Genomic DNA, 72,089 nt, shown 5'->3' with positions numbered 1-72,089 from the left:
ACGGTTCTCGGTTTTCCTGTGTTTAACATTTCTACCAATGTGTGTTTAGTGTGGAGAATGATGTTTCCAGTCATCACCACAGGCTCGCTTATTTTTACCACCCAAGCTGCGCAATCTAGCGCGGCTATACATCTGGATAACCCAGTCACCACCGGGCTTTCGGTGGTAGAGTAATAGGCTATAGGTCTCCTTTTATCCCCGTGATCTTGGGTGACCACGGCCATATAGAACCCACCTTCATTGTTACAGTGGATGTGGAAATCCTTACCCATGTCAGGCAGTCCCAATCCAGGTGCGGAGACTAGTTCTGACTTGAGTTTACTATACGCCTGTTCTTGTTCAGGGCCCCACTCTATAAGGTAAGGATTGTGGAGGGGCTGGCCACTATCGGGTGTAATTTGGGGGTGACCTTGTTAAGGGCAGTGTAGTCGATAGTGAGTCTATAACTCCCATCTGGTTTCCCTACCAGCCATGTTGGGGAGTTAGTGGTGCTAACTGTTTCTTTTAAGATACCCTTTTCCACTAGCCCTTTTACTATTTCTACAACCGCTGTTCTAGCTTCAGGTCTTATGAGGTGGTCCAGGGACTTTAATAGGATCCATCTTCGCCTTTCCAGTATTTTGTCTGTGCCCAGACCCCGGGCACAGAGGCACATATGCCTCCATACCCTCCAGTCCCGATAAGCCAGTCAGTTTTTGTGGCTGTAGCTACACCTATACTGTCCACATGGTGAGCTATCTGTCCTAAATCTCCCTTCCTGCCATCCGCCTTTGGCCATGTCAGTTTCCCCTTGCCGCAATCAATCAGGGCCTTAAATTCCCTCATTACATCATTCCCCAATATTGTTCCCTCACGATTCTTGCATACGTAAAATCTCATGGGTATATATAAGTTATCAATTTCCACCAATTGGGTGATGCTCAGGTAGGCCAGTGTGGGCCGTCCATCTATTCCGTTTATCAGAGCCTTCTTGTCGGTGACGGGAAGGGGCATATGGATATTGAGGCTCCCGTGTCCACTAGCATCTCACACTATCGGCCCCCTACTAGTGCAGACATATATATCCTTCCCTCCTTTTTACTTTGTACAGGGGCCGCCGGACATCATAGGGTGGCTTTGTATGCCTGCCACTTCTGGTATTCCTTTTCTGACAGGGTCCTTGCCTTATTAGAATAGCCATTTTTACCATAGCATGTCGCTTCCAGGTGCCCTTTTTTTTTACCACAATACGTACATTGCTTTTCACTGCCTTTCCCTTTGCATTCCCTGGCAAAATGGCTCGGTTTTCAACAATTATGGCAAGTCCCCCTTTTCTGCCCTCCTCCTGTTCCCATGGCAGAGACCTTTTCCTGCTTTATCTTTTTCTTTTCTAAACTGCTAAAGCTTACTGTTTTAGCCTTTTTCAAAAGTCCCTTTTACACCTTCACAGATAGCTCACCACTCGCCCAGGAGTTTGACCTGATCCCTGAAGGTATTTCTAAATTTAAAACTCTTTTTTTTTTACTGAGCTAGAAGCTTTCGTGTCAAGGTTTTACACAAAGGAAAATGGGAGCATTTTAAAAGGCATTCTTTATCTCATTCCTGGACTAAAGTTTTATCTTTTACTCAACAAACCTATCCTTTGTGCATTTCCTAGCTCCATAACTTATCATCCGAATATATCCACACCTTCGTTTCTAACTTAAAATGTAATCCCATAAGGTTCACAGTTTCTTAAACTTCCCACATACAGGACAACACTACGAAGGGTTAAAAAAAAACATTGCACTCTGTTTGGAAAGAGTGGGTGGAGCTAAAACAGGCAGGCAACTCCACACCTTCTTAAAACAGGCTTTCATTCATTCCACAGTCAAAATTACTCGAGTACTCTCTTCATTCAAAATAGACACTCACAAAAGTCTCTCTTCATTCAACAAAGCTTATGTCTGGATCCATATGTCACTTAAGATAGTCACTATCAGCTTTTTTTATGGCATTACGTAATTACGCAAGTTACAATTAATGATAGGAATTAATTAATGACCCAGGCAGCCCGCGTTTTACATTCCCTTCCTTACCTTCCATGTTCGCCAGTCTCGGACATTTCCCTTTGTTTCTGTAATACTCATGGCCACAACTACTCTGTGGAGACCCTTTGTCTTCGCAACAAAGCTAGCGTGTTTCCTTACCACCGGAGTTTTCGGCTTTAGATTGGAGTGATCAGTTCCCTTCCACACCGACCTTATTTACTAAAGGGACAACTCAAACTGGTTAGTCAGCCTCTTCCCGCTATCTGTTTACTCGTATCTTATACACTATCCCGTCATGCCCGTACACCTCTCTTTTCAGTCTCTAACACCAGATTCCAGATACTGTCTTAAGTGATCACGTCTGATCAGACAGTATCCTGTTCCCGTGATGCCATTTTGTTGTGGAAAATATTTCCGAGACTGTATAATATATACAAAGAGAGATTTATTAAATCGGAGACAAAGCTTTGGGAGAAGTGTTAAAGATCCCTGTCTTTGAACCATCTTCTCAAATTGGTATCTGCAGTGAAGTTCTTTTATCTTACAAATTACGTCACTTTACAACACATGCTTTAGCACTACAAAGCTGTTACTATCGAAGGCTAAGCTTTTGATATTTACCATCCTGCATTGTGACAGGGCAGTATAAACAAACATACCCAGCACTTAACTCTCCAGTGTTCATTATCTCACTTTCCTATCTCCATAACTCAAGGCCAGCATACCTTAAAGTCTAACTGTTTTTTTTATATACAGCATAATGCATCAGTATTGTCCCTTACAAAATTCATTAAAGGGGAAAATAAAACAAATGTTTGGTCCCGTATACTAGTCCAGTATATGTCCAAAAATCCGCTCCAACATAGCAAACCCAATTACAGGGGGAAAAAAGTGCATTGCAGTTGCAATCGACATGTGCCACCATGTATGAAGTTCTTAGGCTGGATTTTTGGTTCGTTGCTGCCTCTGTTTTCGCTCTAAAGGGACAGTAATGGCGGCGGAAAGCACTTCCGGGCAGGTGGCCAGCTTCCAATGCCCCGCCGGGACATTCGGTGCCAGGTTTGCAGGGGCGGGGAGCAGTACCGCCCAGGAGAGGCGAGCCTGTGTGCAGCGCCTCTGGTTGCGACACCAGCTTGAAATTTGAAACTCACTCGATCCGTAGCGTGCCCTAGTGGGACCGCCTGTGAAAGCTGGTGGTCTGAGCTGTAGCGGCCGCAGTGAGGGAAGGAATGTCAGCCTGAGGTAAATGTGATTGTTTTTAATTTTTTTAATTTTTGCGATTCATGTGGATGTGGCGTCAGTAAAGTGTTGGGAATGTTTTTGGTGGGGGTTTCATCAGATTTTTTTTTCCACGGAGCCTCTCTTAGGGCACTCCAAGGCTGGTTGCTTACCTCAGGATTTTCATTTGCTCAGCCGGCCGACTCGCTTAGCGCTCCGTTCCACACTCAGGGCCCAGTTGGTGCATTTTACGGCTGGAGACGCAAACCATTTCCCAGCGCAAAATTTACCACTCCGCCCAGGTTAACGTTGCAACAGAGGCATGTCTGAATTTCCACCTCCTGCTGCTTCTGAGGCAAATACCAAAATGTGCTGACTTTTTTTGCAGGGCTTGTGTAGGGCGAAATTACCAGTTATACTTGGTGCATCAAGAAATAAATAGGATCCCTAAAGTCTTTAGGATGCAAACTGTTCTGATTGGCATGGCAGTATACTTTAATTTCTACAAGTTTGTTATTAGGCTGAACATTTTCTCTAGTACACTTAAAACATGCCAGATTCTGTCTCTTTGGGCAGGTTTAGGCTAGTGGAAGTTTTTTCCCCCCTTATCAACAGCTCTGAGGAGATGTGCAACTAAAGCACCTAACGGTGCAACCAGAGATGAATAATCTCATACAGGACCTGGATGAAATAGTTACATTTTCTGCTAAACCAGTCATTTGAACTAATTCATGTGCTGTAGTTCTTGTACAAACTGAAGTATTGTGTTTAATAGCTCTTCCTGTGTTTATTTCATGTGAGAAACTTAATTGTTTCCCCTCTGCATTAACTGGCTCTTCTAGAAAATAATTGCATATATTAATATCTATATTTTACTTGCTTTTTTCAAGTATCTAGCTTATTCTGAAATTTAGATCTGCTAAATATGATTTTTTTTAGTGTAAATAAAATTCTCAATGTAATAAACAAGTCCAGTGAGTCAGTTCCCCACTCTGCAAACACTAGTGCACTGGCATAGCAGAAATCCCAGGGCCATTTTCACAGGGAGTGAAGGATTGGCTCTGATGCATCTTAACACAGTGCATATGTATTTGATACCATCATAAATACATTGGCGGGGTGAAATTCGACATGGGCAGCAGCGCAATACAGGTGGCAACGCATTGGCTGTTATACGCGCTGCCCTATATTCCGTTCTATCGAATTAACATCGAGGACGGGACTTATAAAGGGCGTCAGGTATGATGCCGTCCGCTTTGTGACGCCGCCCGAGTCGAATTTCACGTCCATTATGTTTCAATTAAAATGAATGCATGTTATTAATAAAATGACTGGGAAGTAGTGGGGTTATGTGCAGATACTTTGTGATTGATAGAAGGGCACATATGGGCTCGTGATTTACTTAATTGTCAGAAGACGAATTTCCACATGATCCACTGGTCCCAAATCTGTTGTTTTATTTATAATCACAAGTTGGGTAGCACAGCTCTTTTATTAAAAAAGTAAAATCCACCAAGCATAGTATATTGCTTGTAACATCTTGCATGTGGTATGACGCCCAGGAGAGGCATTTAATTCCGTTGCAGACAGGAACACAATCCTGTAGGATTCAATACTAAAGAGCCGGGTTTTGACAATACAAACAGCAGCAATAATATGGGACGATATTCAGATCCAGACTTAAATATTTAAGTAGAAAAGTGGGAGGAAACACAGAGGAACAATAAAAATTAAAATTAAAATCCTAAAAAACCTTGGAGAGGGGTTTGATTTCCTCTGTGCACTGTGTGTAGTGAATTCATTCATGTATTTATAAAAGCAGTCATTTTCCAAGTTCACATGCACAGCAGGGGAGTCTTGGGCACTCTGAGCCCACTGTGCATATTTTTTAAATGATGCTATGGTCAGAAAATCGCGTGCCTGAATTTGCAATATGCACTCTTGGTGGGTGAAGTACCCCACCAAGAGCATGTATCAGATAATTATTCTTGCCGAGCACATTTATGATTTTACTGCACGTAGTGCACATGGGAAATCTTGTCTGGTGAAACACACAAAAAAAGCAAGAGATGTTAACATAATGGGCTCAAATTTGGCCCATCCCTTTTTTCTGCGCACTCACCAGAGATGAGTCGACTTTGTGGGCTGAAAATGGTGCCTAAGAAAATCTCCCCGACTCTGGCCACTATATTGCCTCTCCCAGGGCTTGGCACGACGTGGCTAGTCGATTGGGGGGGCGGAGCTAGGACCCTGCGCGAAAAACAGTGCCGGCAGCTGTCCGCATGCGCATTAGAGCGTTCGCGCATGCGCAGTAGCTCATGCCGATGATGATGATGATGATGATGATGATGCATGCTGCAGCGTGGGACTTGATGCATCCCGCCCCTATCCCGGGCCGTGTGACCTGCCACACAGGCTGGCCCGCTGCCTTCCCGGGCTAAGGCTACAACAAACAGGTTGGTGCGGGGAGAGTTTTGATCCGGGGGGGGGTGCGGGGGGAGGAGGAGAGTTTTGATCCGGGGGGCGGGGGGAAGAGTTTTGATCCGGGGGGGGAGGGGGAGGAGAGTGTTGATCGGATGGGGGAAGGGAGAGGAGGAGACTTTTTGATCCGGGGGGGGGCGGAGTTTTGATCCGGAGGGGGGTGGAGTTCCCGCGGGGAGTTTTGATCCAGAGTGGGGGGAAGTTTTGATCTCGGGGTGGGGGGGCGCGGAGTGTGATAACTGTGTAGCCAGTAATTTTAATGAGCTTACTCATGACTTTCCTTCACCCTGTTGATGAAAATACTTTCCTACTAAAAACATAAGAATTATGAGCAGGAGGTACTTCTTTTTTTTTGGCTATTTTGAAAAAATTATGTAAATATGTTTTGTCTCTTTACTTCTTTTATTTTTGTAGTTTAAGCTTCCATGAATGCTTCTGTTGTATAGTAAATTAACTTTGCAAAGTTTGCCATATGATATCCTGTATGGCTGTTTGATCCTATTCACATTCTTTAGTCAAGTCATTAGTACCTACCTGCACTGATTTCTTAACTCGCCGCAAGGGTTTTCTGTGCGGCCACAAGTGGCCACGTACGCTGGCCTAAGTTAGTTTGGAGTAACTATTAGCTGTCCAAAGTGGCCTAAATGGCCAAAACGGGCGTAGGTGGCTGGTAACGCCCCATTTTGAAAAAAACAAAACTAAAGTAAAAAAAATCCTAACTAACTCAGTTACACTGGCGCAAATTAAATGTGCAAAATGGGGATTTTTAAGATACTCCAGAAAAATCAAGTTGCTCCAAAAAAAAATGAACAACTCCTGGGCAATTTTGAGCCTGATAATTGGGGTAAATAGAGATTTTTTTTTAACTAGTCGCAAAGCACGTAGGGCAAATAATTAGGTTTTTCGGGGAGTCATTGCAGAAAAAAGTATTATGATGAGATGGTGGGAGAGATCAGCTACATGAACTTTTACAGGACTTTTCACACTGTCACTGTGAGATCTTTGTAGGGTTCTCTAGGGGCTAGTTATGATGGTGGTGTGGGGGATGGGGGGGGGAGCGGAGGCTGATGCAAGTTTCTGCAGCAAATAGTGGTTAGTAATAAAATGGTCATTAGGAAATTGAAAATAATTGAGGGTTTTTAAAGAAACAGGCGAAAATAGAATGCAGTCAAACAATTTAAGATAAATTGGGGTAGAAATAGGAGCTGTAGTTACAGAAAGTTTGCAAACCTCTTTCACATGGATGCATTATAGGGCCCAAGTTTCGGGCCGCGCCTAAAATGGCGCAGCCCGGACCTGGACGCCCGTTTTTCGCGCACATACGCGTTACAGTGGGTATGCATGTGCAGTAGTTCCAGGCGCCCAAAACTGTGGAAGGGGCCCGAAGCACGCAGCCCCTAGCCCTGGCCGAATGGCCTCACTGGGGCTGCGTGGATAAGGTTCCTCCCACCCGACCCGACCCCCGCTCTACCCCCCCCACCCCTGGCGACTCGACCTCCACCCCCCCGGTGACTCAACCTCTGCTTCCCCCCGCCCCCCCCCTCCCCCACCGGCGATCCGACCTCCGCGCCCCCCCCCCCGACCCGACCTCCGCGCCCCCCCCGGACCTCCGTGACTCTCTCTCCACCCCCCCCGACCTCCGCGACTCTCCCCCCCGACCTCCGCAACTCTTCCCCCCTAACCCCTCCGCGATAACACCCCCCGGAGCTTCGCAACCCCCCCCAAGACCCGACGCCATCTACCTGTAAATCCAGCCTGAAGTCTTGGGCCCGGCCGTTCAGCCTCCTTCTCTCCCTTCCTTCCTCCCTCCCTCCCTCTCTCCTTCCCTCCCTCCCTCTCTCCTTCCCTCCCTCCTTCCCTCTCTCCTTCCCTCCCTCCCTCTCTCCTTCCCTCCCTCCTTCCCTCTCTCCTTCCCTCCCTCCCTCTCTCCTTCCCTCCCTCTCTCCTTCCCTCCCTCCTTCCCTCTCTCCTTCCCTCCCTCCCTCTCTCCTTCCCTCCCTCCTTCCCTCTCTCCTTCCCTCCCTCCCTCTCTCCTTCCCTCCCTCCCTCCCTCCTCTCTCCTTCCCTCCCTCCTTCCCTCTCTCCTCTCTCCTTCCCTCCCTCCCTCCCTCTCTCCTTCCCTCCCTCCCTCTCTCCTTCCCTCCCTCCCTCCTCTCTCCTTCACTCCCTCCTTCCCTCTCTCCTCTCTCCTTCCCTCCCTCTCTCCCTCCTTCCCTCCCTTCCTCCCTCCCTCCTCTCTCCTTCCCTCCTCTCTCCTTTCCTCCTCTCTCCTTCCCTCCCTCCTCTCTCCTTCCATCCCTTCCTCCCTCCTCTCTCCTTCCCTCCCTCCATCCTCTCTCCCATCTCCCCCTCTCCCCCCTCCCCCCTTCTCCTCCTCCCCTTCTCCTTGCCCCTCCTCTCCTCCTCCCACCCCCCACCCCCTTCTCCCCCTCCCCCACCCACCCCCCTTCTACTCCTCCCCTCGCTGTCAGAAACACAAACACTGACAGACAGAGAATGAGAGACACACACAGAGACAGACAGAGAGATAGAGACACTGACAGAGACACACTGCGGGGGGGGGGGGGGGGGGGCATCCCAGCATACTGTTGGAGGACTCCCGGTAAGTCGAAAATGTTTTATTTATTTACTTTTTAATTTTTTTTCATTTTTTGTTTATTTTTTTTGATTGATTTATTGGTTGATTTATTGATGTATTTATCATTTATTATTGATGATGGCTCTTTATTTGTAAAACTGAAGTGTTTAATGTTTGTAAACTTCCCTTTAAATCCCGCCCCCCCCCATTCCCTACGCCTAATTTGTAACCTACGCCTGATTTTCTAAAGTGTAGACAAGGTTTTTTCGAACGTACAATAATCTTCACTTACTCCATTCTAAGTTAGTTTGGAGTAAGTTTTCACTGCCTAAACTTTGAAAACAGGCGTAAGTGGCCGGACACGCAACCCTTTTGAAAAACAAATACTGTTCCAAAGTGAAACTGTTCTAACTGACTAGAACTGGAGCAAACTAAATGCCGAGAATTCAAATTTCTAAGATACTCCATTCTAAACCAGTTGCTCCAAAAAAACAGGAGCAACTCAGGCCGAAACTTGGCCCCATAGAACTGTAAGATAACCAATGTGACTTTTTTTTAAAAAAGAGGCAGAAGCACGATATCCTGCATTAATTATATATTTAACATCTATAGTGAAATATATTAAAAGGAACCAATTGAAGGGCATCCTGCAACAAAAACGGCAATAAATCCAAACCGTTTGCTTTGAAAGGTAATTATACTAAACAAACTTAATGGCATTTTTTGAAGATGTAGCAAAGGTGCTGAGTATTACACAGCTTCACTTTTAGAAAATAGCTACTGCTATGAGGCCTAAAATTTGGGCTTCGATGCGCCCAGGGGTAAAAATCGGTGTTGCATGAGGATTCGTGGTGCAAACTGCGAATTTTCTGCAACTTTTCTCCGAGACCGATACCGCTGCGAGAGAGGCCTCGGGAGGGCGGAAAACAAAAAAAAAATTTGCAAAAAATAAAAAATCACAAAACATTCACAAGACACTTAACTATTGAATCGCTGCAAAATAATTAAAAAATAAAAACTTTAACTTACCTTTTTTGCAGGTCTTCATACCTACCGCTGTTCCAAGGGCTGCAACACAGATTTTTCCCTGGTGGTTTTTTCATCCTAACTTTTGGCGAAAGCGCTACTTCGAGTCTTGCACGCCGGTGGTCCTTTCCCTAGCGGTACTTAAAAACTGCCGGCGCAAGACTTCTCCAAATTTCCCAGTTCACCAGTTTTCGCCAAAAACAGCGAAATATTGCCGAAAAATCGTTAGCATTATAAGTAGTCTGTGCTTGTGGATGTACGAAGTTACATGGGGGGGAAATGTTCCCAGGAGTTAAGTGTTGTTCAGGGATATCGAGACATCCAGCAACTAGGATAACTAATAATAATGAGAACTCTAACTGTATACCTTTGAAAATCTGTAACTATATACATTTGAAAATAACATGATTATGCCATAAGCAGTATAATCATTTTTTTTAAAGTTAAGCAGCAAAAAGATTTGCATGTTTTAGTTGTCCAAATATTGACACGATGGATTACATGTTATAATATATAAGTATATCCAGAGAGTACAAATATAAGGAGGTGATGCTTTATAAAGCGTTGATAAAACCATGGGGCCGATTTTGATCAAGGCTTCCGCCCGCCCAAAATGCCGCCGATGGCCAACGAGTTTCCAGGCGGTACTTTGGGCAGGACATCCATCGCCGAGGTCCCTCGAAGGTCGGTGGGCGGCAAATGAACAATGTACGCCGCCAATCTGGACGGTAGCGGATGGGAGGTCTCATTCTCGGCGGCAGAAGTGCTTGCCGCCCAAATGCCACCGAGGATGGAATCGGGCCCACGGAGGATCAAACAGCTGAAAAAAAAAATCATCATTAAAAAATAAAAAAACTATCGGAAGACCTTCAGGGGACTCCATCCAGGTAAGTTGCGGTGGAAAAAAAATAATGGCGTGGAAATTCCGTCGTCCCGGGCCCGCCCGAAGTTTCTACCCGGGATGGCATCGGAAAAGCTGGAGCTTGACAGATCGTAACCAGATCGGGAGCGAGGATGACAGATCGGGAGCGAGGACATTTGTACGGGAAAGATTGGGCTATTTACCCATATCTTGCCCAGCAAATGTCCTCAAAAATCTTGTGCCTGACAAAGCAGAAGCATAGACTACTTTTACAGGCGCAAGTGTTTTAAAACACACAAAAACAATTGTAAAATAAAATTATAAACACATCATTGATTGTTAAAAACTCTCCCCACTACGGTAAGTTTATTTTCAACCATAATTAAAAAACTTTTTTAAAAATCGGAAAAATATTTTATTTTTATAAGACATAACAACTTTAATTTCAATTAATTTTAAATATGTGTGGTCTGTTTCTTATTTTTTATTGTTTTGTGTGATTGGTTTTGTTCCCATTAGATATGCGTAGATACGCGCGTCTCAGTGCTATTAATGGGAACCTGTGAACTACCTACCTGATTGGCTGAGCAGTCACACATGACTGCATCTTCTGCGTCGGAACCCTCTGGGCGGGAGTATGCTTCGCAACACGGGAGGAGAACGCCGCCCCATCGGAAATCAGGGCGCCTTCTAGACCACCAGGTAAATTCGTTAAAACTCTCCAATGAGGAGGCAATTGCCCGCGGGAAGACCCCCAGAGGAATTTCTGCCCCAATATAAAATGTTCCCTAACCTTTTTTTCAGGATCTTCGTACTTACCGTCGGGGACAGACCAGCCTCCAGCCAGTTCTGGCGCCGATTCCTGCCCGCATCAATATGGGAGCTTGGCCGTCCGCTGACATCAGCCGGCAGTTCCTGACGGCTCGCCCCTCCCGCCCGCTCCAAGCCACCTTGAAAGTGGCACTGGGCGGATCTTCCAGAGGAATGTCGGCGGCAGTGGGCAGTGAGTTGATCAATTTTAGCCCTCGTGTGAAGTATCATGGCTACGTTTAATTATCATATTTTCAAAAAGACATAGGGTTAGAAATTCACCAACTTTGTGCCTGATCTTTCGGCGCTATTTCGCCATTTTTAGCAAAAAACAGTGATCCGTTAGTTTCATCGAAGTCTTGCGCCGGCAGTTTTAAATACCGCTGAAAAGTGGACCACTGGCATGCAAGACTAGAAATACCGCTATCGCCGTAGTTTGGACTTTTGGTGCACTCGTATTCTGGGCAAAAAAAAACACCCAAGAAAAACCTGTGTTGCAACCCAAAGGACAACGCTAGATATGAAAACCTGCAAAAAAGGTAAATTAAAGTTTTTATTTTTTAATTCTTATTCAATGATTCAATAGTTAAGTGTCTTGTGAATGTTTTGTGACTTTAAATTTTTTGTTTTTTGCAGTTTGTTTTTTGTGTTTTCTCCCCTCCCAAGGCCTCTCTCACAGTGGAATAGGCCTCGGATTAAAGTTGGCGAAGACTGTGATTTCTTTTTTTACCGCTGAGAACATTTTCTAACGAAACTTAGGCCTTTAAAAAATGGCGGTGTGATTAGTGGTATTTTTGGCAAAAAATGCCAAAAAAATACCGCTATGACCTAAATAACAAATTTCTGGCCCATAGAGTAATTGTAAAAAGTTCAAAAAGGGCAACAAGTGCAGTCCTGACTTAAATTAATGAGAGCTGATTAGAGCTACATATAATTGAGTCACTGAGTGAAGGTGAAATAGATTTCAAATACCTTTAGTACCCCAGTATTCACTACAAATACTTTAATGAAAAGTTAATTTACAAATGCAAAAAAAAATATTTTATGAAATTTTACTAAACTGGTGTACTTTAAGGGTGTGAGAGTGGATATGTGTGAAGCTGCATGTGTGCACATGTGGAATGTCGATTTACTGAGTAAATTTATGTTCTCATGTTCTGTTATTTCTGTTCGTTCTGGATCACTGTTGGAGACAACTGAACAGGAACTTTGACATAGAGAGGAGCTTTTCATCTCTGTTTATTAGTATTTAAACGTTTTCTGTGTTTGACTGAAATTGCGACCTTGGCTTTCCTGAAGGAGTGTACTTGTGTAAAGATTAGTCATGCTAGATATTTCTGACTACTAGAAATAGTCATCTTTGGATCTAGAACCTTCAAACTAAGAAGTGAGTTTTCTTCAGATTTTGGAAAAAAGGTAGGTAAAATGTTCTCTGACATATGTGGTAAAATCAGATCACTTTAAATACTTTCAGATTTTATCAGGTTGTGTTGTAGTATGACATTTTTGTTTGATAATGCTCTTGCCTTAACAGTCACAGCAAGGAAGTAAAGGCCCTTTGTCCTTAATCTTTTTTGATATCAGACTATCACTAAATAAAAATTAAAATAATGTTGATGAAGATCGTATTATACTTGTATACATTTTAAAATTTCTAACTTTTGATCTTTAATGATTTCAGATATTTGAAAGAGCTTTTCAGGATTTATCTGTCTTGATCCTAAAACGACAATTGTACTTCAGAAAACTAAAATAACATTTAAACCAATAAAAAGCCATGCCTTAACAGCAACAGATGAAAATGTTGAATGTTATTCATTAGAAATAAACTGAATCAATTAGTTTCCTGAACTGCAGGAGATGCCTGAGGAAAGAAGTACTAATTCCCTGAGAAGCACTGGTCAGCTGGACCTCTGAGTCAGAAGTACAGAAACACCCCTCTGTTCCTGTTCAGAAGTACAAAATTTTAATCATGAACAGAGGCTCCAAGCATCTGGTCAGAGCCTGACAATTAAGGCTTTGTTTTGTTGTGGTGGGAGAATGTAGGCAGAACATATGACTATATCATTCTGGCTATTGTAACACTGCCACAGTCAGGACTTGCTCAATGTGTAAGTAAATTGCAAGTAAAAAAAGCATCTTATTCAACCCCAAGCTGAGTTTCTGACCCCAGTCATAAAGGCCGCCTACTTCCATCTCCGTAACATTACCCGCCTCCACCCCTGTCAGCCCATCTGCTGCTGAAACCCACATTCATGCATTTTGTCATCTCCAAAAATGAATTTTTCTAATTCTTTCCTGGCCAGCCTCCACCCTCTGTAACCTTCAGCTCAACCAAAACTCTGCTGCCTGTATCCTTTCCTTAAGTCCCACTCACCCATCACCTCTCTACTCGCTAACCTACTTTGGCTCCCAGTTTTCCAACACCTCAAATTTAAAATGTTCATCCTTGTGCTAAAAATTCCTTCATTGTGAGCCCCTCCCTATCTCTGTAAATTCCTCCAGCCCTACAACACTCACTCCTTCCCGAGCTCCCTATTCTTCTGATGCTGGCCATCCCCCTGCATTCACCCCACCATTGGCAGCTGTGCCTTCAGCCATCTAGGCCCCACACTCTGGAATTATTTCCCTAATCCTCTCGGCCTCTGCACCACCTTCTCTTCCTTTAACCCTCTTTAAAACCCACCCCTTCAACTAAGCGGTCTTCTTAATATCTCTTTCTTTGGCTCGGTGTCCATTCTTTCCGTAAGTGCCTTGCAATGTTTTGTCCACATTAAAGGCACTATATGAATGCAAGATGTTGTTATTATTTGTAGGCTTAAATCTAATGATTAGTAAACATGAAGCTGTATTTTCAAGCCGCATTCAAGGAGGAAGTGAGGTAGGGATCAGTTACATTAGACCCCCTTCCACTTTAGCACACCACAATTTTCCACTGTTATTTCCCTGGATGGCAGAAGTGCTCAGCCATTTTTTGGCAGGCACATTGAAACAAGCTGGTAATGAAGTGGTAATTTCACATTAAGAATTTCCCTGTATCTTTACTTCTTGGAGGAAGAAGAGGAGGAGCTACAAAGTGTGATCGGGCTGGTCAGGCAATATTGGAGGTGCATGGCCCCATCCACCAATATCCCTACCCAACCTGCAACAGTGGCCTAGAAATTCCCTGTTGTAGCTCTGGCCATTAAGGCCAGTTTGGTTGAAAAAATGGCGGCTGCCTCGCTTCCACCTGCTTCCGGTGTGGGTCATGGCGGCCACCATTTTAGTGAGGGCCATAGCGCTGCCATTGCCAGTGCTGGCCTTTCAAATTTAAATGAGCAGATCATGACGTCAATCTGCATGCAACGCCTGTTATTTTCGACATTCTCGTACACCATAATGCCCTATCCTAAATACGCACAGAAAAACATTCATGAAATAGCCCTGCAGAGACACTGTCAGCACTTGTTAAAGAGACACACACATCTTTCATCTTTTGGTCTGGGTTTTTTATATTTTATTGAAATAGTGGCTTGTTGCAATACATTAAAAAATATGTTAAAGTGTGCAGGGATTGCTGCTGGAGGCTAGCAAGGCTTTGGAATATAAAGGAAGGCCTCTGAGAAGATAGAAAATGTTGGAAATACTAAGCAGGACAGGCAGCATCTGTGGAGAGAGAAGCAGAGTTAATGTTTCAGGTCAAGATGCTGCCTGCATTGAGCAGTGTATGAGGCTAGTGGTGCAGTTGTAAGGAGACGGGTTTTGAAGATGCATTCACTGGCCTTAACCACTGGTCTGAGGTCATGAAACTTCTTTGGGCACTGGAGCCAGGTCCAGGGGCAACACTGCTGGCAGTGATGACCTTGGTGAACTGGTCCAATGTTCCCTGTAATTTTTTTGGGTGTGTGGCCCTTTTAGAGGGCTGCGCATCCTATTCAACTTAATGTACATGCACGGTTTTTGCCATTGGAACGTGGTTTTTGCCATTGGAACGCCATGGAGCTGGCTTCGCGAGACCTGCAAATCGCTGCACGGCTGCATGACTGCACAGCTAAACGGGAACATTGATCTGGTCTAACATCCTTCTTTCTGGAGGGCCTCCTGGCCCCTGTGGGAAGAGGACATCACTTCCAGTGTTGAACCCCTGCACAAAGCTGGAGTGCTGCGTGCAAAACCCTATGTTCCCTTTCCCTGATTTGTTGAGCCATTTGTGTTAGTGCTGAAGCATTTTTACCACTTTTTTAACGTCCAGAAGGCAGTTTAGCTTTAAGAGCTGAAGACTGCCATTTCGGAATTATTTTTAATGTTTATTTTTTTTTCAGAAGGTAGTTGAGCTCTAAGGGCTGAAGACTGCCTATATTTAATGATTTTTTTAAATTCTAGAAGGCAGTTCCCTTTAAGGGCTTGAGACTGTTTTCTAAAATGACAGGCTAGCTTTAAGAAAACGCTGCCTCGCTCCAGGGACGCTACATTGGGCCTCATGCTGAGTGCACCACTTGAAACAGCACGTTGCACAGTAAGTTCTGTGTCCAATCATTTAAATCAGTAACCAAGATAACAGTGCTGCCTGCGCTACTTTTACTGGTGCGAGTTGATCTTGCCCCGCGGTAGCGCCACCCGCTTTCCTCTGTTATCGGATTCCTAGGCCAGTGCATGTAGAGTGGAGGCTTCATTTTATAATGGAAGCTGATGCAGTTATGCCAGGTGCTGCAATCAGACCAGCAGTCCACCTCGATGATATGCAGTGCTCTGTCAATCGTTGTTAACTGCTGAGCCACTGGGGCCTTCCAGGCCGTCACTGGACACATCTGCAACATAAGCCAAACAGCTGTGCATCAAGCAATCATGGATGTGGTGGTCTCTAGAGCTAGCAATTTCATCAGTTTTCCTATGGATAATCAGTGTCATGTAACTGAGCACTGTAAGTTTACTGAGTGGCTGGACTTCGCAGGGTCGAAAGAGCCACAGATGGGACAGATGTGGCCATGTGTGCTCCCTTCATCAATGACCAGACGTCAACAGGGAAAGAACACCACTCTCTCAATATACGGCTTGTTTGCAACCAGCCGTGTACCATCATACACGAGAAAACGTCACAGTGCCAGCACTCTTTAATCCAAAAGGCAAGTCTCTGGGTGGTACCTTATATGTGAAGGCTGCCCTCTACAACCTTGGCTGATAACACCTGTGGGCTTTCCCAGAGCCCGAGATGAGCAGCACCAGAACGAGGTCCATTCTTCCACCAGAATCATCACTGAACACACCATAAACGTTGAAGCTGCACTTCAGGTGGCTGGATTGATCTGGGGATGTCTTGCAGTGTGGTCTGTTGAGGATCTCAAGGATTGAGGTGGTCTGCTGCATGCTTGCCATTCAGAGGTTTCCTCGCGGAGGCATGTGGAATGAAGCTACCACCAAGAGCAAGTGCAGCACCAAGAGGACAGCAGCCTGAAGAAGAAATGGAGGATAAACCCCGATGGCTGCAGGAGACATTACTACCAAACAGCAGACCTTCTCTTGACCACTACATCATGGCATGAACAATTCTGTCCATATCACTCCTTCCCATCGGAACTTGTTTAAGTAGATTTGTCGACATTTAGTAATAATTGGGGATTCGAGAGTCGGGGGACAAACAGGCAGTTCTGCTCCCGTCGACTTGAGACTCGTATGGTGTGTTGTCTCCCTGGTGCCATGGTAAAGGATATCAGGGAGAGGTTATAGAACATTCTGCGGGGGGAAGGGGAAGAGCTAGAAGTCGTGCTCTATGTCAGAACCAACGACATACAGAGGAAGAGGGTTGAGATCCTGCAGTCAGAGTTTAAGACAGTAGGGAGGAAGTTAAAAAGCCGGACCTCAAAGGTCGTAATCTCTGGATGACTCCCAGTGCCACATGCGAGTGAGAGTAGAAATAGGAAGATATGGCAGGTTAATGCATAGCTAGAGACATGGGGGGAGAAATTGGGTTGCGTCCCGTTTGAGGTGTTAACTTTTGAAATTTTAGTGCCGGGCGCTAATGATTCTGAACTTCCACTAAATTGGATGTTCACGCCCCAGGAAGGAAGTGGAGCACTAAATCAAGCACTAATGACCTCAGTCGGGTGCTAAAGATGAAATGTTGGAATCAATTATTAAAGACGTAATAGCAGCGCATTTGGAAAGCAGTGACAGGATCGGTCCAAGTCAGCATGGATTTATGAAAGGGAAATCATGCTTGACAAATCTTCTAGAATTTTTTGAGGATGTGACTAGTAGAGTGGACAAGGGAGAACCAGTGGATGAGGTGTATTTGAACTTTCAAAAGGCTTTTGACAAGATCCCACACAAGTGATTGGTGTGCAAAATTAAAGCACATGGTATTGGGGGTAATGTATTGACGTGGATAGAGAACTGGTTGGCAGACAGGAAGCAGAGAGTAGGGATAAACAGGTTCTTTTCAGAATGGCAGGCAGTGATTAGTGGGGTATCGCAGGGCTCAGTGCTGGGACCCCAGCTATTTACAATATACATCAATGATTTAGATGAAGGAATTGAGTGTAATATCTCCATATTTGCAGATGACACTAAGCTGGGTGGCGGTGTGAGCTGTGAGGAGGATGCGAAGAGGCTGCAGGGTGACTTGGGCAGGTTAGATGAGTGGCCAAACGCATGGCAGATGCAGTATAATGTGGATAAATGTGAGGTTATCCACTTTGGTGGCAAAAACAGGAAGGCAGAATATTATCTGAATGGCGGCAGATTAGGAAAAGGGGAGGTGCAACGAGACTTGGGTGTCATGGTACATCAGTCATTGAAAGTAGGCATGCAGGTACAGCAGGCGGTGAATAAGGCAAATGGTATGTTGGCCTTCATAGCTGGGGGAATTGAGTATAAGAACATAAGAACATAAGAATTAGGAACAGGAGTAGGCCATCTAGCCCCTCGAGCCTACTCCGCCATTCAACAAGATCATGGCTGATCTGGCCGTGGACTCAGCTCCACTTACCCGCCCGCTCCCCATAACCCTTAATTCCCTTATTGGTTAAAAATCTATCTATCTGTGACTTGAATACATTCAATGAGCTAGCCTCAACTGCTTCCTTGGGCAGAGAATTCCACAGATTCACAACCCTCTGGGAGAAGAAATTCCTTCTCAACTCGGTTTTAAATTGGCTCCCCCGTATTTTGAGGCTGTGCCCCCTAGTTCTAGTCTCCCCTACCAGTGGAAACAACCTCTCTGCCTCTATCTTGTCTATCCCTTTCATTATTTTAAATGTTTCTATAAGATCACCCCTCATTCTTCTGAACTCCAACGAGTAAAGACCCAGTCTACTCAATCTATCATCATAAGGTAACCCCCTCATCTCTGGAATCAGCCCAGTGAACCGTCTCTGTACCCGCTCCAAAGCCAATATATCCTTCCTTAAGTAAGGTGACCAAAACTGCACGCAGTACTCCAATACCCTATACAATTGCAGCAGGACCTCCCTGCTTTTGTACTCCATCCCTCTCGCAATGAAGGCCAACATTCCATTCGCCTTCCTGATTACCTGTTGCACCTGCAAACTAACGTTTTGGGATTCATGCACAAGGAGGCGACCGGGGAGATGCCCCTCTCTTGGTGCAGGGCAGTCATCGTCCTGCTGCCTAAGAAGGGCGATCTCCTCCTCCTTAAGAACTGGCGCCCGGTCTCCCTCCTCAGCACGGACTACAAAATCTTCGCCAGGGCGATGTCTGCTCGCCTTGGTGCCGTGCTGGACCACATGATCCACCCCGACCAGTCCTACACGGTCCCGGGCCGGACAATCCACGACAACATCCATCTGGTCCGGGACCTCATCCATCATTCCCAGGAGGCTGGTCTGTCGGTCGCCTTCTTATCTCTCGACCAAGAGAAGGCGTTCGACAGGGTGGATCACGACTATCTGCTCGGAACTCTGCGCGCTTTCGGGTTCGGGATGCATTTCGTCGCCCGGATCCGACTTTTGTACGCCGCCGCGGAGTGTCTGATTAAGGTTAACGGGTCCTTGACGGCGCCCCTTCGCTTTAGGAGAGGGGTGCGCCAGGGATGCCCCATGTCCGGCCAGTTATATGCCATCTGCGTGGAGCCTTTCCTGCGCCTCTTGCGGACGAGGTTGACGGGACTGGCTCTGCAAGGGCCGGGCGTGGAGGTCGTCCTCTCGGCTTACGCCGATGACGTACTCCTCGCGGTAGAGGATCCCGCTGACCTGCGGAGGATGCGTGAGTGCCAAGAGATTTACTCGGCCGCATCCTCCGCCAGAATCAACTGGGAGAAATGTTCCGGACTCCTGGTGGGTCAGTGGCGGGTGGACTCCCTGCCGGAGGAGCTCAGGCCTTTTGCCTGGAGCACGACCCATCTTCTCTATCTGGGAGTCTACCTTAGCCCCGACGAGGGAGCCTGGCCGGCGAACTGGCAGGAGCTGGAGGCCAAGGTCGCCGCTCGCCTAGGGCGCTGGACAGGACTGCTCCGAGTGCTGTCCTACAGGGGTCGAGCGCTAGTCATAAACCAGCTGGTGGCCGCAATGTTGTGGTACCGGCTGGTCACTTTGACCCCTCCCCCTGCGTTTGTCGCCAAGATACAGAAGAAGCTGGTGGACTTCTTCTGGAACAACAGGAAGCACTGGGTCTCTGCCGCGGTCTTGAGTCTCCCGCTTGAGGAGGGCGGTCAGTCGTTGGTGTGCGTCAGCGCCCAGCTCGCGACTTTCCATCTTCAGACCCTGCAGAGATACCTTTACGTCGAGCCCCCTCCTAGGTGGTGCGCTCTGGCGACGTATTTCTTCCGCCAGCAGCGCGACCTCAACTACGACACGCAGCTCCTGTTTGTGAACTTGGGGGGTGTCAGGACCACCCTCCGGGAGCTGCCTGTCTTTTGCAGGGACCTCATCAGGGTCTGGAACAAAGTCTCCACCAAGCGCAGCTCTCCGCGGGCTGGAGTGGCGGCTGTCCTGCAGGAGCCGCTGCTCGGGAATCCGTACCTCCATGGCCGAGGTTTTATGTGGCGGTCGGAAGAGAGGGCTGTGGCTGGTGAGGTGACCAGGGTCAGGGACCTGCTCGATGGCGGAGGAGCGGGCTGGATGGCGCCAGGCACGCTGGCACGGCGCCTAAATTCAGCCGACGTCCACCACGCGGCCAAAGCCATCGAGTCGCTAAAAACAGCTTTGGGCCCTGACTCTGTTAGGTGCATCGAGGAGGCTCAAGCACGTGGGGAGATCCCGTCCGAACTGACCCCCGTCCGGACGGAATTCCTCATTGGCGCCAAATCCCGGAACCTCCCTCGGGGGCCGGCGCCTCACAACTTGAGCCGCCTCGGGGAAATCCCCTCCGTGCCTTTCAGTTCCGCGCGGAGGGGTTTCCTGTACGGGCTGCTCCTGCACACTCTCAACTTTGCCATCCTCGCCGGCCGTCCGGACACGCCATGGCGTACCATCTTGCCGTCCGGAGGAGGCGGGGGTCCCCGATGGAGGGCACTCTATGCAGGGGTCCTCCCACTATTCATCGGGGACTTGGCCTGGAGGGTGGTGCATGGAGCAGTGCCGTGCAACAAATTTTTAAGCCTGTTCACGAACTCCCAGGCCGCTTGCAATTTCTGCGGTCTGGAGGAGTCCGTGTTCCATATTTTTATTGAGTGCACGAGGTTGCAGCCCCTGTTCCACTATTTGAAGGGGCTGCTCCTGAAATTCTGGCTGCACTTCAGTCCCACTCTCCTGATCTTTGGGCACCCTGTGCGGAGGGGAGCGGGTAGGTCCGAAGGCCTCCTCGTAGGACTGCTCCTGGGCATGGCCAAGGGTGCCATCAGCCGGTCCAGGCAGCGGGCGGTCGAGGGGGTTGTTCAACCTGACTGCCTGCCTCTCTTCCGCTCTTACATCCGATCCAGGGTGTCCTTGGAGATGGAGCACGCGGTGTCCACCGGTACGCTCGCGGCCTTCCGCGAGAGGTGGGCACCGGAGGGACTAGAGTGCATCATCACGCCCGGCAACCAAATTTTAATTTAATTTTACGTTTTAAAGTTTAATTTGTTTTAATTGCCGGTGCTTTTAGTGTCCCCCTTCCCTTTTATAGGGGGCACTGGGGAAAAATTGTGATTTTAGTGCCCAAAAAAAAAAGAAAAACACAAAAAAAAAAGGAAAAAAAAAAGGGCCTTGTAAATGTCTGGTGTGTCATCCAGGTCGGGTGGCACGGTTTAATGTTTTGTTTTACAGATAAACTCTAAAAGAGTTTCATGCACAAGGACCCCCAGGTCCCTCTGCACCTCAGCATGTTGTAATTTCTCCCCATTCAAATAATATTCCCTTTTACTGTTTTTTTTCCCAAGGTGGATGACCTCACACTTTCCGACATTGTATTCCATCTGCCAAACCTTAGCCCATTCGCTTAACCTATCTAAATCTCTTTGCAGCCTCTCTGTGTCCTCTACACAACCCGCTTTCCCACTAATCTTTGTGTCATCTGCAAATTTTGTTACACTACACTCTGTCCCTTCTTCCAGGTCATCTATGTATATTGTAAACAGTTGTGGTCCCAGCACCGATCCCTGTGGCACACCACTAACCACCGATTTCCAACCCGAAAAGGACCCATTTATCCTGACTCTCTGCTTTCTGTTCGCCAGCCAATTCTCTATCCATGCTAATACATTTCCTCTGACTCCACATACCTTTATCTTCTGCAGTAACCTTTTGTGTGGCACCTCATCGAATGCCTTTTGGAAATCTAAATACACCACATCCATCGGTACACCTCTATCCACCATGCTCGTTATATCCTCAAATAATTCCAGTAAATTAGTTAAACATGATTTCCCCTTCATGAATCCATGCTGCGTCTGCTTGATTGCACTATTCCTATCCAGATGTCCCACTATTTCTTCCTTAATGATAGTTTCAAGCATTTTCCCCACTACAGATGTTAACCTAACCGGCCTATAGTTACCTGCCTTTTGTCTGCCCCCTTTTTTAAACAGAGGCGTTACATTAGCTGCTTTCCAATCCGCTGGTACCTCCCCAGAGTCCAGAGAATTTTGGTAGATTATAACGAATGCATCTGCTATAACTTCCGCCATCTCTTTTAATACCCTGGGATGCATTTCATCAGGACCAGGGGACTTGTCTACCTTGAGTCCCATTAGCCTGTCCAGCACTAGCCCCCTAGTGATAGTGGTTGTCTCAAGGTCCTCCCTTCCCACATTCCTGTGACCAGCAAATTTTGGCATGGTTTTTGTGTCTTCCACTGTGAAGACCGAAGCAAAATAATTGTTTAAGGTCTCAGCCATTTCCACATTTCCCATTATTAAATCCCCCTTCTCATCTTCTAAGGGACCAACATTTACTTTAGTCACTCTTTTCCATTTTATATATCTGTAAAAGCATGGTTTTTGTGTCTTCCACTGTGAAGACAGAGTATAGGAGCAGGGAGGTCTTACTGCAGTTCGACAGGGCTTTAGTGAGGCCTCACCTGGAATATTGTGTTCAGTTTTGGTCTCCTAATCTGAGGAAGGACGTTCTTGCTATGGGGGGAGTACAGCGAAGGTTCACCAGACTGATTCCCGGTATGGCAGGACTGACATATGAGGAGAAACTGGATCGATTGGGCCTGTATTCACTGGAGTTTAGAAGGATGAGAGGGGATCTCATAGAAACATATAAAATTCTGACGGGACTGGACAGCTTAGATGCAGGAAGAATGTTCCCAATGTTGGGGAAGTCCAGAACCAGGGGATACAGTCTAAGGATAAGGGGTAAGCCATTTAAGACCGAGATGAGTAGAAACTTCTTCACTCAGAGAGTTGTTAACCTGTGGAATTCTCTATCGCAGAGAGTTGTTGATGCCAGTTCATTGGATATATTCAAGAGGGAGTTAGATATGGCCCTTATGGCTAAAAGAATCAAGCGGTATGAAGAGAAAGCAGGAAAGGAGTACTGAGGTGAATGATCAGCCATGATCTTATTGAATGGTGGTGCAGGCTCGAAGTGCCGAATGGCCTACTCCTGCACCTATCTTCTATGTTTCTATGTTTCTATAGGGGCGCTACCAGCAGAGTGATAATGAATTTCAGGTGCAATGCATTCAACAATGATCCTTCACACTGACACCTTCCAACTTTTAAAGGGGAGGTTGTATCATTGTGCAGATGCTCATTTTCAGCATTGCTGGTTCTGAAGGCGACCTTCGAGCAACTGAATCCCCTGATAGCAATGGCTGATCCCACTCCCAAGGAAAGAGATTGTCATTTCACAGTCGTGGCATTGGACGCATTGGTGGCTGGAGTGGAGCGAAGGGAGGCAGTGCTGCTCCGGCCACTGGACGGAGTGCACTGCCCAAGGTCTTCAGGGCAATATGGAGGGAAGTGGCCCAGGAGGTCTCGGCCAGGTGCAACGCAGCCTGACATAGTGCCAGAAGAAATTCAATTACCTCGGTCGGGTGGTCAAGGTGAGTACAGGTCCTACATACCAACATCTGAACCTCAGTCTGTGCACACTGCACAAAGCACCACACCCACACCACTCACCCACCAAACATTTGCGCCTACTCAAACTCACATCAACATCTCTCGCCTTGCCTACAATCACAGCTATTCAACGATGGCAAATATATCTCCCAAACCATAGCTGGACTTTGAGACGCACATTCATTTATTTTGCAGGCCAAGATGGCCCACAATAGGAGGGAGCAGCAGAGAACAGGTGGGGTTGATGCGCAGCTCCAACAGCTCTCAGATATTGAGAGCAACTGCTGCGACTCCTTGGGCGGCAGGTTGTGGGCGCCATGGCCGTCAGCGACATTGATCCCATTGGGGGCAACAATGGTACCTTCATCGCCTCTCCTTTTCTCATCCCAATTACCCCCTCACACCACAATCCTTTATCACTTTCCAACTCCTGATAAGGTCTGCATTCCTTGCTCCATTCCTGCCCTCCTGCCTTCACCTTAACGCGAGTCTTGTGCCTTTTGTTATGTGTGTAATAACTCGGTAGACTGTAAGGGGTGGTCTCGGGGGTCAGGTTCACCTCTGACCTTCTGAGCGGTTTGAATCGCTCCCACTCCCTTGGGTTCTCGACTCTGGGTTTATTTGGGGGATGTGATAAAGTGCAAGAGACAACTGGTTTGGTGCAAAAGAACTTTGATTTTATTAAAGACAAGAAAATACAATGTCAATACAATATAATTACTCTAATAAAGAACAGTGCATCACACATTCAAAGGGGTTACAGTGAATAATACACCTCCCACCTCCCAATACCTAACACTGACTAGATTAGACTCCAGGGCAAACAGGGAGTATGCTTACCAATCCTTTATGGTCAGTTGGCGGTAGTTCGTGATTTCGGGGTTCGTTGGATTCTGTAGGTTCTGCTTGCCGTACCCCGAATGTCAGAGAAGACTTCTTACTGCGCAATCTTCAGTTGGGTGGTGTCCGCTGATGCGGTAGGGCGCGTTTTGGACTTATGGGGTAAATACCCGTTTTCTTTAGTTAGAAATAGGTTGAAAGTCTCTTTAGGTAATGTTTTCACCTGTTGGTAGTCAGGACTTAGATTGTAGAGTGGAAACTTTCGATTCTTCGGTTTCTTCCTTGTGGAGTTTTGTTTTGAAGTTGGTCGATCACGGTGGTTTTGGTGGTACCACGTTGGCTGTGGTGATGGTGATGTTCTTTCTTGCTTTTCCGATTTCAGGATGTTGAGGCTGGAGAAGTTAGTTACAACTGCTGCAGTGGTCTCTCTCCCTTCTTGATGCTAAGCATCCCTAGCAGTGTCTCCTGAGGCAGTAGTATACTCTTTGTTAAAACAGGGCCCAGTTATACTGTTGGAGCTGTTCTAATCTTCGCGCCAAATCAGTCCGGATTCTTTGTTTAATTTTTGGCGGGCTTGGTATTTCTTTGTCATATTTTGGTGGGCTCATTAAAATGTTAACTTGTCTCAGGTGTGTCGATCTTTTAAATCTGTTTCTTGATGGAAATATTAGCTTGGTATTTGCAATGTCTGTTTGTGCTTGGGTTTTTTTTTCATGCGGGCTGGATGGGCCTTTGTTTGTTATGTATATGCTGAAATGGCTTTCCAGATTCAGGCTGATTGTTAGCTATCTCTGGATTAATCGTTGCTATGTTAATGTCTCCTGTGGAGAAGGATTTTTGAGTATCCATAATTCTCCAGATAATTTACTTTAGTTTCAATACCCCAAACAGCTTCAATACTCAAGCTGGTTTCTTTGTAGGATAACCATACTTTAGTTCTCTAGCCCTGCCCACACAGACTAAATTTTCTCGTAAAATCCTAAATTCGATTAAAGTTTGTAGTTTCTTCCATGTGTAGGATTTCAACCTTTCTGGTAGATAGTTTCAAATTAAATTTCCTTTCCAATGAGTCTAAACACTGAGGGGGTTCCCACGAATTTTGCACCCTTCAGTCCCCCTCATGACACTCTACATACTTGTGTCATGCTAGGCGAGCAAAATTCCTGATCTCCCGAGAGTCAACCTTCCCTGAATTTACCTATCTAAAACTTTAACATGCATCCCCCTTTGAAATGCAATGCGGTTTACAGGCGAATACAGTCATTTCAATTCTATAACAGCATATAGTCTGTTACCCCTCCATGACTCCGTTTTTACACTAAAACAAATGTACATAGTCAAAAACATTTTTAAGTAAAATGAAGGTACATAGTGAAACACATTTTTAAGTAACATTCTTACAACACTCGATTTTGGCGTTCTTACAGCAGGTAAACTTAAAACAAATCAAAAATGGCAATATGGTGTCACCCCTCCCTGTGCGATTCCCAAGTTTGGCCAGGGAGCGTGCAGCACCCTTTGGTGCCTAACCTGATGGCCTCTGCGTTTCACTCGACAAGTGAGACACCATAAGTAAAGAATAATCGCGAGTTGACAGACAGCCAAAATGTGGGAAGCTATTCTGATTCTGGCAGAAACTTCTATATTTCTGAAAATGTCCCACCAAGGCGGAATTGTGATCTCTAGAATATTTCTCCCTATCTCAATTGTTTTCTGTTCTAGAATATAGAAATGTTTTTGTGAGATTACTACAGCTGCTAGCACAGCGGTAAGATATTCGGGTCGAGGGGGAATTGCTACAGCCAAAATGTGTAACATAATCCTGCAGGTTTGTGATGTTTTCTCTCACAGTGAGGTGAACAGTGGAGGGTTCAGGAATGGGGACAATCCATTCCTGGGCCACTTGAACTGATGGCTCAGGTTTAAAGCAAAAACTGCTGTCACTCACAGGACACAAGAAGCGTCCATGCTGGTAGTGGGGTGCACTGGTGGTCTCACAATATATCCCACCCCCTATCTATGCTACCTGCAGAGGAACATGTTCTTGTGTCATTATCTCCATGGTGCAGTTGATAGGCTGTGTGCCAGCAGCTTTAAACCCACACTGTGATTTAGATTATGCATTCAAATGCTGGGGACACAGTATTATGTGTACACCCTGGCTCCGGCACCCGGAGAGGTCAGTACCCATTATAGCGTGCTTCCACTTTATGACATAGGGTGGGACCGCTGTGAAACGAACGTGTGCACCTCCCTGAATAACTCCAATGTTCTCTACCCGGTATACCGGTGCGGGTCGGGCTGTCACACCCATGACCAGCATCCTTAGTACTATCCCCATGATGGTGTGGTTAGATTTCCCACAATCTCCTGGGACAGCATAGGCTTCAGAGGCTAGGCGGAGCTGGCACAGGCTTAGTAATTACTGTACGGGTGGAGGGCTGCGAGGTGCTTGTTCCTGATCCAGGAGGGGACTACCTCTTGTTTTAAATCCTCCAGCCCTCACCCAACAACCATGCCCCATACAGCACGCACACCTCGTTCTGTGCAGCCTGGTCGGAAGCATTTCTATCCTCCCGTATGAATGCATTCACTGTCTGTGCATGTTTTTTCAGCTCAGCCACAATTTCCTTTAAATATTCCGTGATAGCCTGGTCCTTGTGTAGCTCTGAGCCTACGACTGTAATTTCCTGTTTCAGGATCTTTCTCAGTTGGTTCTTTAGACCATTTATCTGTGTTTGCAGTTCTATATCATCCAGGCTATTTATCACAGAGGACCCTGTATTATATGTAATAAAAATGTCGTTCAAGGTTCCCCTTCTAGGTCTCCCCGTGCCCATGGTGTCCCTAGCATGTAGGGTGCATAAATCTGCTTTGTCTACATTCCCAACGTCTAACTCGTAAAATTTCTTGAACATTTTTCTAAGTAGGGCCTGGTATAGCTGCTCTCTTTCCTTTGGGCACCATACAGATAAGTGCACCTCGGTAAGGTTTAAAATAACTGAAGCTACTGCATAGTGTACCCCCTAGTATAACACCTTCTGGGTCAGTACCAATACTAATCCGTTCCCAGGTCCCTTGGTGGTGATAGGACACCTTTCTATTATTGTACATATTGGCGGGGTCGTGGGCAGGGGTTTCTTAATGTGTGCTCTTCGTTCGGTGGCGTTAATTGGGAGTGGGGAATGTGGGGCCGCACACCCATGTAGGCTAGAATCCTACTCCATCCCTTCCCCCTCATCTTGCCACTGCCTGGCGAAGGCGATTGATATGCCTGCAGGACAGATCTCCTCTGACCCCCACATGTAAATTCCCTGTTCAGACTCCCACCACTTGTTCCAACTCACCTTCACTCCTCCCTGTGTTCCCGTGATGGTACGGTACGTGTCATTACCGAGTCTTTCCCAGTCAGATTCCTGGTCTCCCGCGTCCTTGCTCAGCTTTCTGAGCCACCACCATCTACCCAGGGGAATCTTTCCATTACAAGTCAAACATACCCGTTTTCCCTCTGTAACACTGACCCACGCAGCAACGACCCGTATCCTGGGGCATGGAACGGACGCCTCCCCATAGGTTAATCCTTCCTGGCTGGAGTAGCGGGTGGAGTTAGACCCCAGCCACCCTGGCCACCTCCCTTCGTGGGCATAAACGGCGAACTCTTCCACACCCGGTGTGCCACCCCTGCAGTCACGATCGGTGCTCTTTCTCCCGAGCACCCATAAATGAGGGATTCTTCCACATCTCCTCGGCCGCCGCTGCTCATCTTATCAGGGCGAGCAGGAACAGGACCCTTCTCATGTTGTTCTCCTTCCTGTAGGGCACATAAAACAGATTGTCCAGCCCTGAGAAAAGCTCTCTGGCTTGACAAAGATGACCACGTTCCAATTGGGTTTATTTCTTCTCGGACACACAATACAGCCTTTAATCGGCCGGCTGTCTTATTCAGTTCCTTATAGAACTGATGTCTGCTTTTAACTTTTGTCTCACAGCCGTTTTACTCATCTTACTGGTGCTTCCTTTAATAGCTATACCAGTAGATTCTTCCTACTCCTGGGTGTTACCCGGTCTGTGCCTCTTTTAATCGCTGCACAGGTGGATTCGTTCTCTTACCCCACTAACTAGTATATATGTCACTATCATTATGCAGATAATCCTACACTACGCTAGATCCTTACTAAACGTACTTAAATTCATATTGTGCTATATATGTACATCTGCAACCCATCTCCAGGTGGCCAGGTTAATTCTTGTCCTTCTCCTTTCTTCTCTGGCCTCTGGATTTCCAGCAGGGCCGGTCGTAGGTCGGCCTGTACCGCAAGACCCGGAGTGTCCTGACCGGAGGTGGGTCTGAGTCCCACACTCTTGGGGGAACGTTTCCTCCGGTGCTGCATCACACCGCTCCTTTAGGGGTGGCTGCCCGGTTCATTTCTTCACTTGGGGGTTCTGCCTGGTCGAGGGCTGCGGGCTGGGGACTCCTAATTGGTGGCTGGTCCACCACTATCTCTTCTGGGGATCCCTCGTCGCCCGACGCTACCGGCTGGGGGTCCCTGCTCACAGGTTGGTCCTTGATTTTAGGTACCCTTCTGCGGCTGATCCCTCTCTCTGGGCTGAACCACTTAAATTGGGGCACTAGTGACCACATGGATGGGGGTCCGCATGGCTCTGCCGGTCATGAGCTCGTACGGGGAGTACCCCATGCTCTTTGACTGGCTGGCCTGGATCCCCATGAGGACCAGTGGTAGGGCCTCTACCCACCTCTTGGATGAGTCCCCTGTCTCTTTACACAGCCTTTCTTTGATAGTGTGGTTTAAACGCTCCACAGGCCGGATGACTGCGGGTTGTGGGCGACATGCCATTTCCCTTTGATGCCGAGCACCTTAAGGGTCTCCTGCATCACCTGCCCGGTGAAGTGGCTCCCTTGGTCGGACTCCACGTATTGTGGTAGTCCCCATTGGGAGAACACTTCTCTGACCAGGACCCTAGCTGTTCCCAGGGCAGTGGCTGTTCGGCATGGGAAGGCTTCCACCCATTTGGTGAATACGTCCACCAATACTAGGCAGTACTTGTAGCCTCCCTGGGCAATGGGTAGAGGCCCGATGTAATCGATCTGGATCGACTGCCAGGGTCCCTCTACCCTCCTGATATGTCCCACAGACACCTTTCTTTTCTGGGGGTCGGGGTTGTTGGCTGCGCACACCAGACAGATAGCGCAGAACTCGCAGACGTCTTCCCTGAGTCCCGGCCACCACCCTGCCTGCTCCACTCAATGCCAAGTGGTCTCAGGTCCGGGGTGTCCTGCTCCTGGACCCTCGTGGGCCAGCTGGAGGCATTCTCTCCGATGTTGTTTCGGCACTACCCATTGCTCCCCCCTGAACAGCAATTCTTCTTTAATGGCAATAGCTGCGGTGTCGTACAAACCATCTACCCTTTCCCCTTTAGCTAGCATGTTCAGGACTGTTTTGAGGACGGGGTCTTGGGTCTGAACTGTTTTTAGGTCTGGGGGCAATGCTACCCCTGCCCTCCCTGCCATCCCAAACCTGCCTCTGACTGGTGCGATGGGGCCTGGGTTGTATGGATCCCAGAGTTTGCCCGTGCGGGCACCTTGCTTGGCCAACATGTCAGCCTGCTGGTTTCACTCGCTACGGGGTTCAGTGGTGGAATGTGTCTTCACTTTATCACTTTATGTATATAGACCTTTCCTTCCTCCCCCACGGCTGTCATGATCTTTTCCAGTAAGGACTTAATTGCCAGGGGTCTCCCGTCTGTGGATGTGTATCCGCGATGGGACCAGATAGCCAGGTACTCCGTACACGAATTGCATGTGAACATACTGTCCGAGCAAATCGTGTATGGGGTAGGGAATTCTTCGGGGTGTGTGACTACGTACACCACCGCAGACAGCTCAGCGTGCTGGGCGCTCATAGTACTGGGGAGTTTAATCGCCAGGGCAATGCCTGCCTCTGGGTCATAAACTCCGCAGCTTGTGAGTCGTTCACCCACAGATACCATGCTTGAACCGTCCACATAGATCTCTCAGCCTGTGGCATGTAACCCTGCCTGAAAACCAATGTTAATTTCCCATAACCCTTCTACGGAACACTGGTGGGCTGTCCCTGGATAGATCATGTTGGCTGCGAGTCTCGGCTCACAGAGACCCTTTATCATTAGGCCCATTTGAGAGAGGAGCAGGGTCCAGCGAGCAATGCGGGCACTGCTCACTGTCCCGTCCTTAATTCTCCAGTCCAGGAGCATTTGGGTGGGCGTATGGTGGGTAAGGAGTGTGCTCGGGGATCCCACTGTGAAGATCAGTGATCTTTTCACAGCCCAGTGAGTGGCTAGGAGATTCCGCTCACAGTTGGAGTATCCCTTCTCCACGTCCGTGAGTATCCTGGAGGAGTAGACCACTGGTCTCAGCCGGCCGTGCCACTCTTGGAGCAGTACTGCGCTCAGGCTGTCCCCATTGGCTGCTACCTCCAGGAAAAACTCTTTACCCCCATCTATGGCCCCAAGAGCTGGTGCGGTCCGCAGGTCTTTCTTGAGTTGGATAAATGCTGCAGCCTTCATCCCATTCCCACTCCACTCCCTTGTGTAGGAGTCGGAGCAGAGGGGCTGCTGTGGCTGCATAATCCTCAATGAAATCTCTGCAGTACCCGGTTAGCCCTGGAAAAGATCTTACTCCTGTCACTGTGTTGGGGGCGGGTAACTTCTGCACTGCTTCCCTTCTAGCTTTGTCAATGGCCCTTTCCCAAGCGCGCACAGTCTGTCCCAGGAATTTTACTTCCTTCTGGCTGATCTGTGCCCTGTTGGGGTTCACTTTAAACCCTTCTTCTTTCAGCTCAGCCAGCAGTGGGCCATGCTCCTCCCCCTCATCGGTGAACAGGAGCAGGTCATCTACATACTGTACTAACTGCTGGGGTCTGCTGAAGCTCTTTAAACAGTTGGCCACACATTGGTGAAAAATGCTAGGGCTGTTGTGGAAGCTCTGAGGGAGACAGTTCCAAGTGCATTGCTGTCCTTTAAAGGTAAAAGCAAACTTGTACCGATCTTCTCTTCTTAAAGTTATGGACCAGAACCCATTGGAAATATCCAGCACCGTGAAGGTGGTCGCGGAGGCTGGGATACTTCCAATGAGGTCGGCGACAGCAGCCACGGTGGGTGCACAGGCGGGGATGTTACGGTTGAGTACTCGTAGCTCTCCGGAAGTTGTCCGGTTTCTTAACCGGCCACAATGGAGAGTTCACATGGATAGATATTGGTCTCAATACCCACTGTTTAACCAAAGAACCCAAGGCTGTTTCCCTGTCCGCCTCTGCTTCCCTGGGAAAGTTATACTGTTTCTGTGGTCGGGTCATGGGTCTCCATCTATGCTAACCTCGACTCCGTTTATCCTCCCACAGTCATGTTTGTGAGTGGCAAAAGCTGCAAGATTTGCCCTCACATACTCTTGGTCCTCCATCGGAGTGTTACTGACTAGTGATTCAAGGTCGTAGCCCTCCTTTGGCTTCATGGTGCACACCGTCCCTTTTCCCCGTTTTGCTATGATAACCATCACCTGACTCTCCTGTTCCGTACATACTGACCCCCAAAGACAGTGGTTTCTTAAATCCACTAGGATCCTGTGGCCTAGGATGAAGTCAGCCCCCAGGATCCCTCTCCCTTCCTGGTCCCACTTCATCAGGACACAAGTCCACTTGATGTGGAGTGTTCCTAAACAAATAGAGAGCGGAACGGAGAATGAGCCAGCCTGCTCAGCACCTGTGAAACCCACCAAGCTGTAGGGGACCCCGTTAGACAGAGTTGAGGTGGCGGGGTTAGCTGCATAGACGAGTGTGCTTGATGCACCGGTATCCAGCAGGTAAGTCCCTTTCATCTTTTCCACTTCCATCTGAACGGTCAGTCTCCCCCACGCATCGTACTCGAGGGAACACAGGTGAACAGGCTGTGCCTGACCTCGTCAGTGTTTTGGCTGGGATGGGGCAGATGGGGTTCCGGTACCGGTGGCGGTGGCTACCCTCCCAGGGCCATCTAGCATTGTTCGGAGCGCAGTCAGGAAGGTATCAAATGTGTGGGGAGGGACTGGCTTCTCGATCTCGGTCTTTTGGGCAGGGGCTGGAGAACTCTTCCCTGCGCTACTCTTCCATGGGTTTCTACAATCCTTTCTCCAGTGCCCACTCTTTCCGCACCCAAAACAGATACGTTTTGTATCGGAGGGGTTGCCCCCCTCGTGGCGCCATTCCCTCTTATCCTGACTAGGTCTGATTTCGTGGACCCTTCCCTTGGGTGGGTGCTCTTCCGTCCCCCTGCCGTTCCGGTAGGCTAGAGTCAGTTGCCTGACCATTCCATGTTCAGTGGCCTGGGGATCTCTTGAGTCAAACCAGGCCTTGGCCTTTGTTCTTATTCGTGGTAAACTGTTTGCTACCGGGCTTCGGAGCCAGTGGGCTCTCTCGTCCTGGCTTAGGTGATTTCAGTTGAGGTCCCCTCCACAGGTGCTCTGGTACACAGGCCACAGCCTGTCTGCGAAAGCCTGTGGGGTTTCCCCTGTGAGCTGCACTGTTTTCTCTACTCTGGAGAAGGGTCTCCCATCATTACAGCCCATGGCTTCTAGAATGTCTTCCTGGACAGCGGCACATATTCTCTGCCCCCTTTTGCTCTCGGCAGAGAAGGACTGGTACAGCTTGCCGTCCAGTGAGAGGAGGAGCATCTTTGCTATCTCGGCATCATCACACCCGTTGATATCCCCTGCCTGTTCCACTTCCATAAAGTGAACCAAGGGATCTCCCTTTGGAGTGAGCTTTCCCAGGTGACTTATCATAGCCCTAAGCTGTTGAGTAGTGTGGGGGGGCCACAAACTGACTTTCCAGGGGTCCCAAACTCCCAGCACCGGTGGGTGGGCCAAACCTTTGTTGCCGGACCAGGAACATTGGCCCTGGTTCTGGCCCTTCCTGTTCTGGCTCGCCTACCCCTCCTCCCTGTTGCCAAGCCGAGCTGAAACTCGGCGCCACAGGTGGTCGTGGTCCGCTATCCCTGTCCGCCTCGCAACTCGTTCGCCCCTTCTGCTGCTGAACTGGTGTAGTCGCAGGTGGTGGTTGAACAGTTTCCTCCTTCTCTTCAAGGTTAACCTGGGCCGTACCACGGGTTTATTAGGCATACCATGCCTTTTGCCTTGGACTGAGCAAGGGTTAAACTCTTGATTTGTTGCTGGCAGGGACCGTGGTCTCCTGAGTCAAACCTGTTAGTGCTGGCTACTTTATATGCTGCCTGTACGTCTCTTAATTTCTCCTCCAGCTCTTTTACTTGAAGGGTGAGACGAGTGCTTTCCTCCCGCAGTATCTTTTCATTATTTTTAGCCTCAGTAACCTGACACTGAAAATAGTCCTGACTGTTTTTAAACCTTTCCATTAGCTGTGCCTTTCCATCTTTTAGCTTATGGAGTTCTCCCCATAACCTTTCTTCTGCCATAGCCCTTTCCTGTGATGTCTCTGCGCATTCCCATAATTCTGCCTGTAGTGACTCAACGGATTTGTCTAGGATTTGGACCTGTTGCTGTGGACAGATGAACCAAATTGCCTTTTCTACTGATTCTTTATGGTCCTTGCTTGCTGTCCACTGGGCTGCAGCGTCTCCCGGACACTCAGCGCGCAATAGACCAAGCACCCACTCTTTAGTGACATTCACTTTCTTATACACATCGGAGGAAATCCTCTCTTCCATCTTGGTTCTTTCTCACAAACCAGCACTCTCTGCAACACATCCCTTATACCAGAGTCCCGTCGCGGTCGCCATTTTGTAAGGGGTGGTCTCAGGGGTCAGGTTTACCTCTGACCTTCTGAGCGGTTTGAATCGCTCCCACTCCCTTGGGTTCTAGACTCTGGATTTATTTGGGAGATGTGATAAAGTACAAGAGACAACTGGTTTGGTGCAAAAGAACTTTGATTTTATTAAAGACAAGAAAATACAATGTCAAACTTATAATTACTCTAATAAAGAACGGTGCATCACACATTCAAAGGGGTTACTCCTCCCACCTCCCAATACCTAACACTGACTAGATTAGACTCCAGGGCAAACAGGGAGTATGCTTACCAATCCTTTATGGTCAGTTGGCGGTAGTTCGCGATTTCGGGGTCCGCTGGATTCTGTAGGTTCTGCTTGCTGTACCCTGAACGTCAGAGAAGACTTCTTACTGCGCAATCTTGGGTAGTGTCCGCTGATGCGATAAGGCGCGTTTTGCACTTATGGGGTAAGTACCCATTTTCTTTCGTTAGAAATAGGTTGAAAGTCTCTTTAGGTAATGTTTTCACCTGTTGGTAGTCAGGACTTAGATTGTAGAGTGGAAACTTTCGATTCTTCGGTTTCTTCCTTGTGGAGTTTTGTTTCGAAGTTGGTCGATCACGGTGGTTTTGGTGGTACCACGTTGGCTGTGGTCGGTTGCTGCCGCGATGGTGATGTTCTTCCTTCCTTTACCAATTTCAGGACGTCGAGGCTGGAGAAGTTAGTTACAACTGCTGCGGTGGTCTCTCTCCCTTCTTGATGCTAAGTGTCACTAGCAGTGTCTCCTGAGGCAGTAGCATACCCTTTGTTAAAACAGGGCTCAGTTATACTGTTGGAGCTGTTCTAATCTTCACGCCAAATCAGCCCGGATTCTTTGTTTAATTTTTGGCGGGCTTGGTATTTCTTTGTCATATTTTGGCGGGCTCATTAATATGTTAACTTGTCTTGGGCATATCGATCTTTTAAATCTGTTTCTTGATGGAAATTTTAGCTTGGTATTTGCAACGTCTATTTGTGCTTGGGTTTTTTTTTCATGCGGGCTGGATGGGCCTTTGTTTGTTATGTATATGCTGAAATGGCTTTCCAGATTCAGGCTGATGGTTAGCTATCTCTGGGTTAATCGTTACTATTTTAATGTCTCCTGTGGAGAAGGATTTTCGAGTATCCATAATTCTCCAGACAATTTACTTTAGTTTCAATACCCCAGACAGCTTCAATACTCAAACTGGCTTCTTTGTAGGATAGCCATCCTTTAGTTCTCTAGCCCTGCCCACACAGACTAAATTTGTCTCATAAAATCCCAAATTCGATTAAAGTTCATAGTTTCTTCCACATGTACTTTAGGATTTCAAACTTTCTGGTAGGTAGTTCCAAATTAAATTTCCTTTCCAATGAGTCCAAACACTAGGGCGGGTGGGGGAGGTGGGGGGGTTCCCACGAATTTTGCACCCTTCAAGACTGAATACTGTAAACTCACTCAGGTGCAAACCTGGTTCAACTTTATTCGGGCCCAAAGTGCCCACATTACATGGTGGCTTGCTTTATATACCTGGCCCGCACACACGTGCGTACAGCCCAATGACCTCCAACAATGGTGCCCCCTGGTGGCTAGTAACCCCAAGCATACATAGATGACAACATCCCCCTTCAAGATCTTAGCATCAGTCTTTTTACAAGTTAAGACAGTCCAGGGCTTTCTCAGTTCAACTCCAGTTCTGGGCGAGCGCTCTGAGTCTGTTATGACTGGAGGCTGGGTAGCCAATCTGATGGGAGTGGCAATGACCATGTCAGAGATTGAAACTCCAGATTCATTGATGATGGCGGAGTCCTCTGATGAATGAATATAGGTTGGTTGGTCACTGATTGTATCTTCCTCAACTTGTTCCAGTAGATCCGGGCGCCGCAACTTTATCTGATCAACATTTTTCCTGCATCTTTGCCCATTCTTGAGCATGACAATAAACACTCTGTTACCCTCCTTGGCCATAACAGTACCAGTGACCCACTTGGGACCTTGACCATAATTTAGCACATACACAGGATCGTTAACAAAGATGTCGCGTGACACAGCATCATGATCATGATACCACTGCTGATTTTGATGTCTGTTTTCAACATGATCATTCAAGTCAGGATGGATGAGAGAGAGCTTGGTCTTGAGACCTCGCTTCATCAATAGTTCAGCAGGGGAGAACCCGGTAAGCGTGTGGGGTCTTGTCCTGTAACTAAGCAATATGCATGACAAGCGAGTCTGCAGTGAACCCACAGTTACACGCTTCATACTCTGCTTAATTGTTTGGACAACACACTCTGCTTGACCATTAGAAGCAGGTTTGAATGGTGCTGACCTCACATGTTTAATACCATTGAGTTTCATGAACTCTTGAGATTCCAGACTTGTGAAGCAAGATCCGTTGTCGCTCACAATGATGTCAGGCAGACCATGAGTAGCAAACATGACACGAAGGCTCTCAATGGTAGCTGAGAATGTATTGGATGACATGATTATACACTCTATCTGTTAAGTGTGGAAGAACTCCACAAGGCTGAATACTGTGAGCTAAAACTGATGTGACCTTCGTCTCTTTAATACAACTCCAGAGTGCCTAAGCAGCATGGCAGACAACCTTTCATACTCGCTTGCGCGAGGTGTGCAGGTGACCCTTGGGCCTCCAACAGTTGCGCCTTCTGGTGGCAAGTCTTACACAGTTACAATGTTTACATGCATAATACCACTCCCCCCCAAAATCTTTGATACAAATTATTTACAAGTTGAGACGATCCGAGGCCCTACGCTCCCTGGTTGATCGTCTGAGTTCAAACTCTGGCATGGGTGAGTTGGTCGGACCATTGCTGCACTGCGGCGTGGCTGGTCTGACAGGACTGTTGGGAGTGTTGGGTTCATCCTCTTGATTGACGGCGAGGTCGATTGCTAGTTGGGTGTGTGTTGGTGGATCGATGATGGTGAAGTCCTCTTCAGGTTGTTCCTGGTTGTTGGTGAACCGCAGTTTGGTCTGATCCAAATGCTTTCTGCACGTTTGTCCATTCAGTAGTTTGACTGTAAGCACTCTATTCCCCTCCTTGGCCAAGACAGTTCCAGCAACCCATTTAGGACCATGACCGTAATTCAGGACAAACACAGGGTCGTTAACATCAATGTCACGCGATACAGCCGCACGATTGTTATACATGTTTTGCTGGTGACGCTGGTTTTCCACATGATTATTTAGATCCGGGTGGACTAGGGAGAGCCTGGTTTTGAGTGCTTTCTTCATTAACAATTCTGCAGGGGGAACCCCAGTGAGCGAGTGGGGTTGTGTCCGGTAGCTGAGCAGAACCCGAGATAAGCAGGTCTGCAAGGAGTCTTCCGTCACGCATTTCAAGCTCTGCTTGATAGTTTGGACTGCCCGTTCCGCTTGACCGTTGGATGCGGGCTTAAATGGGGCAGACCTGACATGCTTGATGCCATTGCGGGTCATAAACTCATTGAATTCCGAGCTGGTGAAACACGGTCCATTGTCACTGACAAGGATGTCGGGCAAGCCATGGGTGGCGAACATAGCCCGGAGGCTTTCAATGATGGCAGTTGATGTGCTGGATGACATGATTGTGCATTTAATCCATTTAGAGTAAGCATCCACTACAACTAAAAACATCTTTATGACATGATTGTGCATTCAATCCATTTAGAGTAAGCGTCCACTACAACTAAAAACATCTTTATGAGAAAGGAGCCAGCAAAATCTACGTGGATCCTGGACACGGTTTGGAGGGCCATGACCACAGACTCAATGGAACCTCCCTTGGTGCATTGCTCAGTTGTGAGCACATGTTGCACTGGTGTACGCATGACTGTAAGTCCGAGTCAATGCCGGGCCACCAAACATGCAACCTGGCTATAGCCTTCATCATGACTATGGCCTGGGTGGGTATTGTATAGGTCGCGTATAAACATTTCCCTGCCTTTTTTTGGCAAAACCACGCGATTACCCCATAAGAGACAATCCGACTGGATGGACATTTCATCTTTGCGTCGGTGAAACGGCTTGATTTCATCTTGCATTTCCCCGGGAATGGCCGACCAGCTCCCATTGAGGACGCAACTTTTTACAAGTGATAGCACAGGACCCTGGCTGGTCCAGGTCCTGATCTGGCGAGCAGTGACAGGTGACCCCTTGCTCTCAAAAGCATCCATGATCAGAAGCAAGTCTGCGTGCTGCACCATTTCCACCCCGGTGGTAGGCAATGGTAGCTGACTGAGGGCATCAGCACAGTTCTCCGTGCCTGGTCTGTGGCGGATGACAAAGTCATAGGTGGATAATGTTAGTGTCCATCTTTGGATGTGGGACGAAGCATTGTTGTTTATACCTTTGCTTTCTGAAAACAGCGAAATGAACGGTTTGTGGTTGGTTTCAAGCTCAAACCAATGTCCAAATAGGTATTGATGCATTTTCATAACCCCATATTCATATGCTATTGCCTCTTTCTCGACCATATTGTAGGCTCTTTCAGCCTTAGACAGACTTCTAGACGCATATGCATAGAAACATAGAAACATAGAAAATAGGTGCAGGAGTAGGCCATTCGGTCCTTCAAGCCTGCACTGCCATTCAATAAGATCATGGCTGATCATTCCCTCAGTACCCCTTTCCTGCTTTCTCTCCATACCCCTTGATCCCCTTAATTGCAACCAGTTGAAGTTGGCCCGATACATTGGTTTGCTGTAACACACAGCCAACCCCGTACAAAGATGCATCACAAACTAGCACTTGTTTCTGGCCTACTCAAAGGCTGTATCTTGAGATTCACCCCAAACCCAGTCATCACCCTTAGGTAGCAACATGTGCAAAGGTTCCAGCAAAGTGCTTAACCCAGGTAGAAAGTTACCAAAATAGTTGAGGAGTCGCAGGAACGAACGCAGTTCCGTCACTATGTATGTAAACTTATATATAACTTGTACAGCCATGATTAAAAAAGAAGCGTTAGCGTAAAAAAAATGCATCAATATCTGTTTGGGCTAAAATTTGAATTGGAAACGGACCATAAGCCACTAATATCCCTGTTTTCCGAGAGTAAGGGGATAAATATGAATGCATCGGCCCACATCCGGAGATGTGCACTCACGTTGTCCTCATACATCTACACCATCCGCCACAGGCCAGGCACAGAAAACTGTGCCGATGCTCTCAGTAGGCTGCGATTGCCCACCACAGGGGTGGAAATGGCACAGTCCACAGATTTAGTCATGGTTATGGAAGCATTTGTGAGTGAGCAATCACCCGTCACAGCTCGACAGATTAGAACCTGGATGAGCCAGTACCCCTTACTGTCCCTAGTAAACAATTGTGTGCTTCACGGGAGCTGGTCCAGTGTCTCAGTGGAAATGCAGGAAGAGATAAAGCCGTACCAGTGATGCAAAGATGAAATGTCCATACAAGCAGATTGCCTTCTGTGGGGCAATCGGGTAGTGGTCCCTAAGAAGGGTAGAGACAGTGACCTCCACAGTACTCACCCAGGCATCGTAATGATGAAAGCGTTAGCCAGATCCCACGTGTGGTGGCCCGGTATTGATGTGGACTTAAGTCCTGCGTGCACAGATGTAACACATGCTCGCAGTTAAGCAATGCACCTAGGGAAGCGCCACTAAGTTTATGGTCTTTGCCCTCCAAACCGTGGTCCAGGGTCCATGTTGACTATGCAGGCCCGTTTTTGGGTAAAATGTTCCTTGTGGTTGCAGATGCATACTCCAAATGGATTGAATGTGAAATAATGTCGGCAAGCACGTCCGCTGCCACCACGGAAAGCCTGCGGGTCATGTTTGCCATGCACGGACTACCTGAGGTCCTTGTGAGCGACAACGGGCCATGTTTTACCAGTGCCGTGTTCAAAAAGTTCATGACCCGCAACGGGATCAAACATGTTACATCTGCCCTGTTCAAACCAGCATCCAATGGTCAGGCAGAGAGAGCAGTGCAAACAATCAAGCAGAGCTTGAAGAGGGTAACTGAAGGCTCACTGCAGACTCGCCTATCCCGAGTCCTGCTTAGCTACCGCACGAGACCCCACTCACTCACTGGGATTCCACCTGCTGAGCTGCTCATGAAAAGGGCACTTAAGACAAGGCTCTCGTTAGTTCACCCTGATACATGAACAGGTAGAGAGCAGGCGGCTTCAACAAAGTACATATCATGATAGCACAAAGGTGTCACGCGAAATTGAAATCAATGATCCTGTATTTGTATTGAATTATGGACAAGGTCCCAAGTGGCTTCCCTGCACTGTCGTGGCCAAAAAGGGGAGCAGGGTATTTCAAGTCCAACTTTCAAATGGATTCATTCACCAGAAAAACTTGGACCAAATCAAACTCAGATTCATGGATTATCCTGAGCAACCCACTTTGGACCCTATCTTCTTTGACCCCCCCAACATACACACCAGTGGCAACCGACACCGTGGTTGGCCATGAAGCAGAACCCATCACCCGCAGCAGCCCAGCAGGACTCACCACACCAGGCAGCGCAGCTAGGCCAGCTGCACAGCAGCCCAGCGAGGGCCCAACAAACGATTCACCAAAACCAGCATTTTCACCGAGACGATCAACCAGGGAAAGAAAGGTCCTAGATCGACTCACCTTGTAAATAGTTACACTGTTGGCTTTGGCGGGGGAGTGTTGTTATGTATGTAAACTTGTATATACCTTGTACAGTCACCAGAGTGCTCATCCCCTGGAGTCCTAAGGGATCCCACAATCCCTTGGGAGCACAGGTACTTAAGGAGGCCTGACAGGCTGGAGAGGCACTCTGGAGACCTGCAATAAAAGACTCAGGTCACACTTTACTTTGAGCTCACAGTATCCAGTCAGACTCTTTATTCATATATAACAGTCAAATTCTGTGGTCTGGGTGCATTCTTGATGGCTTCTGTCTTTGAGTCAGTGGGTCTGATGCCGTCTGCTGCAATCTTTCTCCCCATAAATTCGACCTCTGGTGCCAGGAAAACACACTTGGAGCGTTTCAACCTGAGTCCCACTCTGTCAAGTCGACTTAGAACCTCTTCCAAGTTGTGCAGGTGTTCTTTGGTGCCATGACCAGTGATCAGAATGTCGTCTTGAATCACAATGGTGCGCGGAACCGATTTTGATATGTCCTTACTATACAGTACAAATGCACATGAGGCCCATGCTTGAGAGAAGGTCACTCTGTAACCAGTAACTTTTATTTCAACACTGAAGTGATGAAGGTGGGTGGAGCTTCCCCTTTTATACCTGAAAGACCAGGTTAGGAATGTCTCCCACAAGTTCACCACCTAGTGGTCAATGTTCTCACAGTGTACAACTAGTCAGTTTATACATGGGTTACAATGATAGTTAGATACATGACATCACCCCCCCCCACCCCCCGCAAAGTCTTATTGGGATCACAGGTTAAGTCTCTCTGGTGGTTTACGCTCTCTTGTAGAGTGCCTGAGTTGGGGCTCCGGTTGTTGGGCGCTGGCCTGAGTGTCTGCTGTTTGCGGTGCCTCAGGCCTGTCCGGACTGCCCACAGTAACTGGGCTCTCCTCCCTTTGGTTCCGGTGTTCGGTCACCTGTGGAGGAGTGAACTCTATATCGTGTTCTTCCTCTGCTTCTTCTATGGGGTTGCTGAACCTCCTTTTTGTTTGATCCACGTGTTTGCGGCAGATTTGTCCACTGGTAAGTTTAACTACCAGAAACCTATTCCCCTCTTTTGGCAATCACAGTGCCTGTGAGCCATTTAGGCCCTGTAGCGTAGTTGAGAACAAAGACAGGGTCATTGACATCAATACATCGCGCCCTCGCATTCCCGTCGTGGTAGTCACATTGTGACTGGCGCCTGCTCTCAACAATTTCTTTCATGGTGGGGTGTATAAGGAATAACCTGGTTTTGAGCGTCCTTTTCATTAGCAGCTCTGCGGGCGGGACCCCTGTGAGCGAGTGTGGTTGGGATCTATTGGCCAACAGGAGGCATGATAAGTGGCTTTGTAGGGAACCCCCTTGATTCTGAGCATCCCCTGTTTGATTATCTGCACTGCTCGTTCTGCCTGGCTGTTTGAGGCCGGCTTGAACGGTGCCGTTCTGACATGGTTGATACCATTTCCTGCCATGAAGTCCTGGAATTCAATGCTTGTAAAGCACGGGCCATTGTCACTGACCAAAACGTCAGGTAGACCATGGGCGGCGAACATTGCCCGTAGAATTTCTACCATGGCCGAGGATGTGCTTGAATTGAGAATGTCACACTCGATCCATTTGGAGTAAGCGTCTACTACAACCAAAAACATTTTTCCCATGAAAGGACCTGTGTAGTCCACATGGATGCGTGACCATGGTTTGGCAGGCCAGGACCAGGGGCTAAGGAGGGCTTCCCTGGGTGCATTGCTAAGCTGGGCGCACGTGATGCACCTGCTAACACAAAGTTCCAGGTCTGCATCTATCCCTGGCCATCAAATGTGTGACCTGGAATTGCCTTCATCATGACAATGCCCGGGTGCTCATTGTGGAGTTCTCTGATGAACATCTCTCTGCACATCTGGGGCATGACTACTCGGTTTCCCCATAGTAGGCAATCGGCCTGAATCAAGAGTTCATCCTTGCGCCTATGAAATGGTCTAAATTCCTCAGGGCATGCCCTGTATGTGGCTGCCCAGTGCCCATTCAGGACACATTTCTTGACTAAAGACAGTAGCGGGTCTCTATTTGTCCAGACTTTGATCTGATGGGCTGTCACGGGTGAGCCTTCGCTTTCGAAAGCTTCCACAGCCATGACCATCTCAGCAGCATGTTCGGTTGCCCCCTCGGTGGTGGCTAGTGGGAGCCTGCTGAGTGCATCGGCGCAGTTTTCAGTGCCCAGTCTGTGCCGAATTGTATGGTCATAGGCGGCTAACGTGAGTGCCCACCTCTGTATGTGGGCCGATGCATTTGCATTTATGGCTTTGTTGTTGGCCAAAAGGGAGGTTAGGGGCTTGTGATCTGTCTCCAGCTCAAATTTCCTGCCGTACATGTACTGGTGCATTTTTTTTACAGCATATACACACGCAAGCGTTTCCTTTTCTACCATCCCATAGCCCCGTTCTGCCTAGGACAGACTTCTGGAGGCATAAGCAACCGGCTAAAACTGACCCTTGGCATTAACATGCTGAAACACACACCCAACCCCGTAGGACGATGCGTCGCACGTTAAAACAAGTTTCTTACATGGGTCATATAGCGTTAACAGATTGTTGGAGCATAACAAATTTCATGCTCTATCAAAAGCCCTTTCCTGGCTGTCCCCCCAGACCCATTCGCGACCTTTGCGTAGGAGCACGTGTAGAGGCTCTAGCAGCGTGCTCAATTTGGGAAGAAAGTTACCAAAATAGTTCAGGAGCCCCAGGAACGAACACAGCTCCGTCGTGTTACAGGGTCTGGGTACTCTCTGGATCGCTTCTGTTTTGGACGCAGTAGATCTGATCCCGTCTGCTGCTACCCTCATCACCAGGAATTCTACCTCTGGAGCTAGGAAGATGCACTTCGCCTTTTTCAGTCGTAGACCTACCCGGTCCAGTCTGCGTAGCACCTCCTCCAGGTTGCGGAGGTGTTCTTCAGTATCACAACCCGTGATGAGGATGTTGTCTTGAAAAACCATTGTCCTTGGAATCGACTTGAGGAGGCTTTCCATATTGCGTTGAAAGATCGCGGCAGCCGAGCGAATCCCAAATGGACATCTGTTGTACTCAAACAACCCCTTGTGTATCGTGATGGTGGTCAGCTTGTTTGACTCACTCGCCAGCTCCTGGGTCATGTAAGCTGAGGTCAGGTCCAATTTTGAAAAAAGTTTGCCACCGGATAGCGTCGCAAAGAGATCCTCCGCTCTTGGTTGCGGGTACTGGTCTTGGAGTGACACTCGATTGATGGTGGCCTTGTAATCACCACATATCCTGACTGACCCATCCGTTTTGAGTACCGGCACAATCGGGCTCGCCCAGTCACTGAATTCGACTGGTGGGATGATGCCTTCCCTTAGCAGGCGGTCCAAATCGCCTTCTATCTTTTCCCGCATCACGTACGGCACCGCTCTGGCCTTGTGGTGTACTGGCCTGGCATCCGGATTTATGTGAATCACTACCTTGGTCCCCATGAAAGTGCCAATGCCGGGCTGAAATAATGAGTTAAATTTGTCCAGGACCTGTGAGTGTGATATTCGCTCCACAGAAGAAATTGCAATGACATCGCCCCATCTCCAGTTCATGACAGCCAGCCAACTCTTCCCCAGTAGTGCGGGACCATCCCCTGGAATAATCCAGACTGGCAACCTGTTCTCCGAATCTTTGTGGATCACAACTACCATGGCGCTGCCTAGCACCGGAATGATCTCCTTTGTATATGTCCGTAGCTGTGCGTCAATCGGCAATAATTTTGGCCTCCTGGCCTTGGACGACCACAACTTGTCGAACTGTTTGATACTCATCACGGACTGGCTGGCCCCTGTGTCTAGCTCCATTGATACTGGGATGCCATTGAGGAGCACTTTCATCATTATCGGTGGCGTCCTGGTGTATGAACTCGCTGAACTTCAGCTTCCAGAGTTTTCCCCCAGTGTCCATTTGGCCCCATTGGACTTACATTGTCCCTGTCCTCCTCGTACATCAACCTGGCTGCAGGCTTCCTGCAAATACTCGCCAAGTGACCGCTGACGTTGCAATTTCTGCAGGTGTATTGCTGATACCTGCAAGCTCTGGCTGTGTGTTTGCCTCCACACCTCCAACATGAGCCGTTGTTGGAAACAAAAGGCCCATTACCAGTCGATCGTCTCTGACTGTCTGTGTAACTGTTTTTAAGCACCCCATTAACAGGTGTTGATGGCCCCATTACTGTCTGCATTGTCCCTTGCGATAGAGTGAATCGCCGTTCAGCTAGCCATTGTCTCTGTTGAATTTCCTCTTTGGATTCGACTACATGCTCGGACATGTCCGATTGCCCCTGTCTGCCTGGGGAACTGTGTGCTGCATTAACAATGTTGACTCCCTGTCCATTTGCTGTATTTAAACCAAGATTTTTGTCAAACATCATTCTGGTCCCTTCCTCCCCTGAGATAAATGCCTGGGCCATCAAAGCCGCTGTTTCTAGGGTCAAGTCTTTGGTCTCAATCAGTTTCCTGAAAACCCCAGTGTGCCCGATGTCCTCAATAAAAAAAGTCTCGCAGCATCTCCGCTCTGCATGCATCTGGGAACTTACATAGGCTCGCCAGTCGCTGGAGGTCTGCCACGAAGTCTGAAACGGATTGCCCTTCTCGCTGCCGGTGCATATAAAACCGGTGTCTCGCCATGTGCATGCTGCTCGCCGGTTTAAAGTGTTCCCCGATCAACTTACTGAGCTCTTCAAAAGTCTTGTCCACCGGCTTCTCTAGCGCTAGAAGGTCCTTCATCAGGGAGTACGTCCTGGACCCACAAGCTGTCAGGAGATGAGCCCTGCGTTTGTCGGCCGAATCCTGTCCCAGCCATTCCTTAGTGACAAAACTTTGCTGTGGTCTCTCAATAAAGTCATCCCAATCATCACCAACACAGTACCTCTCGCCTGTGCTGCTAGTGGCCATGGTCGCATGGTTTATATCCCAGTTTCTCGTCGCCAATGATATGACCTTACTATACAGTACAAATGCACACGAGGCCCATGCTTGAGAGAAGGTCACTCTGTGACCAGCAACTTTTATTTCAGCACTGAAGTGATGAAGGTGGGTGGAGCTTCCCCTTTTATACCTGAAAGACCAGGTTAGGAGTGTCTCCCACAAGTTTACCACCTAGTGGTCACTGTTCTCACAGTGTACAACTAGTCAGTTTATACATGGGTTACAATGACAGTTAAATACATGACAGATTTCAGCAGACTCTCCATGGTCCTCTGGAAGATGGCAGCAGCCGAGCGAATCCCAAAAGGGCACGTGTGGTATATAAACAGTGCTTTGTGCGTGTTGATGCACGTCAATCTTTTTGAAGATTCAGCCAGCTCCTGTGTCATGTAGGCGGAGGGTAGGTCCAACTTGGTGAATGACTTCCCCCCTGCTAACGTTGCGAACAGGTCATCCGCCTTGGGTATCAGGTATTGGTCCTGCAATGAGACTCTTTTGATCGTTACGTTGTAGGCTCCGCAGATTCTGACCGTGCCATCAACACCGGAACAATCGGACTGGCCCATTCATTGAACTTGACTGCCGATATGATTCCCTCTCATTGAAGTCTGTCCAGTTCGATCTCGACTTTCTCCCTCATCATATATGGAACTGCTCGAGCCTTGTGATGAATGGGTCTTGCATCAGGGACTAGATGGATCTGCACCTTGGCACCTGTGAAGTTGCCGATGCCTGGTTCAAATAGCGACGGAAACTTACTTAGCACTTGGGCTCACGAGGCATCATCCACTGAAGATAGTGCTTTGATGTCGTCCCAGTTCCATCGAATCTTTCCCAGCCAGCTTCTGCCTAATAGTGATGGGCCATCGCCTGGTACAATCCACAGTGATAAATCATGCACAGCTCCATCGTACGATACCTTAGCTGCCGCACTGTCAATGACTGGTATGAGTTCTTTGGTGTAGGTACGCAGCTTTGTCTGAATCGGGCTCAGTTTGGGCCTTTGTGCCTTGTTGCCCCACAGTTTCTCAAAAGCCTTCTGGCTCATAATTGACTGACTCGCCCCCCGTGTCCAACTCCATCGATACTGGAATACTGTTCAATTTGACTTTCAGCATAATAGGAGGGCTCTTGGTGGTGAAGGTGTGTAACCCATACATGTCTTCCTCGGGTTGAGTTGCCTCTCTTGTTTGTTCTGCATGATCCATGCCAGATCGATCATCCTCTGCTGACTGCCACGTGGTGAGTCGCAGCACTCTTGCACATTTGCTGGAGGTGCCCCATTGTTTCGCAGCTTTTGCACATGTAGTGCTTGAATCGACATTGATAGGCTCGATGATTACCCCCGCAGCGCCAACATGGTGCTAATGGATTTGAATTCACGCCCAATGTCGGACTCTGAGTCATCCTAGGTTTTGCAGCTGCAGACGTGTAGGTCCTGCTATATGCAGTTCTGCCTGCTAACAGCGTTATTTTATGCACAGTACTTGCCGGTGAGCTTCGATGCTAGGAAGATATGTGTCTGGTGTTATCGCTTGTGCATATGAATGCCTGGGCTATCGTGATGGCCTTGCCGATGCCAAAAATGTCTCGCAGCATTTGCCCCCAAAATCCAGCAAATTTGCAAGTTCCCGTAAGTCGTCTCAGGTTGGCGACATAACTCGCCATGCCCTGGCCCTCGGAGCGGTTGGGCGTGTAGAAGTGATCCTGGCCATTAAGATGCTCTCCTTCGGCTTGAGGTGTTCCCGAACCACCGTACACAACTCTGTATATGTCTTCTCCGCTGGTTTCTCCGGTGCTCGCAGATTCTTAATGAGGCTGTATATTGTGGACCCACACACGGTGAGGAGAATCGCTCTGCGCTTGATCACTGTATCGTCCCCATCCAGCTCGTTAGCCATGAAGTACTGGTCGAGATGCTCAACGAAGGCTTCCCAATCATCACCCTCTACAAATCTCTCTAAAATACCAATGGCAGCCATGACTGTGCGAAAGTTCGGAATCTGTTACTTGTTGCCAATTGTTAAGTATGGAAAAACTCCACAAGACTGAGTACTGTGAATTAAAACTGATGTGACCATCGTCTCTTTAATACCACTCCAGAGTGCCTAAGCAGCATGGCAGACAACCTTTTATACTCCCTTGCACGAGGTGTGCAGGTGACCATTAGGCCTCCAACAGTTGCGCCCTCCGGTGGCAAGTCTTACACAGTTACAATGTTTACATACTTAATACTATCCACTTGGAATATGCATCCACCACAACAAAAAATGTCTTACCCAGGAAAGGACCTGCAAAGGCGATGTGGATCCTCGACCATGGTTTGGATGGCCACGGCCTCGGACTCAGCGGAGATTCCGCTGGTACTTTGCTGCATGCAAGTGTTGCACTGATGCACACATGATTCCAGATCAGAATCAATTCCAGGCCACTATACGTGAGACCTAGCAATGGCTTTCATCATGACAATACCGGGATGAGTGCCGAGTAGATCACGTACAAATTTCTCTCTGCCTTTCTTAGGCATAACAACACGATTACCCCACAGTAAACAATCTGACTAAATGGATAGTTCGTCTTTGCGATGGTTGTAAGGTTTGGTCTCATTACACATTTCCATAGGTATAGCAGACCAATCACCACTAAGGACACAATGTTTTACAACTGATAAGATCGGGTCCTGTCTGGTCCAGGTCCTAACTTGTTGAGCAGTGACAGGAGTTCCTTCACTCTCAAAAGCATCCATAACTAACAGTGGATCTGCAGGTTGTGGCGTCTCCAACTCCGGTGTGGGCAAAGGCAGGCGGCTCAGTGCATCGGTACAATTCTCGGTGCCAGATCTATGGCGAATGACATAATCATAGGCAGCTAATGTCAGCTCCCACCTCTGGGTGCAGGACGATGCATTGGTATTGATACCTTTGTTTTCCTAAAACAATGAAATGAGTGGCTTGTGATCCATTTCGAGTTCAAAACGAAGACCAAACAGTTCTGATGCATCTTTTTAACCCCATACACACAGGCTAAAGCTTCTTTTTCTATCATGTTGTCAGCTCTTTCCGTCTTTGACAAACTTTTCGAAGCACACGCAACAGGTTGTAGTTTACCCGACTCATTAGTCGGAGCACGCAGCCAACCTCATATGATGAAGCATCACAGGCCAATACTAGACGCTTACACGGATCATAATGTACCAGCAATTTGTTAGAGCAAAGCAGATTTGTAGCTTTCTCGAAAGCTCTTTCTTGAGACACACCCCAAACCCAGTTGTCGCCTTTTCTGAGCAGTGCGTGCAGTGGCTCTAATAAAGTGCTCAATGTAGGTAAGAAATTTTGTTGGCATACATGAACCCGGCATTGCACATCATCACTTCATTTACTCTCACAGTACATTGGTTCCAACCGCAATCGCCCGACTTATCATAGTTAGTTACATTTACATGCTTGAATTTGTCAATTACATCTCTTACATATGTATCACCAGCATCGCTGTATAAAGAGTGGAACTGTCCCTTTAATTGTGATGGGGTGCCGGTCTCCTTTAAGAGGGCCTTGCAATATTTACCCCAATCCGGTTCATTGCTCGGCATCACGTGTTGCTCCATCAACGCTGCCCCTTGTGGTCTGGCTGCCGCCATCTTTACTTCAGGCGCTTCACCTCATGGTTCGGGCGCTATCCTCTTTCTTTCCTTGACGCAAAATATGCTGCAGACCTCAGACGATTGGATGCACCATGTGATTTTATCGACCACCTCACCGAAGCGCTGCAGGACATCTTTGTTATTGGCATCGGCCACGAGGGCCTTCTCCACAAGCTGCTCTCTGCGGACAACACGGTCACCCTGCAGAAGGCAATTAACGTGAGCCAAGCTTTCATGATTTCGGCCTGCGATTCCAAGCGGATGACTCACCCGCAGGAGTCTAACCCGGCAAGTACTGTGAACTGACTGGCGGCTTTTAGAGGCAAGGCTGCTGCAAGCAGTCTCTCTCAGGGTAGAGAGAACAGAACCCCGAGTCCCGCAACCCTGAGTCAGCCACATGGGGCCAACTGGCTGACCCAAGCTTGCACTGTGGTGGAAATCACACGGCCCACCAGTGCCGCTACAAAGACTATACATGCAAAGGCTGTAACACGAAGGGCCACCTCCAGTGAAGGCGCAAGAGAAATTGTACTCACCGAGTCAATGAAGAGTTGGCCGGTCATCCGGACTCCATCGACGATGAAGAGAGAGTCCATGAGGCGGCTCAGTCCCACGATGAGGTTTACGGAGTGTTTACCTGCACCACCGAGAGTTCTCCATTGAAAATGGAAGTCGAAAATCAACGGTGTTCCAGTCACGATGGAGGTGGACACAGGGGCGAGCCAGTCACTGATGAATCAGGCGGCCTTTGAGAAACTCTGGGACAATCCAGTCGAACGATCTAAAATGATCCCGATCCAAGTGAAGCTGCTCACCTACACAAACGACCCCATCCCAGTCGTTGGCAGTGTGGGTGTCCAGGTGTCCCATAATGGCGCGATGCACAAGTTACCTTTGTGGATCGTTGCTGGGTGATGGTCCAACGCTGCAAGGAAGAAGATGGATGAAAAAGAAACCTCCAGCCTCCGGCGATCGACGTCCTCTGCGGTCCCGAAGTTGGATTCAACACAGCACCTGAAAAACCAGCCGCTCAACTCGACTGCATGGAGACGACCCAGACCGCTCAACCCAACTGCGAGATGATCCAGCCGAAATGACCCGACCTCACCTTCCAGACTCTAATGGCATGACTCCAGAGGAAGAAGATCGGCGCAGAAGGCAACTTCCCTGCTTCCATGGCAGAACCTGGGGAGAAAAGGATCACCGCAACCTCCGTCAAGGAAAGAAAGAGGATAGCGCCCGAACCATGAGGTGAAGCGCCTGAAGTAAAGATGGCGGCAGCCAGACCACAAGGGGCAGCGTTGATGGAGCAACACGTGATGCCGAGCAATGAACCGGATTGGGGTAAATATTGCAAGGCCCTCTTAAAGGAGACCGGCACCCCATCACAATTAAAGGGACAGTTCCACTCTTTATACAGCGATGCTGGTGATACATATGTAAGAGATGTAATTGACAAATTCAAGCATGTAAATGTAACTAACTATGATAAGTCGGGCGATTGCGGTTGGAACCAATGTACTGTGAGAGTAAATGAAGTGATGATGTGCAATGCCGGGTTCATGTATGCCAACAAAATTTCTTACCTACATTGAGCACTTTATTAGAGCCACTGCACGCACTGCTCAGAAAAGGCGACAACTGGGTTTGGGGTGTGTCTCAAGAAAGAGCTTTCGAGAAAGCTACAAATCTGCTTTGCTCTAACAAATTGCTGGTACATTATGATCCGTGTAAGCGTCTAGTATTGGCCTGTGATGCTTCATCATATGAGGTTGGCTGCGTGCTCCGACTAATGAGTCGGGTAAACTACAACCTGTTGCGTGTGCTTCGAAAAGTTTGTCAAAGACGGAAAGAGCTGACAACATGATAGAAAAAGAAGCTTTAGCCTGCGTGTATGGGGTTAAAAAGATGCATCAGTACCTGTTTGGTCTTCGTTTTGAACTCGAAATGGATCACAAGCCACTCATTTCATTGTTTTAGGAAAACAAAGGTATCAATACCAATGCATCGTCCTGCACCCAGAGGTGGGAGCTGACATTAGCTGCCTATGATTATGTCATTCGCCATAGATCTGGCACCGAGAATTGTACCGATGCACTGAGCCGCCTGCCTTTGCCCACACCGGAGTTGGAGACGCCACAACCTGCAGATCCACTGTTAGTTATGGATGCTTTTGAGAGTGAAGGAACTCCTGTCACTGCTCAACAAGTTAGGACCTGGACCAGACAGGACCCGATCTTATCAGTTGTAAAACATTGTGTCCTTAGTGGTGATTGGTCTGCTATACCTATGGAAATGTGTAATGAGACCAAACCTTACAACCATCGCAAAGACGAACTATCCATTTAGTCAGATTGTTTACTGTGGGGTAATCGTGTTGTTATGCCTAAGAAAGGCAGAGAGAAATTTGTACGTGATCTACTCGGCACTCATCCCGGTATTGTCATGATGAAAGCCATTGCTAGGTCTCACGTATAGTGGCCTGGAATTGATTCTGATCTGGAATCATGTGTGCATCAGTGCAACACTTGCATGCAGCAAAGTACCAGCGGAATCTCCGCTGAGTCCGAGGCCGTGGCCATCCAAACCATGGTCGAGGATCCACATCGCCTTTGCAGGTCCTTTCCTGGGTAAGACATTTTTTGTTGTGGTGGATGCATATTCCAAGTGGATAGTATTAAGTATGTAAACATTGTAACTGTGTAAGACTTGCCACCGGAGGGCGCAACTGTTGGAGGCCTAATGGTCACCTGCACACCTCGTGCAAGGGAGTATAAAAGGTTGTCTGCCATGCTGCTTAGGCACTCTGGAGTGGTATTAAAGAGACGATGGTCACATCAGTTTTAATTCACAGTACTCAGTCTTGTGGAGTTTTTCCATACTTAACAATTGGCAACAAGTAACAGATTCCGAACTTTCGCACAGTCATGGCTGCCATTGGTATTTTAGAGAGATTTGTAGAGGGTGATGATTGGGAAGCCTTCGTTGAGCATCTCGACCAGTACTTCATGGCTAACGAGCTGGATGGGGACGATACAGTGATCAAGCGCAGAGCGATTCTCCTCACCGTGTGTGGGTCCACAATATACAGCCTCATTAAGAATCTGCGAGCACCGGAGAAACCAGCGGAGAAGACATATACAGAGTTGTGTACGGTGGTTCGGGCCACCAGTGGGTGTAGAACCGGTGTCTGGCCGTGAGGATGTTCTCTTTAGGTTTGAGTTATTCCTGTATCATCGTTACGAGCTCCACATATGTTTTGGTCGTTGTCTTCGCTGGGGCTAGCAAGTCCCTGACGTGGCCATAGACAGTGGGCCCACAACTGCTGAGCAGGATAGCTCTGCACTTATCAGCCAGTGAGGTCGGGTTGTCTCCCGCTAAATCGTTAGCAATGAAAAAGTGTTCAAGCCTTTCCAAAAAAGTCTCCCAATCTTTCCCATCGGCGAATTGTTGAAACGTGCCAAGGTTAGCCATTTTCGCGTGGAAATTCGTAATCTCATCTCCAGTTATTGTGCCTGTAAGCACTCTAGTTATGACTCCATGAGGCAAGGTATTGTACTTGAACTGTGGTGACCTTAGTCCATTTATTACAGCTCCTGAGTGAGGATACAGCATGGTGAGCTCCATTTTATACCTGGTCACCTGTCGTGTACAGGTGACCCCTAGGTCTCCATCAGTTGCACCCTCTGGTGGTACAAGCATAGGGTATACACTGTGAAGGTACATCCAGTAGTTTTATGTAACCGTACATTGAGTGTACAGGGAGTATACTTATGTTATACATACACAACAGAGTGCATGCGTGTAAATGTACAAAATATGGATAATTAGGTTGGTGAGCTACAGAGGCAAATAGTGACATGGGAATATGATGTTGTGGCAATCACTAAGACCTGGCTCAAAAAAGGGGAGGATTGGATACTTAATATTCCTGGGTGCAAGGTTTTCAAGAAAGATAGGGAAGGAAAAAAAGAGAGGGGGTGGGGGTGGGGATGGTGCAGGGGTAGCAGTTTTGATTAAGGAAAATAATTCACTGTTATAAACAGAGAATGTCCTTGAGACAGAATCTATTTGGTTGGAGTTGAGAAATAATAAAGGAGCTATTATGCTACTTGGTGTATTTTACAAGCCACCAAATAATGGGAATAAGATAAAGAAGGTGATTTTCAAAGTCATTACTGAGAGGTGTATAGTGTTTGAAATGATACAATGAACTCCGTACTGTGAGCCAGTGACCAGGTGTAACCTGATCAGTCTTTAATGGCTTCCAGAAGTGAAGATACAAAGGTGAAGTTCAGGTTATATACCGGGCCCAGCACGAGTGTACCTATGAGCCTAGGACCTCCGATGGCAGTGCCCCCTGGTGGAGGGCAGACCTTATGTACATACATTACATCGTTCCCCCCTCCAACCCCCCCCACCCCCACCAGTTCTTGGCACAAGTCCATATTACAAGTTCAGACGGTCCGGAGCCCTTTGTTCCCTGGTTGACCGTCTCAGTACAATCCCAGTGCTTTTTGAGTCTCTCATGACTTGGGGCTGGGCATTGACCACAGTGGATTCTTCTGATAGCTGGACGTGAGTTGGTTGGTCGTCTAAGCTTGCAGTGTCTTCTTCCAACTGTTCCGGTTCGTCAGTGTGTCTCAATTTAATATGATCAATGTGTTTCCTGCACATCTGCCCATTCTTGAGCGTAACCATATATACCCGGTTAACCTCCTTATCCATAACATTGCCCGGGAGCCACTTGGGCCCCTGACCGTGGTTAAGTACATACACTGGGTCATTTACAGATATGTCGCGTGACACTGTGGCACGGTCGTGATACCACTGCTGGCGTTGATGTCGGGTTTCGACATGATCGTTAAGGTCAGGGCGGACTAGAGAGAACCTGGTTTTGAGGCGGCTCTTCATCAATAGTTCTGCAGTAGGGACCTTGGTGAGCGTGTGTGGCCTTGTCCTGTAACTGAGCAATATGCGTGACAAGCGTGTCTGCAAGGAACCGTGACTTAGGCGTTTCAGGCTCTGCTTGATGGTTTGACCATTGGACACGGGTTTGAACGGGGCTGACTTCACATAGAAACATAGAAACATAGAAACATAGAAAATAGGTGCAGGAGTAGACCATTCGGCCCTTCGAGCCTGCACCACCATTCAATAAGATCATGGCTGATCATTCACCTCAGTACCCCTTTCCTGTTTTATCTCCATACTCCTTGATCCCTTTAGCCGTAAGGGCCATATCTAACTCCCTCTTGAATATATCTAACAAACTGGTCTCAATGACTTTCTGTGGTAGCGGATTCCACAGGTTAACAACTCTCTGAGTGAAGAAGTTCCTCCTCATCTCGGTCCTAAATGGCATACTCCTTATCCTTAGACTGTGACTCCTGGTTCTGGACTTCCCCAGTATCGGGAACATTCTTCCTGCCTCTAACTTGTCCAATCCCGTCAGAATTTTATATGTTTCTATGAGATCCCCTTTTATTCTTCTAAATTCCAGTGAATACAGGCCCAGTCGATCCAGTCTCTCCTCATATGTCAGTCCTGCCATCCCGGGAATCAGTCTGGTGAACCTTCACTGCACTCCCTCAATAGCAAATACGCCTTCCTCAGATTAGGAGACCAAAACTGAACACAATATTCCAGGTGAGGCTTCACCAAGGCCCTGTACAACTGCAGTAAGGCCTCTCTGCTCCTATACTCAAATCCCCTAGCTTTGAGGGCCAACATGCCATTTGCCTTCTTCACCGCCTGCTGTACCTGCATGCCAACTTTCAATGACTGATGTGCTATGACACCCAGGTCTCGTTGCATCTCCCCTTTTCCGAATCTGTTGCCATTCAGATAATATTCTGCCTTCCTGTTCTTGCCACCAAAGTGGATAACCTCACATTTATCCACATTATATTGCATCTGCCATGCATTTTCCCACTCACCTAACCTGTCCCAGTCACCTGCAGCCTCTTAACGTCCTCCTCACAGCTCACACCGCCACCCAGCTCAGTGTCATCTGCAAACTTGGAGATATTACACTCAATTTCTTCATCTAAATCATTGATGTTTATTGTAAATAGATGGGGTCCCAGCACTGAACCCTGCAGCACCCAACTAGTCACTGCCTGCCATTCTGAAAAGGACCCGTTTATTCCCACTCTTTGTTTCCTGGCTGCCAACCAGTTCTCTATCCACGTCAATACATTACCCCCAATACCATGTGCTTTAATTTTGCACTCTAATCTCTTGGTGGGACCTCGTCAAAAGCCTTTTGAAAGTCCAAATATACCACATCCACTGGTTCTCCCTTGTCCACTCTACTAGTTACATCCTCAAAAAATTCTAGAAGATTTGTCAAGCCTGATTTCCCTTTCATAAATCCATGCTGACTTGGACCGATCCTGTCATTGCTTTCCAAATGCGCCGCTATTACGTCTTTAATAATTGCTTCCAACATTTTTCCCACTACCGATGATAGGCGAACCGGTCTATAATTCCCCGTTTTCTCTCTCCCTCCTTTTTTAAAAAGTGGTGTTACCTTAGCTACCCTCCAATCCATAGGAACTGATCCAGAGTTGATAGACTGTTGGAAAATGATCACCAATGCATCCACTATTTCTAGGGCCACTTCCTTAAATACTCTGGGATGCAGACTATCAGGCCCTGGGGATTTATCGGCCTTCAATCCCATCAATTTCCGTAACATAATTTCCTGACTAATAAGGATTTCCTTCAGTTCCTCCTTCTCGCTAGATCCTCGGTCCCCTCGTATTTCCGGACGGTTATTTGTGTCTTCCTTTGTTCAGACAGAACGTATTTGTTCAATTGCTCTGCCATTTCTTTGTTCCCCATTATACATTCACCTGAATGTGACTGCAAGGGACCTACATTTGTCTTCACTAATCTTTTTCTCTTCACATATGTATAGAAGCTTTTGCAGTCAGTTTTTATGTTTCCAGCAAGCTTCCTCTCATACTCTATTTTCCCCCTCCTAATTAAACTCTTTGTCCTCTGCTGAATTCTAAATTTCTCCCAGTCCTCAGGTTTGCTGCTTTTTCTGGCCAATTTATATGCCTCTTCCTTGGATTTAACACTATCCCTAATTTCCCTTGTTAGCCACGGTTGAGCCACCTTCCTCGTTTTATTTTTTACTCCAGACAGGAATGTACAATTGTTGAAGTTCATCCATGTGATCTTTAAATATCTGCCATTGCCTATCCACTGTCAACCTTTAAGTATCATTCGCCAGTCTATTCTAGCCAATTCACGTCTCATACCATCGAAATTACCTTTCCTTAATTTCAGGACCCTAGTCTCTGAATTAACTGTGTCACTCTCCATCTTAATAGAAAATTCTACCATATTATGGTCACTCGAGGGGCCTCGCACAACAAGATTGCTGATTAGTCCTTTCTCATTACACATCACCCAGTCTAGGATGGCCAGCCCTCTAGCTGGTTCCTCGACATATTGGTCTAGAAAACCATCCCTAATACACTCCAGGAAATCATCCTCCACCATATTGCTACCAGTTTGGTTAGCCCAATCAATATATGGATTAAAGTCACCTATGATAACTGCTGTATCTTTATTGCACGCATTCCTAATTTCTTGTTTGATGTTGTCCCCAACCTCACTACTACTGTTTGGTGGTCTGTACACAACTCCCACTAGCGTTTTCTGCCCTTTGGTATTCCGCAGCTCTATCCATACAGATTCCACAACATCGAAGCTAATGTCCTTCCTTACTATTGCGTTAATTTCCTCTTTAACCAGCAATGCTACCCCACCTCCTTTTCCTTTCTGTCCTTCCTGAATGTTGAATACGCCTGGATGTTGAGTTCCCAGCCTTGGTCACCCTGGAGCCATGTCTCCGTAATCCCAATTATATCATATTCATTAATAGCTGCCTGCGCAGTTAATTCATCCAACTTATTATGAATACTTCTCGCATTGAGGCACAGAGCCTTCAGGCTTGTCTTTTTAACACCCTTTGCCCCTTTAGAATTTTGCTGTAATGTGGTCCTTTTTGCTTTTTGCCTTGGGTTTCTCTGCCCTCCACTTTTACTTTTCTTCTTTCTATCTTTTGCTTCTGCCCCCATTTTACTTCCCTCTGTCTGCCTGCATAGGTTCCCATTCCCCTGCCATATTAGGTTAACCCCTCCCCAACAGCACTAGCAAACACTCCCTCTAGGACATTGGTTCCGGTCCTGCCCAGGTGCAGACCATCCGGTTTGTACTGGTCCCACCTTCCCAGAACAGGAATTTGAATCCCTCCCTCCTGCACCACACCTCAAGCCACGTGTTCATCTTAACTATCCTGCTATTTCTACTCTGACTATTTCTATGTGGCACTGGTAGCAATCCTGCGATTACTACCTTTGAGGTCCTGCTTTTTAATTTAACTCCTAGCTCCCTAAATTCACGTGTTTTATGCCGTTGCATTTCATGAACTCTTGAAACTCCAGGCTCGTGAAACACGGTCCGTTGTCGTTGACAACGACGTCTAGCAGACCATGCGTTGCAAACATGGCTCTCAGGTTCTCAAGGTTGACAGTGGAAGTACTGGATGACATGATCACACATTCTGTTCATTTGGAGTATGCATCTGTTGTGTATGGAGAATAAGTCAGACTGAACACTGTGAGTTCAAAGTAAAATGTGACCTTAGTTTTTTATTGCAGGTCTCCAGAGTACCACACCAACCTGTGAAGCCTCCTTAAATAACTGTGCTCCCAAGGGATTATGGGATTACTTGGGACTCCAGGGGCTGAGCCCTCTGGTGGCTGTACAGAGTAAATACAAGTCCACATATATAACAACACTACCCCCCCCCGCCCCGAAATCAATAGTGTAATAGAGCCCCCACGCGGTTGAGTCGACTAAGAACTTCCTCCAGTTTCTGCAGGTGCTCGACTGTGTTCCGACCTGTGACCAAGATGTCGTCCTGGAAAACCACGGTGTGTGGGACCGATTTCAGTAAATTGTCCATGTTTCTCTGGAATATCAACGCCGCTGATTGGATTCAAAAGGGGCATCTGTTATAAACAAAAATACCTTTGTGCGTGTTGATGCAGGTGAAGGCCTTCGATGATTCCTCCAGTTCCTGCGTCATGTAGGCTGAAGTCAGATCCAGCTTCGTGAACATCTTTCCTCCCGCCAGCGTTGCAAAGTGGTCTTCGGTCTTTGGTAGTGGGTATTGGTGCTGAAGGGAGAAACGATTGATAGTTACTTTGTAATCGCCACAGATTCTGACGGTGCCATCTCCCTTGAGGACTGGGACAATAGGACAGGCCCACTTGCTGAACTCGATCGGTGAAATGATGCCCTCTCTTTGCAGCCGGTCTAGCTCGATCTCTACCCTTTCTCTCATCATGTGCGGCACTGCTCTTGCCTTGTGATGGTCGCGCCCCCGAAATTAGGTGGATCTGCACTTTTGCTCCTTGGAATTTCCTAATCCCTGGTTCGAACAGCGAAGGAAATTTGTTTAAGACCTGGGCACACGAAGTGTCGTCAGTGGGCGATAGTGCTTTGACGTCGTCCCAGTTCCAGCGTATCTTCCCTAGCCAGCTCCTGCCGAGCAGTGTGGGACCATCGCCCAGTACCACCCAGAGTGGTAGCTTGTGCACCGCTCCATCGTAGGAGACCTTTACAATAGCACTGCCGATTACAAGGATCAGTTCTTTTGTGTAAGTTCTTAGTTTCGTGCGAACTGGAGTTGAGACTGGCCTTGAGGCCTTGTTGCACCACAACCTTTCGAAAGTCTTTTTGCCCATGATGGACTGGCTCGCACCCGTGTCCAGCTCCATTGACACCAGGATTCCATTTAGTTCAACATTCAGCATTATCGGGGGACAATTTGTGTTAAATGTGTGCACCCCATGTACCTCTGCCTCCTCGATTCGAGGCTCTGGTTTGTCCTGATCCTCCGTGGATCTGTCATCCTCTGCAACATGGTGGTTTGCAGGTTTAACAGGCTTTGCAGCTTGCCTGCACACTCGTTGGAGGTGTTCCATTGTTCCACAACCCTTGCAAACATACTCTTTGAATCGGCATGAATGGAAACGATGATCACCCCTGCAGCGCCAACAAGGTGTTAATGGCTTTGTTTTCACCACCCTTGATGGTGGACTCTGAGTCATCTGCAGACGTGCAGCTGCAGGTATGTGTGACCTGCCCTGTACGTTACGATTCGAAAACAACGTTACTTTGTTCACAGTATTTGTAGCAGCACTTGTGTGCTGAGAGATTTGCTTTGTATTATCACTGGTGGCAATGAACACCTGGGCTATCGCTGTGGCCTTACTCAAGGTTGGGGTCTCTACAGTCAAAAGTTTGCAAAGTATGGTTTCGTGGCCAATGTCAAGTACAAAAATGTCTCTGAGCATGTGCTCCAAATGTCCTTCAAATTCGCAATGTCCTGCAAGGCATTTTAGCTCAGCGACATAATTCACCATTTCCTGGCCTTCAGACCTTTTGTAGGTGTAGAACCGGTACCTCGCCACCAGAACGCTTTCCTTCGGGTTCAAATGCTCTTGGACCACTGTGCACAAATCATCGTACGATTTTGCCGTGGGTTTCGCTGGAGTGAGCAGATTCTTCATGAGGCCATATGTTGGTACCCCACAGACAGTGAGGAGGATCGCCCTTCATTTGGCAGCGCTGTCTTTCCCATTTAGCTCGTTGGCCACAAAGTATTGGTCGAGTCACTCCATAAAAGTTTCCCAATCATCTCCCTCCGAAAATTTCTCCAGGATGCCCACAGTTCTCTGCATCTTTGGGTTCGCTATCTGTATCTCGTCGCCAGTTGTTGTGCATGGAGAATAAGTCAGACTGAACACTGTGAGCTCAAAGTAAAGTGTGACCTTAGTCTTTTATTGCAAGTCTCCAGAGTGCCACTCCCACCTGTGAAGCCTGCTTAAATACCTGTGCTCCCAAGGGATGATGGGATCCCTTGGCACTCCAGGGGATGAGCCCTCTGGTGGCTGTACAGAGTTAATACAAGTCCACATATATAACAGCATCCACCACCACAAAAAACATTTTACCGAGGAAGGGGCCCGCAAAGTCGATATGGATTTTAGACAACGGTTTGGATGGCCATGACCACAGACTGAGCGGAGCTTCCTTTGGGGCATTGCTTAACAGCATGCAAGTGCTGCACTGATGCACGCATGATTCTAAGTCCGAGTCAATACCAGGCCACCAAACATGGGCCCATGCAATGGCCTTCATCATGACAATACTGGGATGCATACTTTGTAACCCCCATACAAATCTCGCCCTGCCTTTTTTGGGCATTACAACACGATTACCCCACAGTAAACAGTCGGACTGGATGGAAAGCTCATTTTTGCAACGGCTGTACGGTTTGGTTTCATCACCCATGTCCTTGGGGATGGTTGACCAGTCTCCATTCAGAACACAACATTTTACAAACGATAGGGTCGGATCCTGGTTGGTTCATTTCTTAACTTGTTGAGCAGTGACAGGTGACCCTTCACTCTCAAAGGCATCCATGACCATCAGTAGCTCTGCGGGCATTGTCGTTCCCACCTCCGGTGTGGGCAATAGTAACCGGCTCAACGCATCAACGCAGTTGTTGGTGCCTGGTCTATGGTGCATGACTTAATCATAGGCAGATAATGTCAGCGCCCACCTCTGGATGCGGGACGACGCATTGGTATTGATATCTTTATGTTCCGAGAACAACAATATAAGAAGCCTAAACTGGTACTGGTGCATTTTTTTTACCCCATAAACACATGCTAAAGCCTCTTTTTCTACCATGCCATAGGCTCTTTCCGCCTTGGACAGGCTTCGAGATGTGTATGCAAACTGGCCCGATAGGACAACGCACCACAGGTCAAAACTAGATGCTTGCATGGGTCATACAGTACCAGTAACTTGTGGGAACACAACAGATTTCTAGCCTTCTCAAAGGCTCTGTCTTGAAGTTCACCCCACACCCAGTTGTCTCCTTTCCTGAGCAGCTTGTGCAAAGGCTCTAATACTGTGCTCAATTTGGGCAAGAAGTTATCAAAGTAGTTGAGAAGACCCAGGAACAAATGCAGCTCCGTCACAATCTGGGGCCTGGGCGCATTTTTGATGGCCTCTGTTTTTGTGCCAGGTTCCGTCTGCAGCAATCTTTCATCCAAGGAATTCGACCTCTGGTGCCATGAAAACGCACTTCGAATGTTTCAGCCTGAGTCTCACTTTGTCCAGACGACGCAGAACCTCTTTCAGATTGTGCAGGTGCTCGTCGGTGTCACGACCTGTAACTAGGATGTCGTCTTGGAATACCACTGTCCTGGGGTCGGATTTCAATAGGCTCTCCATGTTTCTCTGAAATATGGCTGCCGCCGAACGAATGCCAAAAGGGCATCTGTTGTAAATAAATAGTCCTTTGTGCGTGTTGATGCACGTAAGTTTCTTTGATGATTCAACCAGTTCCTGTGTCATGTAGACTGACGTTAGATCCAATTTGGTGAAGGATTTTCCCCCGGCTAGCATTGCAAACAGGTCATCAGCTTTCAGTAGCAGGTACTGATCTTGTTTTGAAACTCGGTTGATCGTGACCTTGTAGTCTCCACAAATCCTGACTGTGCCGTTGCTCTTTAACACCGGAACAATGGGACTGGTCCATTCATTAAATTCGACCGGGGAGATGACCCCCTCACGTTGTAGCCTGTCCAATTCGAGCGCAACCTTTTCTCTCATCATATGCGGGACCGCCCTGGCTTTGTGATGGATGGGCCTTGCGTCGGGGCCTATGTGAATCTGCACCTTGGCTCCCTTGAAGCTGCCAATTCCCGGTTCAAACAGTGAGGGAAATTTGCTCAGCACTTGAGCAAACAAATCATCATCCGCTGATGACAAAGCTTTGATATCGTACCATTTCCATTTTATTTTCTCGAGCCAACTCCTGCCGAATAACGATGGGCCATTGCCCGGGATAATCCATAATGGTAGATCATGAACTGCTCCCTCGTACGACACTCTTACTGCTGCACTACCTATCACTGGTATGAGCTCTTTGGTGTAGTTACGCAACTTCGCATTTATTGGACTCAGCTTGGGTCTCTCTGCCTTGGTCTCCCACAGCTTTTCAAAAGTCCTCTGGCTCATTGTTGATTGACTCACACCCCATGGATACCGGCACGCTGTTTAATTTTACCTCCATCATTATCGGATTTTTGCCCAATGGCGGGCTTTGAGCGGCTCTCGTTCTCTCATACGCAGTCGACTATGCTCTCAATGGCGAACTTTGAGCGGCTCCTGTTATCGCATACGCAGTCGAGTAGGCCCTCGATGGCAAACTTTGAACGGCTCCCGGCCTTGTAGACGCAATAAAGTAGGCTCTGCCATGTGCAGCTCTGCCGGCCGTCGATACAATTTTATACACGATGCTTGCCGTGGAGTTCCTGTTTTGTCGCGCTATCTGCTTCGTGCTTTTCTGCGTGGAGATGCAAGCCTGGGTGATGGTGATGACCTTGCTGAGGTCCGGCATCTCCGCAGTCAGCAGCTTACTTAAGATCGCCTCGTGGTTGACCCCGATCACGAAAAAGTCACGCAGCATGTCTTCCAACACAGGCCCAAATTTGCAAGGCCCTGCAAGAAGTCTCAGGTCAGCAACAAATGCCACTACGTCCTGGCCTTCTGGACGAACGTGTGTATAGAAGCGATATCTGGATATGAGGATTCTTTCCGTGGGTTTAAGGTGTTCCCGAACTAGAGCACACAGTTCTTTGTAATCCTTTTCTGTAGGAAGAGTGGGTGAGAGCAGATTCTTGATGAGTGCATAGGTCGTGGGGCCACTGACGGTGAGAAGAACTGCCCTGCGCTTCTCTGCATTCTTGTCTTTGTTTAGGTCGTTTGCCACGAAATACTGGTCAAGACGATCCGTGAAATCACCCCAATCCTCTCCCTCATTGAATCTCTCAAGAATTCCAACAGTACTCGATCGTGCTGTGCTCGCCATACTTTTGCGTGGGTTCATATTTGCCTCGTCGCCAGTTATAGTGTATGAAATGATACAATGAACTCCGTACTGTGAGCCAGTGACCAGGTGTAGCCTGGTCAGTCTTTAATGGCTTCCAGAAGTGAAGATACAAAGGTGAAGTTTAGGTTATACACCGGGCCCAGCACGAGTGTACCTATGACCCTAGGACCTCCGACGATAGTGCCCTCTGGTGGTGGGCAGACCTTATGTACATACATTATAAGGTGCAAGAGCTATTTTTCTTCTTAAGCAGTCCCCCGGAGTTGAGGATGACTTGCTTCCACACTGAGTTCTAAGGTGACTGATGAGACCAATGCTGGACCTACAGCCTCTGTCACAGGTGGGGCAGGTGGTGGTTGGAGGGACGGGTGGATGGGGTGCTTGATTTGTCGTACACTCCTTCCACTTTTTGTGCTTGGCTTCTGCCTGCTTCCAGCTGTTATGTTCAGAATAATACCACAAGACTGTATTATAAGCTCAAACTGTTGTGACCTGGGTCTCTTTAATGTGACTCCAGAGTGAGGAAGCAGCATGGTTGATTACATTTTATACCTGCTTGCCCAGGGTGCACAAGTGTGCCCTCTGGTGGCAAGTCTTACATATTGGTGAGGTTTACATACATACATAACATCACTCCCCCCGCCAAAGTCTTATGTACAAGTTATTTACAAGTTGAGGCGATCTGGCGCTCTGCGTTCCCGGGTCGATCGTCTGAGTTGAAGCCCTGGCATGGGTGAGTTGATCGGATCATTGCTGCACGGCCGCATGGCTGATCTGATCGGACTGTCGGGCATGGTGGGTTCATCCTTGTGGTTAACAGCGGGTCGATTGTGTTAGTGGGTCGCTGGGGGCCAGGTCCTTTCACAGTGGTTCCTGGTTATCCGTAGTTCGCAGTTTGGTCTGGTCCAAATGCTTTCTGTATTTGCCCAGTGCATGGTTTCACAACAAACACTCCATTTTCATCACAAACACGCCATTCCCCTCTTTGGCTAACACAGTGCTAGCAGCCCATCTGGGGTCATGAACATGGTCTACATCATCTATTCTGATGTCGCGTGGAGGAGCCATGCGATCATGGTACATTCTCTGCTGATAGCATACAGAAGGTTCGGTTCTGAGTGATTCTGTCCGATGACTGTACCCGGGGTTAGCCGGGTCTGTAGGGAGTCTACTGTGACACGTGTGGTGCTTGGCTTTATGATTTGGGCTGCCCGCTCCGAACTATTGTCACTGACCCTAAGATCTGGCAAGCCAAGGATGGCCGATATGGCCTTGAGACTTTCAGTAGTGGCGGGAGGCCGCGTGGTCCCCGTGGACCCTGGGCCATGGTATGGAGGCCCCGGACCACTGACTGTGTGTAACCTCCCTGTCTTTCTTTGCAATGTTGCAGAGTTTCCCCATAGGGGGCAATCTGATGGGATGAGCATTTTGTCTTTGTGATGGATAAGCTGCAACATCCTGTCTCGTGGTTCGCCGTTAGCAGGCGGTAATGTGGGATCCTGGCTGGTCCAGGTCCTAAACTGGGGAGCCGTCACGGTTGGCCCCTCGCTTTCTAGCACTTCCATAACAACGAGCAGGTCTGCCAGCTGTGCCATTTCCACCCCAGTGGTGGGCAACGGTAGCCAACTGAGGGCATCAGCGCTGTTCTCAGTGCCTGGCCTGTGGCGGATCATGTTACAGTTCACAGACAGTGTTAGACAAATTCAAAACAAAGCATTGATAATAATGCCTCTGCTCTCCAAAGACTATGAGATTGGCAGCTTGTCTGACTCGAGCAAATATTGGGACACTCTTTGATACATCTCTTTTGTCCCGTGAACGCAGGCTACTGCCTTGGTTACATGTACAACCGGTTGGGGCTCGCCCGCTACTTTGGTTTGCTGTACAACACGCCCGACCCCGTGTGATAACACATCACTTGCTACAAATACTTTGTTAGATACATATACAACTGGTTGGGATTCACCTGCTACTTTGGCTTGCTGTACAACATGCCCGACCCCGTGTGATAACATATCGCTTGCTACAAATACTTTGTCAGATACATATACAACCGGTTGGTGTTCGCCCACTACTTTGGCTTGTTGTAAGGTACCCTCGACCCCATATGATAATACATCATTAGCCGCGAAAGAGCGCTCACATGGGTTGCACAGTGCAAACAACTTATTGGAATGTAGTGGATTCCTGGCCTTCTCAGCAGCCGCCCCTTTACCTTTGCCCCAAGCCCAGTCGTCTTTCTTGCTGGCCAACACATGCTTCTGTTTCATTGCGGCAACATCCCGTGGTCTGGATGCTCTCTTGTTCCGTGGTCTGGATGCACTTTCATCCCGTGGTCTGGACACACTCTTGTCCTGTGGTCTGGAAGCACTCTCGTCCGTGTCCATGATGCCGACTGCCGCGATCTTCCTCCCCAGGGATTTCTCCTCTGGCTTCGGGAAGAAGCATTCAGATCATTTCGGCCGGAGTCCCACTCTGCTTGGTCGACCTGGAGCCTCTTCCATCGTCGCGAAGAGGTCATCGGCTTTGGGTGGTGGGTACCGTGCCAGTACCCGCTGCTCGGTTGATCTTTACCTCCTCATGGTCGTGATGAGCGGCCTGTGCCTCGGGGATCTGCAAATGGATTTGCTCTTCAATGCCTGGTTCAGCTGAAGGTAGGGGCTTGCTCAGCCTTTGAGCAAGGGAGATGTCGTTCACCGCAGAAGGTACACAGAGGTCTTCCCAGTTCCATTGAATCTTCCCCATCCACTTTCTACCAAGCAGCGTTGGCCCGTCACCTGAAACAATCCACAGTGGTAAATTGTGCACTGCTCCCTCATGGGATACTCTTATGTCCACACTACCAATAACTGGTATCAGTTCCTTAGTGTAGGTGCACAGCTTTGCCTGAATCGGGATCAGCTTGGGTCGTTGTGCTCTGTTGCCCGACAGCCTCTCGAATGCCTTCTGGTTCATTATTGATTGACTCGCCCCCGCGTCCAATTCCATGGAGACTGGAGTGCCATTGAGTTTAATTTTTAACATTATTGGAGAGCTTTTTTTGGTGAAGGTGTGTATCCCATATACTTCCTCTTCATCCTCTGGTTAAGTTGCCTCTCCTGCTCGTTCAGCATGATCCTCGCTGGATCGGTCATTTCTCCTGACTCTGCCATGTGGTGTGTCACAGGTCATTTGCACATTCGCTGGAGGTGCCCCATTGTTCCACAGCCCTTGCACCCATAGTGCTTGAATCGACATTGATTGGTTCTATGACTGCCCCCACAGCGCCAACATGGTATTAATGGATACGCATTCACGCTCCACGGTGGACTCTGAGTTACCCTAGGTCTGGCCTCTGCGGTCGTGTAGGCCCTACCATGTACAGTTCTGCCTGCTGAAAGCATTATTTTATGCACAGTACATGCCGGTGAGCTTCAATTCTGTGAAGATATCTGTTTCGTGTTGTCGCTCGTGGATATGAAAGCCTGGGCTATCGTGATGACCTTGCTCAGATCTAGGGATTCGTCAGACAGCAGTTTGTGAAGAATGACCTCGTGGCCGATTCCAAGCACGAAAAAGTCCCACAACATTTCCCCCAAGATCCGGCAAATTCACACTGTCCCGCAAGGCTTCTTAGGTCGGCGACAAAGCTCGCCACGTTCTGGCCCTCGGAGCGATGGTGCGTGTAAAAGCGATATCTGGCCATTAAGATGCTCTCCTTCGGCTTGAGGTGTTCGCGAACCAGCACGCACAGCTCTGTGTAAGTCTTGTCCATTGGTTTGTCTGGTGCCAGCAGATTTTTGAGGAGGCCATATATCGAAGACCCACATATGGTGAGGAGAATCGCCCTGCGCTTGACCGCCATCTCAGCTTTGTCCAGTTCGTTGGCCATGAAGTACTAGTTTCGATGCTCAACGAAGGCTTCCCAATCATCACCCTCAACAAATCTCTCAAGAATACCAACGACAGCCATTACCGCGTGAAAGTTCGTGATCTGTTACTCGTCGCCAATTGTTACATTCAGAATAACTCCACAAAACTGTATTGTAAGCTCAAACTGGTGTGACCTTGGTTTCTTTAATGTGACTGCAGAGTGAGGAAGCAGCATGGTAAATTACATTTTATACCTGCTTGCCCAGGTTGCACAGATGACCCTTAGGTCTCCCACAGGTGTGCCCTCTGGTGGCAAGTCTTACATAGTGGTGAGGTTTACATACATAGATACCTACACCAGCGAAGAGACTCGAAGTGTTTGGTGCCTTCTCCAAAGCTCCTCCTCCACTTTGAGCGGTCTTGGGCCAAGGATTCCCAAGAATCGGTGGGGATGTTGCATTTTTTCAAGGAGGCTTTGAGGGTATCCTTGAAGCATTTCCTCTGCCCTCCTGAGGCTCACCTGCCGTGAGGTAGCTCGGAGTAGAGTGCTGGTTTCATAAGAACATAAGAAATAAGAACAGGAGTCGGCCATACGGCCCTTCGAGCCTGCTCCGCCATTTAATACGATTACGGCTGATCCGATCATGGACTCAGGTCCACTTCCCTGCCCGCTCCCCATAACCCCTTATGCCCTTATCGGTTAAGAAACTGTCTATCTCTTTCTTAAATTTATTCAATGTCCCAGCTTCCACAGCTCTCTGAGACAGCGAATTCCACAGAGTTACAATTCTCTGAGAGAAGAAATTCCTCCTCATCTCTGTTTTAAATGGGTGGCCCCTTATTCTAAGATTTACCCCTAGTTCTAGTCTCCCCTATCAGTGGAAACATCCTCTCTGCATCCACCTTGTCAAGCCCCCTCATAATCTTATATGTTTCGATAAGATCACCTCTCATTCTTCTGAATTCCAATGAGTAGAGGCCCAACCTACTCAACCTTTCCTCATAAGTTAACCCACTCATCCCCGGAATCAACCTAGTGAACCTTCCCTGAACTGCCTCCAAAGCAAGTATATCCTTTTGTAAATATGGAAACTAAAACTGCACGCAGTATTCCAGGTGTGGCCTCACCAATACCTTGTATAGCTGTAGCAAAACTGCCCTGCTTTTATACTCCACCCCCTTTGCAATAAAGGCCAAGATACCATTGGCCTTCCTGATCACTTGCTGTACCTGCATACTAACCTTTTGTGTTTCATGCACAAGTACCCCCAGGTCCCGCTGTATTGCGGCACTTTGCAATCTTTCTCCATTTAAATAATAACTTGCTCCTTGATTTTTTTTGCCAAAGTGCATGACCTCATACTTTCCAACATTATACTCCATCTGCCAAATTTTTGTCCCCTCACTTAGCCAGTCTATGTCCTTTTGCAGATTTTTTGTGTCCTCCTCACACATTGTTTTTCCTCCCATCTTTGTATCGTCAGCAAACCTGGCTACGTTACACTCAGTCTCGTCTTCCAAGTCGTTAATATAGATTGTAAATAGTTGGGAATCTAGCATCAGGCATGCAGACAATGTGGCCTGCCCACTGGAGTTGGTCGAGTGTGGTCAATGCCTCGATGCTGGGGATATTGGCCTGAGAGAGAATGCTAACGGTGCGCCTAATCTGCCAATGAATTTGCAGGATTTTGCAGAGGCAGTATTGGTGGAACTTCTCCAGTGCTTTGAGGTGTCTACTGTACATAGTCCATGGGCCTGAAATCGATGCACTCACCACCCACTGCCGCCGACACTCCTCCTTGGGTTCTGCCCAGTGCCAGTTTCAATCTGGTCTGGAGCGGGCGGGAGGGGAGAGCCGCCGGGACCGCCCGCTGACATCAACAGATGGCCGAGTGGCGTACGTGGACTCCCGCCCGCCGAGATGCCAGATTAGTGCGGGCAGGAGTTGGCACCAGAACGGGGTGGACTGCTGCGAGGAGGCTGGTCTGTCTCCAACGGTAGGTATGAAGAGCTGAAAAAAAGATGGGTGAGTAAACATTTTTTTAGCTTTTTTCTTTACAGGGCCTTACCTGTATGGGGTCCCCTGAAGGTGTTCCGATGTTTTTTTTTAATGCTTTTTCTTTGCAGGTCTTTGACCCTCCGTGGGCCCGACTCCATCCTCGGTGGCACTTGGGCGACAAGCTCCGTTGCCGCTGAGAATGAGAGCTCCTGCCGGCTACCACCCAGATTGACGTCATAAATCCCTCATTTGCCACCCGCCGCCCTTTGAAGGACCTTTTTGATGAAAACACCACCAAAGTACCGTCAGGTACCTTGGCGGTCATTGGCGGTCCTTTGGGCGGCACTTGGGCGGATGGGGAGCCTTCACCAAATTCGGGCCCCATGTCTCTGAAGCATATAGGAAAGCGGGATCACTACTGCTCTGTAGACCATGAGCTTGGTGCTGGGTTTGAGATCCTGGTCTTGGAACACTTTTTTCCTCAGGCGGCCGAAGGCTACACTGACACACTGAAGGCAGTGTTGGACTTCGTTATCGATGTCTGCCTTGCTGATAGTAGGCTCCCAAGGTATGGGAAGTGGCCCACTTTGTCCAAGATCTCATTGTGGATCTTGATAACCGGGGAGCAGTATTATGTGGCAGGGACAGGTTGGTAGAGGACCTTTGTCTTACCGATGTTTAATGTGAGACCCAAACTTGTACACTTCAGTGAAGGTGTCAACGATGGTTTGGAGTTCGGACGCAAGCGTCATCTGCATATTATAATTCACTGACAGAGGTTGGAGCAACCTTGGATCTGGTCTGGAGGCATCGGAGGTTGAACAGTTTCCCGCTTGTCCTGTAGATTCACTCCACGCCAGCGAGGAGCTTGTTATGGGTGAGATGAAGCATTGCAGTGAGGAGGATTGAGAAGAGCATTAATGCAATGACACAACCTTGCTTGACCCCGATCTGCACTTGTATTGGGACTGTGGTGGATCTGTTGGTAAGAATCACGGCTTGCATGTCATTGTGAAGCAGGCGGAGGATGGTGCCGAATTTTTGAGGACAGCCAAATTTGAGAAGGACACTCCATAATCCCTTGTGGTTGACAGAGTTGAAGGCCTTTGTGAGGTCAAAGAAAGCCATGTACAGAGGTTGATGCTGCTCCCTATATTTTTCTTCGATTTGCTGCGTTGTGAAGATCATGTCCATTGCGCACCTTAGTAGGCAGAATCCCCATTGCGACTCTGCAAGGAACTCTTCAGCCACTGGGAGGGGACGATTGAAGAGGATTCTAGCAGTGATTTTCCCTGCGGCCACCTTTCTTGAAGATGGCCACGATTACGACGTCTCTGAGATCCCCTGGCATGCTCTCCTCCTTCCAGATCAGAGAGATGAGTTCATGAATTCACACTAGGAGTACTTCTCTGCCATGTTTCAGTACTTCGGCGGATTTTCCACCTGCTCCTGAGGTCTTGTTGTTTTTCAGTTGTCGAAGAACTATAGAGTAGTGCTAATGAAAGACTTTAACAATCCTAATGTTGACTGGGGCAGTGTTTATGTGAAGAGCAGAGAAGGGAAAGAATTTCTGAAGTGTGTTCAGGAAAATGTTCTTGGATCAGTATATTTCGTGCCTGACGAGGAAGGAGGCATTGCTGGGTCTAATGTTGGGGAATGAATTGTGTCACGTGGAGAATGTCGCAGTTGGAGTGCATCTTGGGAATAGTGAACATAGTACGGTTTAGATTAGTTATGCAGCAATCTAGAATAAAAATATTTAAACGGAGTCAGGGTAATTTCAGTGAATAGAGGAGGGATCTGGCCCAGGTAAATTGGAGTCAAGTGGCAGGCAAAGATGTAATGCAGCAATGGGCAGCCTTTAAAGAGGAGATGGTTCAGATACAGTATAAGGGGAAAGGGAGGGCAATCAAAGCCAGAGCTCCCTGGATGACGAAGGACTGGGAGAGCAGGATGAAGCAGAAAAAGGGAACATATGACAGATAATACAAAGTACAGAGGAGAAGTGAAAAAGGAAGAGGGACAAAGAGACAGTACGAGAATAGATTGGTGGCTAACATAAAAAGGAATCCAGAGGTCTTCGAAAGGTATATTAACAGTAAATTTATTAAATGTCCCAGCTTCCACAGTTCTCTGAGACAGCGAATTCCACAGATCCACAACCCTCTGAGAGAAGAAATTTCTCCTCATCTCTGTTTTAAATGGGCGGCCCTTTATTCTAAGATCATGCCCTCTAGTTCTAGTCTCCCCCATCAGTGGAAACATCCTCTCTGCATCCACCTTGTCAAGCCCCCTCATAATCTTATATGTTTCGATAAGATCACCTCTCATTCTTCTGAATTCCAATGAGTAGAGGCCCAACCTCCTCAACCTTTCCTCATAAGTCAGCCCCCTCATCCCTGGAATCAACCTAGTGAACCTTCTCTGAACTGTCTCCGAAGCAAGTATATCCTTTCGTAAATATGGAAACTAAAACTGCATGCAATATTCCAGGTGTGGCCTCACCAATAGCTTATATAGCTGTAGCAAGACTTCCCTGCTTTTATACTCCATCCCCTTTGCAATAAAGGCCAAGATACCATTGGCCTTCCTGATCACTTGCTGTACCTGCATACTAACCTTTTGTGTTTCATGCACAAGTACCCCCAGTGTACTGCGGCACTTTGCAATCTTTCTCCATTTAAAAAATAACTTGCTCTTTGATTTTTTTCTGCCAAAGTGCATGACTTCACACTTTCCAACATTATACTCCATGCCAAATTTTTGCCCACTCACTTAGCCTGTCGATGTCCTTTGCAGATTTTGTGTGTCCACCTCACACATTGCTTTTCCTCCCATCTTTGTATCATCAGCAAACTTGGCTACGTTACACTCAGTCCCTTCATCCAAGTTGTTAATATAGATTGCTCTTTGCAATCTTTCTCCATTTAAAAATGGCACGCGCTATCACCTTGTTGAG

The sequence above is a fragment of the Pristiophorus japonicus genome, chromosome 4 (assembly GCF_044704955.1).
Source record: "Pristiophorus japonicus isolate sPriJap1 chromosome 4, sPriJap1.hap1, whole genome shotgun sequence".
NCBI classification, from domain to species: Eukaryota; Metazoa; Chordata; class Chondrichthyes; family Pristiophoridae; genus Pristiophorus; species Pristiophorus japonicus.
Note: the sequence above shows the minus strand (reverse complement) of the source record.